Here is a 67,060-nt window from a genome sequence, read left to right as displayed (position 1 = left end):
AATGAAAATTTAAAATTAAGAAAAAATTCCTCAATGTGAAGTCGCATATAGTTCAAAGCATAGTGTGTTTTAGTATTTAACTTTTTGTTTATAATATTTTTTTAAAATATTAATTAATTATAATTATAAATAAAATGAAGTCTCATTCCACTATTTCCTAAAGCTCCTGTGTCTCATTCACTTTATAAAATTAAATTTCTTTGAAAAGCTTGGCTTACCTTCAACATTAATAGATAACATGAATATTATATATTAAAGATAATTTTAGAGAAAATTTTTATTTCAGTTTATTGTCATTATAATTCATTTTTTCAAATTATCTATTCGTTTCTATAACTTGAATTGTGTATTCTTTTATAATATTATTTGTGTACGTGATTAGAATTTTTTTTCTTATAATAAAATACATATTACTAATATATTTTATAAAATATTTTTGGCATATTTTTTATTGGCAAAATTTTATTATAAAGAACAAAATTTTGTAGGTTTTATTTTTTTATTTAAGAAGTTTCACTCATAATCTGTATCTTTGATTTGACAAAAAACTAGGGAAAAAAAACTGAAACAATATCAAATTTATTTTTACTTGAGATTCTCATCATTTTATTAGTTGTAAAATTATTATTAGTTGTATATGATATGTTAAGTTTGCTGCGACGAATTGCGCAGACTTTTGTAGTACGGTTTCACTTTTATACTTTCAAACAAGGAGTATGATACTATAGTTTTTAGAGATACAAAGAAGTATTGATATTATTGGTTGAAAAATTTAATGTTTAATTACACTTTTTAGCATTTATATCGGGGGGAACTACTACCAATTTTTAATTTTGGAAATTGTAAGAGTCTACAAGGTTTTTGGGAAAGTGTAGAAGGATTCTACAAGGTTTCTTTTAATTAACTGATACTCATCTACAATAAGGTGATATTTTTTAGTGTTTTATACCTTTGTGCTGCCTGTGAAAGGAATCAACAAATAGAAATTAACACTAGGTAAAAGTCATCAACTGTATAATTTTTTTTATTATGAGCCTGTCGTTAGATGACTACCTCATTGGCCTAAGGTTCTACCGGGTGTAATCTAGGAGGAATATTATATATGAGAGAAAATAAGACTATTGCTTGAGAAGATAAAAAATATAATAAATAATTTTTTATCTATAAATATTAATTTATTAATTTTATTTTAAATGTCTATTGAGACGGTTTGAATTTGTAATCTCTTTTTCATTCTTTTTCCCTTTATGTTTTTTTAATCATTGAATGAATCTTATATTTTTATATAATAATTACAGTTGAATTTTGAATGTTGTCATACTTTAAATACAAAATTGTCCTCAAATTTATTGGCAAACAAAATTAAAACTTTTGCCTTATATTTCATTCTATTTCGTGTCCATTTTAAACATGTCAAACATGTTTTCACCTATGTTGTTTAATTAGTCTTTTATTTTTTCAAATAAAATTAACCAATTTAAAAATCAAAAGTATTTGACTTTTAACATCCCTCGATACAACATCAATTCAAAATCAATGTTAAATAATTTTAACAAATGTGTTTTTTTAACAGTGATCCTATTTAATTAGCCTTTCATTTTCTCTTTAAAAAAATTAGCCTTTCATTTTAGTAAAAAAATCAAAGGACACCCACTAAATTATAAAAAAAAAAGTTAAAATAAATAATTAAATTATAAATTCTCTAAAACTATAAATTGCTATAAAAGGTTCCATCTTTTAGAGCACTATATACATCAAAGTGAACGTCTTTGTGGTGTTGGCACCATATGTTTAGATGTATAAATTCCCAGTGTTTGTTTGTGGCTTCAATTCACTTAATAACTATGGTCAAAAAGAGAGACCTGGTTTGCTATATTATTGTCGGTATTCCATATTAATTTCTCTCCTTCCTTGTACATCAGTTTGACAAAGACTTTATTTAATTTGCTTCTAGTAAAAACACGTGGGCTCTTAAGTTGAATTGCTAGCTAGCTACTATAACATGAAGTATCTCATACGATCATCTATAGTATAAAAACAAGAAACTTAGATCAACAAAGGTATGGTGGGTGGGTGGGTGGGTGGCTTAGAGCACCTAGATCTTATCATTTTCAACTTTACAGTACACATTTTTCTGACCAATATCACTTAGACCCCCTCAAAATTAAGCTCCAACATAACAAACAACGAGTCCAAAAGTGATGCTAATCCCCATTTTCATGTCGTCACTAGTATGAACATGCCCTTATATGTATCCCTGTGTTTAGATCAACTGCCAACTTAAATATTAAGTTTAAGATATATAATTGTGTATTGTGTTAAATATTAGAGTTTTGGTTATACAAAATTTTCTTGTCACAATAATTTATATAAATATTTATTGATTTTATTAATGATTATTTTTTATTAAAAAAATTGTTTAATATTTTAAGTAAAATTTTTTGTTGTAATTATATATTTTTTTATTTACAAAACTTAAATTTAAAATCTTAGGAGAAAGAACCAAATCGAATTCCAATACAATCTACATGTAGCCTTTGAAAATAATAATAATATGAGCACGCTATTTCCTGGAAGCACACTATTATCTGGTTTCTCCTCAGTCCCTATCAAAGAATAGTCAAAACTTGGACATTTTTAGTTTGACCATTACAAGGCACATGTCATAATAAAACCAACTTTCGTTCTTTCATTTAAAAAAATTAAGGAAGATGTCATAGAGTTAGGGAGTGATCACTGATCCTCACCTTTTACCACACCTACTTCCAAACCCACATGAGGGATATGACCATGGCTGCCATTACTGATCAATGGATGCAGTTCTATCAACAACCTCTAATGGATAGCCATGGCCATGATCATCATGCTTTGGCACCAATTTCCACAGAATTAGGCTTCTCTGATGCAACCGTGACTACGACAACTAGTTCTCCCACCCCCACCATGCCATCATCAGAGAGCAATAGCATCTTGAGCCAATTGAGTCCAAAGGGTAATGTGTCCAAACCAATAAGAAGAAGGTCTAGAGCCTCTAAGAAAACCCCAACCACACTCCTCAATGCCAACACCACCAATTTTAGAGCATTAGTACAACAATTCACAGGGTGTCATAGCACAACCATGCCAACACTAGGGGTCCAAAAGGGCCCTATTACCTTGAATTTCCAACAAGGAAATAGTAGTGGACAAAAGGTTCACCACAACACAAGTAGTAGGGTAGTGCTACCATTTAGTGGCAGAAGCCACAACAACAGCAACAGCAACAACAACCAGGTTCATCAAGTGCCTTCACCGTTTCCAAATGGGCAGAAGCAAGAAGATGAAGAACAACGACAACTGCCTCAGCAGAGTGGTTACTCTTTTGATTATGTGAAGAACAGTGGTTTTCTTCCAAGTTCGGGTAACTCAATAAGGCCTACCACTACTAGCATGGATCATGTCTCTGATGGTTTGCTCTTGGATAATGATTTTAACTTGGCTGATCTAACTGTTAATTGCTTCCCCAATGATACCTTTTATAAGAGTGAATTATAGGTATATTTTTATGTGATGAAAATATTTAGTTATAAAAGGGTTCAATTATATTGAATCCTGTTCATATCAGAAAACAGTTAAAGTGAACTTTTGTTATATATTCAGTTCATATGTATGCATGCTTTTATAAAAACAATAATTCATATATAAAGCCTTTATGCATTAGTTTCCAAATAGTCCTAGTTCAGTTTAGTTTATTCTCTCTCTCTCTCTCTCTATTCTTTTTTAAAGGAGAGTTCCCTTGATTAAACTATTGTCTTGTAGAAAAACCTCTTGGTTGTTGTTCTTGTTTATATATTCTTTTTTGTTTTAATGTGTGCAGGTTGTATTTTCCTCGTTATGATCACAAAGCTTCTATATATTCCTGCCACCATTTTTATATTATCTGTTTTTAACTAGTTTATGATCACGCCATGATCAAAATTCTCATCCGAATTAAGTCTGATGTTCGAAACCTAAATAATTAAGTTTTTTGTTTGTACGCGATAATCAAGCTTTCAAAATTGAAATTCATGAGCAATGAAATGCCATCGATCCTAATTTTTCATCGATTTTGTGGAATTGAATCAAGATTCTTCATTTATTAATTATTTAAATCAAGTGACACATATAGTTGTTTTAGTCACTAATTTTAAGACTTGAGTTATGAATATGTAGATATATTAAACATTTAAAACTTCTTATAGAGAATTTATTCGTGCATAATATTTTTATTCAACTCAATCAACAAAAACCTATTTTCTGTGAAGATATATGTCATATCTATGATAAAATAAAGACTCTTCACACTCTTTTATTAGTTTTACATTATCAAGTTCAAATTAATTAATAAAAATATGAATTAGTATCAATTTTGCATTATTATTATAGCATATTTAGTGTTAGATCTTGAATAAGGATTTTGAGCTCAAAATCTTATCTTATGTAGATCTTACAATAAAGGTATTGTAAAAATCTTTAGGGTGGAGAATGAGTTCTTGTAGAAGAACTTTGAAGATTTCTGCATAAGCTTAAAAAAATAAAAAATTACTTAAAAATAAACCATTAGACTAACTCGCGGGAAGAAGAAAAAAAATGAAAGAAAGAAAAAAATGCAAGAACGAAAAACATGCCAGCAAAAGAGGAAGAACAAAAAAAAACAACAACATACCTGGAGGCTATGGAGGGGGAGGGAGGCCGAGGAGGGGAGAAAGGGAGAAGGGGGAGGGGCAGAAGGAAGAAGAAAGGGGGGGGGGAGAAGAAGAAGATCGCATGAGGGGAAGGAGAAGGGGCTAAAGGAGAAGGAAGAAGGGGGAGGGAGAGGGGTGGAAGAAAGAAGAAGAAGAGGCACAAGATAGGAAGGAGGAGAAAAAAAAATTGAAAGTGGACTTTGGGAAGTGAAGAAAGTTGACATTGGAAATGAAAAAAATAATTAAAATTAATTATATTTATAAAAAAATTCTTTAATGTTTCATTAAAATTAATTACTTAATTAATTATATTTAATTTAATAAATAATTAAATAAAATATTTAAAAGTGATGTCTCTGTGTAGCCTATAAAAAATTGTCTAACATTTCAAAATGAAATCTGTCACAAAAGAAAAAAATGAAACAGATATTAAAAGATCTTCAATTCTAAGTGACATTGTGGGGTCCACCAAAAGTGATCTTAATTTGAAATCTACCACTAAAGTTGCTCTTAACTTTCTTATCCTTGAAATCTTAACTTGATCACAATAGCCACCAACCAGTACGTGAAGGAGCATGTAAGGTAGGTGTCAAAATATATATCCATCATACTAAACAAGAAAAGGTAAGAGCTTGAAATTGATTACCTAAGTATACTTCACACCATAGTCTAGGTTGCAAAAGGGTTCAATTATTCATCATGTTGATATATGACAGTCCAAAGAAGTGATGGATTGGAGTCTTGGTCACCTCATAGGGACCAACTTCAGTAGGATCAGGCTAAAACGGTGGGCTCATTTTGGTTACTTCACTCACGTTAAGAACACTAGGCATTATGTTATAAACATTAGGATTTTTTATCTGTTTGTCGTGAATACAAACATTTTCTATATATATGTGTGTGTATGTGTGTGTGTGTGTGTGTGTGTGTGTGTTGTAAGCTTACCTATAATGGTTCAATTCTACGTGAGGCAATATCATTGGACAAGGTCTTCGTGTTGCAAATTGAAACATTAGAGTTGTTTGGCACAACTGACTCTTCTTAGTACAACAATTCCACTTGCATTGTGTGCATATGGTTTAGAAATAGTTTAAAATTGGTTTGACTGTTATTTATGCACACTAACTATAATATTATCCTCGTTTAGAAATGTTTTATTGGATTGTGAAATTGTGATGGAAAAAACAAAAAAGCAAGTCATTCATATCGTTGAGTTGAGAGTAAATGATGTTTCAAACACATGATAAATCTAGGGTTGGCGATAAGAATCAAATTGAATTAACCAATGACATATTAAAAGGTGAATAGAAACTAAACCAAATATTAAGATTCATATTATTGAGTAGAGTAAGAATGGTTTTTCAAACACAAACTAAATCTAGGGCTGACCAAAAGAATTGAACTAAATTAAACTGTGGCATATTCAAAGGTACATAGAAACTAAACTAGATATTGAGAGTCTACTCCAACAAAAAAAACACCATAATTGGGCAGCATATTTATTATATAGTTCCACAAGAAAAAGGAATAAAATCATAGGGTTAATAGGAATAAAATATCCAATCATGTGATATATTATTCCCTATAGTGATAGTTAAATATAAAAATCTAAGTTAACATGAGAAGATCCTATAACCAAAGTTAGTAGGAATGTTTTGCTAAAAGTTGCAACTATACAAGGCACCGACACAACAACCCACTGCCAAAGGCAAGTAAAACAAGCACTGGTAAAAAAGCAACTATCAATAAGCACGATATCCAAAGATGCATAGAAACCAAACGATATAATGAGTGTTTGATTCAATGTCTTAATATGGAAAAAATCAATAAAATTTACAAAGGAACTAGCTATAAAAGAGAACAACAACTGTCAACACTGTATTAGGAAATTAATTTTTAAAAAATAACACATGATCTAACATGAAAGCGTATCAACATAACAAATGTAATATTAGGACAATCCAATTAAAATATGTTGAAAATTGATGAATCTCAAATTTTATATTTCTTGGTTTTGATTCATATTCTTTCATGTGAGAACTATAGGTCAAGTTCTCATTTTTCTTCTACGAGATTTATGCTAAAAATTGATATAAGTAGGAAAAAATTTACTATGCGTGAGACTAAGTGTGTGTGTGAGAGAGAGAGAGAGAGATGAGCGAGAGACTGAGTATGTGCTGTGTCACAAATTTATTGAAACTAACATAAATTTAGGTTGCATAAATTTACATGAGCCAAGATTGAAGAAACAACAACCTAAAGCACAATTTTGGTGGTGGTGAAGATTGTTGCCACTAAGGGTTTTGTTAGGTTTTTGAGAAGTAGTGAGATATTTATACTCTCTCTCATTGCTTGAAGGAAGGATGTGAAGGATGACAACATAGAGAAATAATGATTGTTTTATATTATTTACTCATGTTAGTCATTTTTTCTTTATAATGAAATCATTTTTTAAAATGAATAATTATAAATCCTAATATATTTTTATTAGAGAAAAAAATGTTATATATTGACAATATAAAAAAATTTACACAGTCATTCAATCACAACATACTATATGTGTAAGTTTGTAGATTTATAAAATAATTATTTTAAAGTGATTTAAATGGTGATACGAGATTGAATGACATTGAAAAACTGTTATACATTATTCACGAGTAAACATTAAAATCTTTTTATTATTAACATTTTTTACAATTTTGTATATATCTAAATCTCCCTCGGTCCTTATTATAAGGTTCAAATTAAAAATATAATTTAATTCTTTTTATAAGGTTCAATTTACAATTTTTCATGCATTACTTATTTACAATCATTAACATCATATCTAGAATAATATGATAGTAGTAAAACATAATTCGTTCATTTTTGTTAGTCTTATTTATAAGGATAGCTTTAGAAAAAATATTAATCTAAGATAAATTTAATATTCTTAACTAAATTAATGAAAATTCGTGTGTGAATTAATTAATTTGACTTTATATTATGGACCAAAGGAGATTTAGAACCATTTTGATTAAACTTAAAAAATAGTTAAATTAAAAACACTTATTTAATATTTTTTTAAAAGTAGATATGAATTGTTTCTTAAAAAAAGTTAAAAAAAAAACTATTTGTCAAGTAAAAACAACTCAGACAAGTCCATAAAAAATATCTTAACACAACTTATTTTATTTTAAAAAAGTGCTTATTAATATTTTTTGGAAACAAATATTTATATAAATTAAAATTATATGACATCTATAAATATAAAAATATTTGAATATGCATGAATATTGTATATATTATGATTTTAATATTTTTTTACATATATAATATACATATCTACTACTAAATAATGATAATAATAATAATTTATACCAAAGGATACAATTTTGTGTAACGGATTTTGGTCTCCACATGTTTTACACCATTTTATCTTTATTTTTAATAATATTAAAGTAATAAAAACAATTGATCCTCATTAGGTACGAAGATTAAAACTGACACACTATCAACATTAACTAATCATTCATTCACCACTCTCCATTTTCATTAAATAATTTTATCTTTAAATCATTTCTTAAATTTTAAAATTACATTAACTTCTGATTATTTTTATATTATTAATTTTTTATTCTGTCATTTTTCTATTAATTTTTATTTTTTTTATTATTTAAAAAATTTAAAAAGACACCCGTTAATAATAATAATAATAATTTTTAGTTTTTTTTTTCTTGTGAAAATTCTAGTTCCTTAATATTAGCTTCTTCCTCTCTCCGTCACTCCACTTCACTCGCCGCCACTCCCCACTCACAATGCAACCCCTTCACCGTCTCGCATCCTGCACGCGCCGCGTCGCCACATCGTCGCTCCGTCACGACTGCCTCCTTCCCCGAGCCCCTTCAGGAATCCTCTCCTTCTCCACCGACGCGCCCGCCGGAGGAGGAGGCTCCTTCGACGCGGCATGGGAGAGCGCCTCCTCGTGGTCGACGGGCCTCGCCGGCGACCACTTCAACGGCCAGGCCCCGTCCGAGGTCCTCGCGTACCTCCAGGACACGGAGGACAGGCTCCGCGAGCTGGAGGCGGAGAACCGCCGAGGGAAGGCCTACTGTGACAGCTGGAAGAGTCGCTTGGAGGAGACTACGGTGCTTCTGAAGCAGGTTCAGGAGCCCGGCGCGCGAGGCTCGTATCTGAAGGATTCCGAGAAGGCGGAGATGTACCGGCTGCACAAGAAGAACCCTCAGGTCTACACCGTGGAGAAGCTCGCTAGGGATTACAGGATCATGCGGCAGAGGGTTCACGCCATCCTCTGGCTCAAGGAGATCGAGGAGGAGGAAGAGAAGAGGCTCGGCCACCCGCTCGACGATTCCGTCGAGCAGTTGCTCGATTCTTGCCCTGAGTGCGTGCGTCCAGATTCATTTGTGTGGATTTGTTTTCGTGTTTTGAATGAATTGATGATGTGGTGTGTGGTGTTGCAGGTTTTTTAATTCGCATGATAGGGAGTTTCATGTGGCGTCTCTGCCGTACAAGCCGGACTTCAAGGTTATGCCGGAGGGGTGGGATGGCATTACCAAGGATGTGGATGAGGTGCATTATGAGATCTCCATGAAGGAGGATGAGATGCTCTATCGGGAGTTTGTCGAGAAGATGAACTTCAATAAAAAGAAAGTAAGTTCACCTCGCCACTAATATAATATGCATGAAAGCATTCAGAACATTGTTGAGTAGATATCTCGTGTTCTTTCTGTTGGATTTGTTGTATTGTTGTGTAATAATATAAGTTTTTGATATCCTCGTTCTGGAAATTAAGAAGGAAAAATGAAATATTCTTAGCTTATGTGTACCTAATTTGTAGATCTTCTCTCATATTAGCTTGTTCTATAAGCTGGTTTTTGACTTATAATAAACTTATTTTAGCTTATGTAGAAACTTATTCCATTTTTCCTTCTTATTTTTTTCTCCTGTAAGTGTTTATAGAGAAACTACATCCGAGGGCCAAATGGTGTATTCTATTTATGGGGATACTTGGTAGTTTTGCCTTTGGCATGGCATATTGGTGGGACTTGTCTTGTCTGTAATTATAGATGATATCTAGAACTGATGTAGACCAGAGCATATATCAAACTCTACTAGGATATGGAGAAGAAATAGTCAAACAGAGCAAATGGGCTTTTTTTTTTGCTCAGCAAAAATAGATATATTATTAATAGGGAATAGTACCAGTGGTACAGAGCAAATGGGCTTGTTAACAAACCAGAAAAGAAGAAAGTTATTAATAATTCTGGGTTTAATATTAAAAAAATATTTATATATTTGCCTTACAAGGGCTCAGGTTTAGCTTTTATAGTTTAAGCTACGACCTTTTTGTTTCAGATTACATTATCTCCTAAGATTTGTAAATTACATGACTTGCTGTTTGGTTAGGCCATTAGATATCAGTCTATCATGTAGCTAGTCTTTGTCCACTTTATGCTCTGGAAGGTTCGCTTTCCTGTCTGAGGGGAAGCCTTTTCCCTTTTCGTTGAACATTATAGTAATAGACTTGATCGTACGATTTTTGAATGAAGAAGTAACTAGCTGGTGACACTTGAGTAGACTATATTCCTTTTACTTTGAGTCAATGCCACAATCAGGGTCTTCTTTTACTTTTTCTTCTTCCTACTCTCGTGATAGCCAGTCAAGTAGGGTTGCAAGGGTAGGCACAATCTGTCGACGGAAAGGCTGTTGTTAATAAAACCAATCTCTCACAGCCCTTGCAATTGTCTGGAGAATACTATGCAATTTGGTTAGCTCTTTACTTTATATTAAGGGAATGACAATAATAAGCCTAAAGCCACACAAAGATGCACATACGTTGCAGAAAGGAGAAAATAATGCAATTTCTTACTGTATTGGCCAACACTTGAGAGTCATTTCTCATCCATGTTTCCTGCATTCCAGTTTGGCTGTGTGCATAGCAACCATCTATGAACATCCCTTCAGATGGAGTGATCCCAAGTCTCAACTACACTAAATACCCTTCAGAATCCTGTCCTGAATCATGAAATCATGCTTTAAATGAAGTCACAAACTGTTGTAGAATCTTGGCAGTCAAAAAGTCCCATAGAGTTTTCAACCAAACGATAGAAGATTATGATCAATTATGATTCCAGTGCTTTGTTTTTACCCATGCCATTTTTTATTTTTTTATAAACTAATGATATATGTCAAGTAGAGTGTTGACACAGGCAGGGCAAAATTTAATCAGCTTTATAAGGTTGATTAGGATCCTAGCCAAATTCCTTGAGTTTAGGTATCAGCAAATTTGAATGTTACTCTAGTTATTAAGATCAGAAAATGTCCACCTTGCATTAGACTGAGTTAACTTGGTGGGAAGTGTTTTATATCAAGCTTGCTTTAGGTAAAAGGCTGTTTTGAGTGTGTGTGTGAGGTTGAGTGTGTATTAAGTTTTATGTGTTGTCATGTTGAGTGTTGAGTGTGAGGGAAGCTGAGTATCTAATCCTTATCCAATGGCAGCTTATCTCCTCTCTCTCTTTCTGTTTTATATATAAATATACAAGCAGTGGCTGAGAAATAAAAAAATAAAGATAGCTCAGCACTTCTCTATTGTATTGTGTAACTCAAATTTCTCAGCAATGTAGTCACTTCATTTTCAACAGAGTTTTCAACCAAACGGTAGAAGATTATGATCAATTATGATTCCAGTGCTTTGTTTTTACCCATGCCATTTTTTATTTATTTATAAACTAATGATATATGTCAAGTAGAGTGTTGACACAGGCAGGGCAAAATTTAATCAGCTTTATAAGGTTGATTAGGATCCTAGTCTAATTCCTTGAGTTTAGGTATCAGCAAATTTGAATGTTACTCTAGTTATTAAGATCAGAAAATGTCCACCTTGCATTAGACTGAGTTAACTTGGTGGGAAGTGTTTTATATCAAGCTTGCTTTCATGCCATGTGCCATGGGGATCAGCAACACATGGTACCGAAATGTTCTTAATCTGAATCAAAGCAATATGTTGGGGATTAGAGAAAATATTCCAAAGATGTCATCAAGTATTTAGTGCAATATGTGTTAGTAAGAAATATATTGCTTTAGGACCAAAAGATTACAAGGAAACATCATTCCAAAAATTAAATGATGTTTCTTGAGAAAGAGAATAATCTGGCCTGCTATGTGTGAGCAAGAACTTTGATAAGATGCTTATTTTTATAGTTTTCAAATTTTGTGGCTAATAAGTATGTTTGCATTGATGTGATTAGTGCAACAGAAATGATGGAGCTTAAAGAAATCTTAACAATAATTTTATTAATTATTTGGGCAATACATTGTTCATGAATTATTAAGTAAAAGTATGATATAAGGAATGTTTTAGTTTCTTTAATTAGGTGTTTCTTCAGACAAATTTTGCATAAGCACTTGGACAGAGTTTTTCTTCATGTGGAACTGTGGAAGTGGTTAAGGAGTAATGTGTTGTGGGCTTCTAAACCATGACCGTTGCTTTGCTGCTACTAGTATGAAAGGAAATGTGCTGTTTTGGGTCACAATGACAAATGTGCCCTGTCAGTTATCAGTTAACTTGACTTCCTAAAGTTAGCCTATCTTGTGTTTGCTTGTTATCTTGATATACACTTGAGCACTGTTACTACAAATCAATTTTACTGGTCTGTTTTAATTTGTTATTGACATTTTTTATCTGATAGTTGATGTAATGGTCATACCACAATATTTATATATATGGATGGTTAAGTAATGAAGCATTTCTCCATCAGATTACAAGACCCAGTAATGTATGTAAGAGAGATGTTTGTAGAAATGGCCGATATTTGTCCTTAAAGTTTCATTAATATTGTTTGTGAATTGTAAATGACTGTATGTAGTCTTTGTTTCTGTATTTGTATCATAATTATTTATTTATTTTCTAATTAAATAAATATATAAAATGTTTTTTTTTTTTAAAATAAAGAACTTGTTTTAGAGGAGAAAAACCAGTTTTAAACTGGTTTCTACACTACTTTGTGGTTTAAAACCGGTTTTAAACTGGTTCACAAAAATCCAGAAACCAATTTTCCAAAAAAAGATTGTTTGGTTTTTAAATCCAAACCAGTTTTCTGGTTTGGTTTAGCTTTGGTTTGAATTTTTGGACAATCCAAACCATGACCACCATAGGTAATGGGGAGATTGATAGGGATGTACGTGGATTGAAGCTAGTGGATGAAGTGGCCAAATGTTTCGGTTGTAATTTGTGATTGTGAAGTGCCTATCAAACTTGAAAGAATATTTTACCTAACAGTCACCAATGATGTTTTATGGTAGTGAATGTTGGGCTGTGAAATTCAAACAGGAACCAAAAATAGTGTATCAGAGATTAAAATGCTAAGGGGAAAGATTGTACATCTAAGAAAAGATAAGAATTGGATCATAAATCTTTGGAAGCAGTGTTATCAACGGTGGATGGTGGAATATGGTAGAAGGCCAAAATTCCGCCATATACACATCATTGTGACCAATGGACGGTGCTAGAGCGGGCCTCCCTTCACTAATTTATATGGCAGTTGGCAAAAATCTGCCACGCTATTCTGACATGGCACCGCCATTTAATAAAACTGTTTGGAAGGAAGTTGAAGTAGCACCTACTAAGGAGATGATGAGATATTGTCTAAACTCTAAATAGAAAAAGACAAATAGAAGTTCTAGTGAGAGAAACATATCTAATGGAATATATTTCAACTAAAAATGGCAGATGTAAAAACACAAGGAGAAACCATTATAAGCTGAAATTTCTTTTGTTGATTTTACAATAAATTTGTTTTCTTAGAGAGTCCAATAGCATCAACTAATCCATTTAGCTTGCCTCCTTAGTGAGATAAATGTTTGTTGTTATTTAGTTTTTCCATTGTTTGTTGAGAATACTTTTCTAGAAAAAAAAATAGTTGTTTGAAATATTGTTCAAACATTTTTCAATTGTTTTATGGTATTTGTTGCTTTACTAACACCTATTTTAACAAATATGGTCTATGCGTGAACAGATCCCCTCACATTCATATTCAGCTTCTTTGTTCTGTGTGCTGCTAGTAAGATATTTGCTTGTGGATCTCATTGAATAATGTGGTTTTGGTTGTGTGCAGATGGCTGGAGAGGTAAAATGCCATAAGTATAGTCGACGACGCCCTTCAGATGGATGGACTTTTACAGTAGAGAAATTGGGACATCAGGGAAAGCGTGGAGGTGGTGGTGGCTGGAAGTTTGCTAGCATGCCAGATGGATCAAGCCGACCACTGAATGATATGGAGAAAATGTATGTGAAGCGAGAGACACCACGCCGGCGACGCAGGATTCTTCCTTGATTACTTGATTTTTTTTTTTGGAAGTTTTGATTAGCTGTTAAAATTAGATTTTTTACCCATTGTATTCAATGGTTTGGGATGTGTAGTGTCAATTGTTGTCTTTTTTCTTTTGGATGAGTTATTGTATTAGAAGATTTACTTAGAAGAGTTGTGCATGTGTTTTGTTGATTGAGAAAATTAGAACTATATGTGATCTCTTGGATTTGACTTTAGGCATTAAATATATCCATCATCTATTTTTTTACATAAAAGGCAAGGTTTTATATAATTTAAAGAAAATCTACTTCCTCCTCCTTATAAGACTCAAATTAAAAGTGGTGATGATCTTTTTTATAAGACTTAATTCATAATGTCCTTTGAATTAACTATTTGACTTAATATCTTTAATTAAAAGTTATAATAACAAATAATTAGAATAGAGAGAGGAAAATTAATAATAATGGTAGTTTTGAAAAAAAATTAAATTGAAAAAATATTTATTGTTATTAATTAATTAACTATTTTTTATAATCTTGATAATAGGTGTTGGCATCACCTCCTCATTGTTGTTAGGGATGATAATGGATAAGGGTTTATAGTGCTCATTCTTATATTTGCATATAAAAATAATCTGGTCTCATACTTACATAGATAGTAATTTTAATTTGTATTTATACTTGCTGGATATCTATATACCCATTTTACTTATGCATGAGATTAGTAATAATAAATTAGTAAAAATTAATTAAAATAATTATTACAATTCTAATAAAAATTTATTCTTAAATAATTTAAACATAACATTAAAAGCATTAATGTTCTAATCACTTAAAAAAAATCTAATTAAAGGTTTAAGATTTTTCATTTTTTAATAATGAATGACATTGTTAAAGATTAGAGATTTAAAGTATTAGTCCTAATATATATATATATATATATATATATATATATATATATATATATATATATATATATATATATATATATATATATATATATATATATATATATATATATATATCTTAACATATATTAATACATAAAATATGCAAGATGAGACAGGTTGGATATTATAATATCCATACTCATGTAAATTTGCAAGTAAATACCGGTTTCTATTCAACTCTAACGTTGTGGGTAATTATTTGTCTCACTTGTGGATATTTTTGTGAGTATCCGTAAGGTCCGGACACACTTTATCATTTGATATGATTAAAATATTATTTTGTTCTATTATGTTCCATCTTGATCTTATGTCTTATCCTAATTTATTATATTATGACCACCAAACAAGTCCTCAAGTGATTCACAAAGAAGTTCCTCCCTTTTTCTTGGAGGAATCATTTTCGTTCATTCAATGAATTTTTTTTACAATTGAATTTGTTTGACAAAAAAAAGTAAAAAATAATGCATCATCTATGTGAAGTCACCCCCACTTGGTAATATATAAAAAATAGGGTAAATAATTATTTTGATGATAAAAAATTTAAATATAGTTACCAAGTGTTACGAAAAGAGACAGATTAGTCCCACAAATAATTTAATGACAAATTAATTTTTAAATTTTATAACTTAATATCAAATTAATCATAAAAATTATAATTCATTATCAAAAAGGTCATTGAATACTAGAGGACTAATTTATTACCAGACTTACACTTTTAGGGACTATAACGGGAATTTACCGGAAAAAAAAATATAGGGGAAGGATGGACCTTGGCCCGGTTCACGGAGCGAAAAAAAAAAAGAAATTATGGCCCACCCTGGTTTCCATCTCCAGTTTCATCACTATTTTCTTATGTCCTACTGATTTGAACAACTCATTGATTCGTTGAACCGATGATGTCATTTTCTTAGGAACTCCGAACAACACAGCACAGGACACGACACGCCCAATGGTTGGCGACGGTGAAGTTACAGTCTTCGCCGACACAAACTTAGGCACTCGCATTGCTTTCAATGCCCCTCCTGACATCACAGCTGCATCACTCAAAAGTAGGTTCATAAAAAAAAACTCCTTTTTCTCCTCCACACTTCATGTTCTGGGTTTAAATATTTTTCCCATTTGAAGATTTTGTTGATTCTGTTGTGTTATTTCACTTGTAACCTTTGCCTCCGTGTGGTTACATGTTTTTGGGTTGAATAACACTGTCTCACTTGCTTTGATATGAAATTGTTGCAGTGATGATGACTTTGAGGAGGAGTATGTCTTGTGAGTTATGTATATTTTTTGTACTTGTTTATGTTGGGAATGAGGGTCTTTTGCAAGGGTTTAGATAAATTTGTATCTGTTTAGCATTAATTTTGTGATTTAATATTTTTGCACATGTTCAAGCATTTATGGGCATCTATTGTGGATTTGTTCAAATGAAATTAATCTCATTTCCATTTTTACTTGAATCCGCTTATTCTCTCCACCCACATGGCCTAGCAGTTGTGTTCAAGTAAGTTTGAAGATGAAAGATGAAACCTAGTCATGCCATTTGATAATTCATTTAAAATTATAGTGGGGAAAGCCTAGCAGTCTGAATTGATGATAATGTCAACTCAATCATGGCTCTATTTCAGCTCATCAATCAAACAATGGTTATGTTTTAATCAATTTTCAATATTTTGCTTAAATGTATATCATATTGAATTTACTATAGACTTGAATATTAAGGTCTTCTCACTCTCGAGCCAAGATGATCGTATTACTATCTTTTTGCTCAGCTGAAATTTAATAAATCTAAAAAGCATTTGACTCCTACAGAGAGAACTGTATAATGGCCTTGGATATTCCAAATTAGTTTACCTCTAAAGGCAGACTTTCTTGTGCTGATAGTGTTGCTTGTCCGGACCTTTATTTTCTTAATCAGATAATAAGACGACAGTTATGGACATTTAATAAAATTATACATAAACCTTTCCAGTGAAATGGGTTTTTTCTATGGATGCCAAAAGTGAAGCAATTTCCTCTATCTTGCTATTGAACATAAATAGACAACAGATAATTTAGGTATAGCCAACCCTGTTTTTTTTTCCCTTTGCTTGGAACTCTTTCGTGAAGGCATGAACAAAGTTTTTGATTGTCAAGGAGCTTCTCTTTATCCTGCTTCCTTAAATCAAATTATGGAATTCTCTCCTGGGGCCGGGAACACCATTCTCGCTAGACATATTTGCAATTTCTGCTTCTCAGTTTGTGGATTGCAGAACAGGCTGCTTCTAATTTGGTTGGCGTTGTATCATGTGTGTATAACATTAGATGAGGGAGATAATGGACTTCAAAGGGCTTCACCTTTCAATTTTGGGTTGTTTCTTATGATATGATCTTTCCTTTTTTTTCCATAAAGGTGGGGTTTCAAATGCAATGTTCAAAATCTAGTCTTCTTTGAGTTTGAGTCTTTTCATGAAATGCTTTGGCTCCAATTTAGGTTAGTTTTTCCATATAATTAATGGTCTGGAGCACTGCTGATTCTTGACCATTGTCAATATCATCCACAAACTTTAAAAAATGAAAAAACTGGGCAGTGATGTGTAGATGCAATTGGCTTTGATGTTTTGATGATGATCATGATGATGTGTTGCAATTGATGCAAATGGGCTTTTCAAGATTAAAATTCAAGACAATACTTCAAGATTACAAGGCACAACATCAAGATGATCACTAGAATATTAGGAAGGGAATTCCTAATTGAATTAGCAAAGGTTTGGCCAAGTGATTTAAAATAAAAAGTGTTTTTCAAAGGTTTTACTCTCTGGTAATCGATTACCAGAGGATGTAATCGATTACCAGTGGCCAAATACATTTTATAACAGCTATAAAAATTTGAATTCGAAATTTTAAAAGCTGTAATCGATTACACAATTTTGGTAATCGATTACCAGCAGTTAGTAAACGTTTTAATTCAAATTTTAAAAGCTGTAATCGATTACACAATTACTGTAATCGATTACCAGACAGGAATTTCAGAAAAATAATTTCAAGAGTCACAACTTTTCAAAGGCTTTACTCATGACCACCAATGGTCTATATATATGTGACTTAAACACGAAATTGCTCAGAGATTTTCAGAACAAAAAAGTGTTTATCCTCTCAAAAAGCAATTTCATTTTATCCTCTTAAAGAATTCCTTGGCCAATTCAATTGCAATTCTTTAAGGAATTATTTGAGTGCTCAATCTGTAAAATCCATCTCTTTCAAGAGAGATTTGTTCCTCTTCTTCTTCTCATTTTCTAAGGGATTAAGAGACTGTGAGTCTCTTGTTGTAAAGGATCTCTAAACACAAAGGAAGGATTGTCCTTGTGTGTTTAGAACTTGTAAAAGGAATTTACAAGTTAGTGGAACTCTCAAGCGGGTTGCTTGGGGACTGGACGTAGGCACAAGGGTGTGGCCGAACCAGTATAAAACTGAGTTTGCATTTTCTCTTCCCTTAATCTCCTTTATTTATTTTTGCTTTATATTCATATTCAAGTTGCTTCGTTTGAATTAATATTTAAGAAGATTGTCATTAAGGGAATTCATAACTTGAGTAAAAAGTGAAATAGATTTTTAATTAGGGGAAACAGTTTGGAATATCTTAATTCAACCCCCCCTTCTTAAGATATCTGAGACCACTTGTCTAACAAGTGGTATCAGAGCTTCATTCTTGTACAAAGTTTAGAAGCTTCAAGAAAAAGATGGCCTCAGCAAATTCCTTGTTTCCAGAAGGGAATTCTATAAATAGACCTCCAATCTTTAATGGAGAGGGTTACCACTACTGGAAAACCCGAATGCAAATTTTTATCGAGGCAATAGATCTAAATATCTGGGAAGCCATTGAAATAGGGCCTTATATACCCACCACAGTAGAAAGAGTTTCAATAGATGGTAGTTCATCAAGTGAAAGCATAACCATAGAAAAACCTAGAGATAGATGGTCTGAAGAGGATAGAAAACGTGTACAATACAACCTAAAAGCCAAAAACATAATAACATCTGCCCTAGGAATGGATGAATATTTCAGAGTTTCAAATTGCAAGAGTGCTAAGGAAATGTGGGACACTCTTCGATTAACACATGAAGGAACTACAGATGTTAAAAGATCTAGGATAAATGCACTAACTCATGAGTATGAATTATTTAGAATGAATACAAATGAAAATATTCAGAGTATGCAAAAGAGATTTACACATATAGTAAATCATCTAGCAGCCTTAGGCAAAGAATTTCAAAATGAAGATCTTATAAACAAGGTGCTAAGATGTTTAAGTAGAGAATGGCAACCCAAAGTAACGGCTATTTCTGAATCAAGAGATTTGTCTAACATGTCTCTTGCCACTTTATTTGGTAAGTTGCAGGAACACGAGATGGAACTATTGAGATTGCACCAAAATGAAGAAAATGACAAGAAAAAGAAAGGAATTGCTCTTAAAGCATCATCCTCAATTCAAGAAGAAAGTGATCAGGATAATGATGCAGATGATGATGATGATCTAAGTTTCTTTGTAAAAAGATTCAACAAATTTCTTAAAGTAAGAGGAAATCAGAGGCGACCAAATTTTAAATCAAAGAGAAGGACAGAAAATTCATCCTCTACTCTAAAATGCTTTGAATGCAATCAACCTGGACATCTGAGGGTTGATTGTCCCATCTTCAAGAAAAAGATGGAAAAATCTGAAAAGAAAAATCATAGTGAGAAGAAACTAAAGAAAGCATACATCACATGGGATGAAAATGATTTGGAATCCTCTGATGATTCTGAAAATGAAGAGATAAATCTTTGCCTTATGGCAAAAAGTTACGAAAGTGATGAAGAGGTAACATCTTCAAACAACTTATCTATTTCTTTTGATGAATTGCAAGATGCATTTGCTGATTTGCATAAAGAATCAATTAAACTTGCAAAATTAGTTTCATCATCAAAGAAAACAATTTCAAATTTAGAAAATGAAATTTCAAAATTAAACAAAGAATTAGATCTTCTTAGAAATGAAGTTTCAATCTCTAAAACAAATGAAAAAGTTAATATCTCCACTATTAATGACAAGAAAATAACAGATTCTTGTAGTTGTTGTGATAAATATGTAAAAGAAATTAAAGAGTTAAAAAATTCACTTGCAAAATTTTCATATAGTAGAAATAATTTAGATGTTATATTAAGTAAACAAAGATATGTGTCAAATAAAAATGGACTAGGGTATAAATCTGAAAAACTACAAAAGGTTTATAAAAACTTTTCCACTTCCACACAAAAATGTAATTCTAATTCCATCACTTGTTTTTACTGTGGAAGAAGAGGACATGGCATATCAACTTGCTACTTCAAGAAAAATTACAGTAATATTAAAATGATATGGGTCCCAAAAGGATCCTCAGTTTATACTAACATGCAAGGACCCAATAAAATTTGGGTACCTAAGTCAAAAACTTGATTATGCAGGTATCTTTGAGAAAGAAGTGGTACATAGATAGCGGATGCTCAAAACATATGACTGGGGATGCATCAAATTTTACACACATATCTCCAAAGAAAAGCGGGCATGTAACATATGGTGACAACAACAAAGGTAGAATTCTTGGAGTGGGTAAAATAGGTACAAATTCTTCAAACTCCATTGAAAATGTTCTACTTGTTGAAGGTCTTAAGCATAGCCTGCTTAGCGTTAGTCAACTATGTGACAAAGGCTATCTAGTATCATTTGATTCTCAAAAATGTCTTATAGAACATAAGCATGACAGTAATATAAAGCATGTAGGACATAGAGTCAATAATGTTTACATGATAGACTTAAGCATAAAACAAGAAAACAATCATTGCTTTCTTAGTAAAGATGATGATCCATGGTTATGGCATAAAAGAATTGCTCACATAAACATGGATCACTTAAATAAATTAATTTCAAAAGATTTAGTAGTTGGTTTGCCTAAATTGAAATTTGAAAAAGATAAATTATGCGATGCATGTCAAAAGGGCAAACAAACAAGAGTCTCATTCAAATCTAAAAATGTTGTTTCAACCACTCGACCATTACAGTTATTGCATATGGATCTATTTGGTCCATCTAGAACCATGAGTTTTGGAGGAAATTACTATGCTTTAGTTATAGTTGATGATTTCTCTAGATATACTTGGACATTATTTATTACACATAAAAGTGATTCATTCCATGCATTTAGGAAACTTGCTAAAGTCATACAAAACAAGAAAAATCTCAAGATTGCATCCATTAGAAGTGATCATGGGGGTGAATTTGAAAATAAAGATTTTGAATTATTTTGTGATGAACATGGTATTGAACATAATTTTTCTGCACCAAGAACTCCTCAACAAAATGGAGTTGTTGAGAGGAAAAATAGGTCATTGGAAGAAATTGCAAGAACTTTATTAAATGATACTTCTCTTCCAAAGTATTTTTGGGCTGAAGCTGTCAATACTGCATGTTACATCATGAATAGAGCCTTGATAAGACCTATTTTAAAGAAAACCCCATATGAGTTATTTAACGGTAGAAAACCTAATATTTCTCATCTACATGTTTTTGGGTGCAAGTGCTTTGTACTTAATAACGGTAAAGATAATCTAGGAAAATTCGATGCAAAATCTGATGAAGGCATTTTTCTTGGATATTCTTTACAAAGCAAAGCATATAGAATATATAATAAGAGAACTATGAATATAGAGGAATCCATTCATGTTACCTTTGATGAATCTAATGCTATATTATCAACAAAGAATATGCTAGATGACATTGCAGATTCTTTAGAACATATGAACATTCATGAACAAGATTCCAAAGGAAATGACAAAGGAAACAATGAAGATCCTCCAGAAGAAGGCAAATCCAATGATGTACTCCCAAGAGAATGGAAAACTTCAAGAGATCATCCCCTCGACAACATAATTGGTGATATCTCAAAAGGGGTAACAACCAGACATTCTCTTAAAGATTTATGCAATAATATGGCTTTTGTATCTATGATTGAACCTAAAAATATAAAAGAAGCCATAGTAGATGATAATTGGATCATTGCCATGCAAGAAGAACTAAACCAATTTGAAAGAAACAATGTATGGAAATTAGTAGAAAAACCTGAAAATTATCCTGTCATTGGAACGAAATGGGTTTTTAGAAATAAACTAGATGAACATGGTATAATTATTAGAAATAAAGCCAGGTTAGTAGCAAAAGGGTATAATCAAGAAGAGGGAATAGACTATGAAGAAACATATGCTCCTGTTGCAAGATTAGAAGCCATTAGAATGCTTTTGGCATATGCATCCATAATGAACTTTAAACTTTATCAAATGGATGTTAAGAGTGCCTTTTTAAATGGCTTAATTCAAGAAGAGGTATATGTTGAACAACCCCCTGGTTTTGAAATTTCTGATAAACCAAACCATGTTTATAAATTACAAAAGGCTCTTTATGGTTTGAAACAAGCCCCTAGGGCATGGTATGAACGATTAAGTAGTTTTCTTCTTGAAAAAGAATTCTCCAGAGGTAAAGTGGATACCACATTATTCATAAAGAGAAGGCATAATGATATTTTGTTGGTTCAAATATATGTTGATGATATAATTTTTGGATCCACTAATGATTCATTGTGCAAGGAGTTTTCCCTTGATATGCAAAGTGAATTTGAAATGTCAATGATGGGAGAACTAAAGTACTTTCTGGGATTACAAATCAAGCAAACTCAAGAAGGTATATTCATCAATCAATCCAAATACTGCAAGGAATTGATCAAAAGATTTGGGATGGATAGTGCAAAACACATGTCTACACCGATGAGCACTAATTGTTACTTAGATAAAGATGAATCTGGTCAGTCTATAGACATAAAACAATATCGAGGTATGATCGGATCTCTTCTTTATTTATCTGCTAGTAGACCTGATATTATGTTTAGTGTATGCATGTGTGCTAGGTTTCAATCCAACCCCAAACAATCACATCTAAGTGCAGTAAAGAGAATCATGAGATATCTATTAGGAACAATCAATTTAGGATTATGGTATCCTAAGAATTCAACATGTAACTTAATAGGATATTCTGATTCTGATTTTGCCGGGTCTAAAACTGATAGAAAAAGTACAAGTGGAACTTGTCAATTTATTGGATCGGCTCTTGTCTCATGGCATAGTAAGAAACAAAACAGTGTTGCTTTATCTACTGCTGAAGCGGAGTATATCTCTGCCGGTAGTTGTTGTGCACAAATTTTATGGATGAAGCAACAATTATCTGACTATGGCATCATTCTTGATCGCATACCTATTAAGTGTGATAATACTAGTGCCATAAATCTATCCAAAAACCCAGTTCAACATTCAAGAACTAAACATATAGAGATTAGACACCACTTTCTTAGAGATCATGTCTTAAAGGGAGATTGTGTATTAGAATTTGTTGATACTAAGAATCAACTTGCTGATATTTTCACTAAACCTCTCCCCAAGGAAGTGTTTTTCTCTATTAGAAGAGAATTAGGTCTCTTAGATGTAAGAGATTTAGAAAAATAGGAATTGATTGGTTGATTGATTAGTTGATTGATTGGTTGATTTACTTTTTACCTTTTGATTGTAGATTATTTTGTTTGATCTTGTTTGAATTCTTGTTTTTATGATAGAATTTATGATTTCTTGTGTATATAGTAATTGAATGATTGAATTTAGTGTATTAGTAGTGAAAATTAGTCATATAAGATGTATTTGAGCATAAATATAGATATTCTCTTAGAAACTAGCCTAGGATAGGCTCTGGTAATCGATTACCGCTCAATGTAATCGATTACACTTGAACAGGCAGCCTGTAATCGATTACAACATCCTGTAATCGATTACCAGAAGGCTTATTGGGCCTGTAATCGATTACCAATACCTGTAATCGATTACAATGCGTCATCTTCTATAAATACTCACGAAATCGGAGCTCGTGCGCAGCCAAAGCTTCCTCCACGCTTTCCTCCATACCTAGAACTTCAAACCTTCGATTCTCACTCGATTCTTCACCAAATCACGTCCCGTAAAGCCCAATCTTCCTCTTTTTCACTCCTCTTTCACTTCCACCGATCAAAATCCAGAAAAACTTCATCAAATGGCAGAGCCATCAAAGAAGAGAAAGGGATCATCCTCCACCGCTACCGCTGCTGCCCATCGCCGTCACGGCCCATCCGGAGCACCCACAGCACCTATTCCTCCTTCTTTGTCATCTCCAAGATCATCAACATTGTTTTCATCCGATGATCAACGTCTACGGTACCTTTCTCAGTTTTCTTCTAGAATAATCTTAGACCCTAAGTACCTAGACGTAGAGTTCTTTAATGATGAAACGTTTGATTGCTATCAAGTGTTTCAGAATTCTGGTCTTGTTGATTTCATGTCATTTAAATTGCCATATTATCCTGAACTTGTAAAGGTCTTCTACTGCAATTTGAAAATTCAGGATGGTATTATTATGTCTGAGGTGCATGGTACTTCTATGGTCATTGATCAGTCACTTTTCTTTTCTTTGACTCATTTACCCAGTCAAGGTGCACCTTTTGAGGGCACCATTGTTGATGACTGGAAATTCGATTATTCGAGTCATGATGCTCGTCGCATGGTCTGCAATGATCAAGCTGACATGACCGGTAGATTGTTGGCCGGGTCATTAACTTTTGATAATCGCATCATGCATTATATCATTGTTAGAATTTTGCTTCCTCGGTCTTCAAATTTAGCACAAGCCTCTGAGGAGGATTTGATTCTTATGTGGGCTTTTCTAACCGGTCGTCAGATCGACTGGGCCCATTTGGTTCGGTACCGAATGCATAAGGCATTACGGGCCAATGCACCTCTTCCTTATCCACACTTGATTACTCTGTTTTTGCGTCATTTTCAAATTCCGCTTGATGATGAACCCTTTGTTCAAGTCAAGCGTTCCTTTGCAATTGGTGCTGGAGCAGTGACCTCCTTTGGGTATCGTAAAGATCGGAATGGACAATGGCTGAAGAAGGATGCACTCCCTCCTCAAGATGAACGTACTCCTTTACCTCCTCCTCAACGTGAGGATTCCGCACTCATGAATGAAGTCCTCTCCGAATTACGAGGTCTTCGTTCGTATGTTGGTGACCGCTTCGACTCGTTAGATTCACGCTTTGCCGGTATGGACATTCGTCTTACACAGCTTGAAGAGGATGTCGGATACATTCGTCAGAGTTTCGATCTTCCACCACCACCTCCGTCTTCCTAGATTTTAGGTTATGATTATTTATCTTTTATAAGCCGTGTATTTTGGCTTTTAGTTTCTTAGAATTTACATTATTATGCTAAGTACTTTGCTTATTTATCTTGTGGATTTTAAACTTCAGTCTCGGATGTTTTGTGGTTGTTGACATTTTCAGTTATTTGGATTCTGGTTTGATTATTTCTTGTTTGTGAGTTTGGCTTATTGTATTTAATACTCTGATGCTTATATCTTGCTACTCAATTGTTATAACTGTGTTGATTTCTGAGTTCTTTGGCTTTTTGATGTTGCCAAAGGGGGAGAAAAAGGTTGTAGCAAAAGCTTAAGAAAAAGCTTAACAAACTTAGAAATCAAGTGATCATGTATTCCGAAATATAGGGGGAGAAAACGGATGCACATTTTATCTATATACAATTGTTTGTTGCTTGCTTGAATCTTGATTTCAGGTATTGTATTGTCATCATCAAAAAGGGGGAGATTGTAGATGCAATTGGCTTTGATGTTTTGATGATGATCATGATGATGTGTTGCAATTGATGCAAATGGGCTTTTCAAGATTAAAATTCAAGACAATACTTCAAGATTACAAGGCACAACATCAAGATGATCACTAGAATATTAGGAAGGGAATTCCTAATTGAATTAGCAAAGGTTTGGCCAAGTGATTTAAAATAAAAAGTGTTTTTCAAAGGTTTTACTCTCTGGTAATCGATTACCAGAGGATGTAATCGATTACCAGTGGCCAAATACATTTTATAACAGCTATAAAAATTTGAATTCGAAATTTTAAAAGCTGTAATCGATTACACAATTTTGGTAATCGATTACCAGCAGTTAGTAAACGTTTTAATTCAAATTTTAAAAGCTGTAATCGATTACACAATTACTGTAATCGATTACCAGACAGGAATTTCAGAAAAATAATTTCAAGAGTCACAACTTTTCAAAGGCTTTACTCATGACCACCAATGGTCTATATATATGTGACTTAAACACGAAATTGCTCAGAGATTTTCAGAACAAAAAAGTGTTTATCCTCTCAAAAAGCAATTTCATTTTATCCTCTTAAAGAATTCCTTGGCCAATTCAATTGCAATTCTTTAAGGAATTATTTGAGTGCTCAATCTGTAAAATCCATCTCTTTCAAGAGAGATTTGTTCCTCTTCTTCTTCTCATTTTCTAAGGGATTAAGAGACTGTGAGTCTCTTGTTGTAAAGGATCTCTAAACACAAAGGAAGGATTGTCCTTGTGTGTTTAGAACTTGTAAAAGGAATTTACAAGTTAGTGGAACTCTCAAGCGGGTTGCTTGGGGACTGGACGTAGGCACAAGGGTGTGGCCGAACCAGTATAAAACTGAGTTTGCATTTTCTCTTCCCTTAATCTCCTTTATTTATTTTTGCTTTATATTCATATTCAAGTTGCTTCGTTTGAATTAATATTTAAGAAGATTGTCATTAAGGGAATTCATAACTTGAGTAAAAAGTGAAATAGATTTTTAATTAGGGGAAACAGTTTGGAATATCTTAATTCAACCCCCCCTTCTTAAGATATCTGAGGCCACTTGTCTAACATGATGAAATTGCAGTTTAACCTGGAGTATGTTAGGTTATGACAGGAAAACTAATTTGTGCAATGATTATTCTGCAGGAGACTTTGAGAAAGCACACTTCAGTTGTTTACCAGATATAGGAGAGATCCAAGTTAATGCTTTGAGAAAGCACACTTCAGTTGTAGGTACTTTACTTTCTGTTTAGTATCTATGCATCTTTTTTTATGAATTTCTGCAACAATGAGTTTGAGTTACTGTATATTCTTCTAGGTGAAGCAAAAACCATGCTTCTACTACCTGCCTGATTCCTTCCCTTTAAAATATGCTTTCCCTGCAATGAGAGGAACATGGTTTCTTCATGTGGAAGTGAAGCATTTAAAGCATTTGTGCATTCTGTGTCCGCCCGGTGATGCAGCTGTTCTTTCAAAACACAAGGACTTAAAGACCTGCAATGGTGAGGATAAGGCAAAATGCAAAAGTGAGGAAAAGAAAATGGAAGGGTTCCAACCCCATGCATGCATTGTGGAAGAGGATGAAACTACTAATCATGTTTCAAAGAAGCAGAACAAAGAGAATTTCTCATGAAAATCACGCGCAGAATACAGCCTCTGGAATGCCAGAAAGATATCCCAGCAGATTTGGAGACAAATCTACTGGTATGTCCAATAAGAGTTCAGATGTAATGCCAGAGAATAAAGTTGAAAATGTGGTTGAGTTGCATCCAAATTCGATGCAATGCAGTCTCAGTAAGATGTCTACACAAGTGATATCAGTCACAGGTATAATCCATAAATATTTTTCAAGTTTCAATGGGATCGACAATTTTAGCAGCTCTTCAAACTCAGATATTACATCTAAATCTATTCATAGTGAGATTGAAGTTCATTCAAACACCAGAGAACACAGTTGCTCAAAGAGACAAAGCGATTCCTTGCCACAGTTCACTCCCAAAACACCCCCACATGTCTTGCATGCTCCATTTCATGTTGAATCGGTTTCCATAAAATCAGGGTGCAAAAATAGAAAATCAAATTTTGGGAAACATCTTAAATCAGGTGGCAAAAATAGAAAATCAAAAGTTGGGAAACATCTTCTATCAGGGGACGAAAAGAGAGAATCAAAAATTGGGAATTGTCTTCTTGCCGCTTCACGGAGTCTTGGGGTTTCTATCACTAAGCATGATCCTGCACTTTCTTTCTGCAGATTTAAGGATAGAAAACTACTGCAGGACAAATCTCAAATGAAGGAAGGGTTTGATATTTTCTATCAGTGAAAGTGATGATTGACGGTATGGTGTAGAGTAGACTATAACAAATGTGTAAATATAATGTGATTGAATTATATTTGATCTATTTTGTGGCCTATGGCTTGCAAATATCAGACTTCTGATTTAGTGTTGCCATTGGGGAAATTATAGGCAAAATGTTGTAAGTTTATCTTGTAGATCACAAGAAAGCAAACAGATGTGCAATTAGCTAGCAGTTTGTTACTATTGAGATTTTTTTTGCATAGATGTCGTCAGAGCTAATGTTGGTTCTTCAATGCTTCTCTAAACATGCAGGCAGCAAACATATGACTATTTTTCAAAGTCTTGTTGCAAAGGAATGAGAAAAGGATTGTAATCTATCAAACATTAAGCCAAGATTTGTTGGTTTTTCTGTAATGTACTTGTATTTCCTTTTTCTAGTGTAAATTTTGCAGCTCAGTTGGGGCTGTTGTTTATAATTATAGCAACACTGGAAACAAGAATGGAATGGGTGTTCTGATTTGCTTCATTTGGAGCAGTGTATATTTTTCTTAAAAAAGAGAATGCTATCTTTTGTCTTCTATACATTGTCTTGCATCCCATCATCACTCCCTATACATCATGCAGGATTCCATAGCATTTGCTCTGCATTTTCCTTTTATCTTTTCTGTTAGTAATTGCACTAGTTTTAACGTGAACTAAAACAGTTTGTTAATAGTTAAATACAAAAAATGTCCGATATGTGCTAGTGATGGGTTTATATTACATTTGAGAATTTGACATTCTTTTAAAATTTAAACTATTTTAGTAATTATACATTAATATGACTTGTTGACTAAATACTATTTTAAATAAGATATTATACATTTTATGTAAATATTATTTGTTTTGAAATATATATCAAAGAATATATTTTAATTTGTTTTATTTTTCTTTATTTCCATAGATTAATTGTACATAATGTTAAATTTTATATCATGTTAACAATTGGGTTCCTTCAATCTTAGCTCATTCATTATTTAGTTTTGGAAAGGTTGGACTCAAGTCTAAACAAAATTGCTATCAATATTCTAGATTGAACAGAAATTAAAATAAAACTGTCCTAATTCATTCAATGAAGACCCCAATGATAATATGATATGGTTATTGGTTAAATTTACATTATTGTAGCATCTTTACAGTATTTTATTATTGTAAAATATGAAACTTTGTTTTACTCCTCTCGACGATTACTTGAAGTTATATTGATATTTTTTTATTATACATAAATAACATTTTTAGTAAATGTCATCTTTAAAATCGAATCATAAATTCATAACAGTTATTAGCTTCTCCATTATGTTAATTTATTTATTCACCATCAAATTAATCATAATTTTAAAATCCATTTAAAAGTTTTTTTAAAAAAATAAAAAATCACTAAAGATCGATTTAATTTTAACATTACATTAATTAATTTTAGAATAAATAATTAAATTTGTCTTTAAAAGTCTGAAGTGTGGAGAAATTAGTCTCTAGAATATGAAAAATTCAAATTTAATTTCTGAGTGGGAGAAGGACCGAATGATCAAAAGGGGTAATTTCTTTTGGAATTTACAAATGGGGCCAAATTTTGAATTAATACTCAAATAGGGGTAAGGCGTAGGATTTTTATGACTTCCGGTTATGAAGTCTTAAAAAATTGACGACTTTGTTTTTTTATTTTCAAAAAGAATTTATATGAAGTTTTAAAATCTTTTCCGACGTCATAGTTGTTCTGTTAAATTCTTTTAAAATATTTTTAGTTATATTAATTTAAAATTTATTAAATAATATTATATTCTTTTTAAATATTTTTAATTATTTTTTTACATTTATCATAACTAAACTAATAATTTCACACAGTATTATTAATTAATTTTATTTGATAAAATTATTTTAATATTAACAACATATAATAACTTAGTAATAAAAGTAGTTGTTAAAATAAAAATAACATAATACATTAATATAAAATAAACAATGCAAATAAAACACAATGATACAAGATGAGAGATCATGTCGCATAGTTAGAAAACTGGTTGTAAAACATCAACTTACATTAATATTTCTCGTAAACAAATATTTGTAGTATTTTTTTATTTTTTTGATTTAAATTTAAGTTTTTTGTTTATATTATTTTTTTTAATTTATAAAACAAATAATAATCATTAGCATTAGTAACAAAAATATAGAAAATACTAAATAAAATAATATACAAAAATATATTAAATAAAACAATATAAAAAATATTAAATAAAAAAGTATAAATTAAAACTAATTTAGAGTTTGTTCAATTTTTCTTTTAAATTAACACGACTTTAAAATCATTAAACTTTTTACGAATTCAAATAAATAATTAAAAAAAAGAATAACTTTGAAGTCATAAAAGATTTTACAACTTCATATAAAAAATTAAAGAGTAAATTACATTCTCACTTTTTTTTTTGTCTCATAGTGTTAGTGGATCATAGTACAATGAATGGTAAAAATACAAGAAAGTCTTATGTATGATGAAAAAGAGAGTCAAATTGGGTGTATGAGTGTTATTTTCAGGGGTGCAAGTATAATTTGCTCAAAATTAAAAAAAAAAAACTAAAATTGTTCAATTTGTATGGCTTCATAACAGGAAGTGGTAACTTATTCCTATTTGAATATTAATTCAAAAGTTGTCCTGTTTGGTAAATTCTAAAAGAAATTATTCCCTTTTAGTCATTTAGCCATTTATTCAGTCCTATAGACATTAGTGATAAAATAGTCCCTCAATTTTAAATTTATAATGTCAAATTAATCTTAAAAATATAATATATTATCAAATTGATACTTAAATATTACGACTTAATAATAAAATAATATCATAAATTTAACTTTAATATTATTTTGTTTCACTTTTTGTAGATTTAAAAATTAAATTTATATTTTTCATTTATTATGAATCATAATTTATCAACATGATACATTTAAAGATAAATTTAGCTATTTATCCTTATTTTTATATATTAATACCAGAGCAGACGACCATAGAATCCTAAAATTTGCGTCATAAAATAATGCTAATTGCAGACCCTTCAAACGTTCTATTCTAATCTCTGTATCTCACTATCTCCCATCTTTCCTAATTATGGCTAATTCTCATTTCTCTCATTATTTTGGTTTTAAGTATTGATAACATGATGATTGGGTGGCTGACTATGACTGAAGACTGAAGAGTGAGTGCGAAAAAAGATAGTAGAAGAGTGAGTGAAGAAGAAGAAGAAGAAGAAGAAGAAGAAGAAGAAGAAGAAGAAGAAGAAGAAGAAGAAGAAGAAGAAGAAGAAGAAGAAGAAACAATTGATTGATTGATTGATTGATTCCATTCCATTTCCATTGGATTGAAGTGTGATGACTACGAGAAAACTGAGATGGGTAATGGACGGAGGAGGGTTCTGGGATTTGGACATTTCCACTCCCCAAACCCTTGATGGGTTGGCATGTCCCGTCCCTGGAGACCCTCTTCCCTTGTCTCTCTCGCGAGGGACAAGGCTTTCCAGACCCAGACAGCTCCAATTCATGCACCGTTTCATGCACGCCCCTCTCATTCCCTCCTGCGCCAAACCCCACGGCCTCTCTCTCCACCGTCTTCTCACCCTCCCCTTTTCTGATAACTGGTAACTTAACTTCACTCCCCTCCTTCACCCCCCCCATTTCTTAAAGTTCCAATCTTGTTATCAATTTCGCCCCTTTTCGTTTCTGGCCTTGTCTTGAAATTTTCTTTTTTGACATAGTTGTGTTGCATTTTGGATTGGATGGTTTTGCTGTTATGGAAATGATTAACTAAGTCAGTAATTTTGTTTCATTAGTATAATTAGTGATGCTAATTATTGGTTGTGTGGAGAATGAATTGCATAGTGGTGTGCCAACAAAGGTTGATCTAGTTGGTAAGGAACCAACTCATATCCCACATCCGATGTGAGGACCTTATTGGTGGGTAATGTGTAAGAATCTTTGTAAGCACTCTTTAAGTCTTGATGCCTACCCTGGCCCGGTGAGCCCCTCGGACCTAACTCACCTAAATTATTTTATCCGGCAAAAGAGAATTGCATAGTGGTGTGGAAAGGAGGAGGGGAGGGACACCGACAAGAATGAAGTTCTTAAGAGGGACATCATGGTAAATAAGAGGCTAAAATATAATTTTGGTGTCTGAATTTTTGGTTTTGTATTGGTTCCCTAAGTTTAAAATGTTTCAGTTTGGTCTCTTAAACTGTCTCTGTAAGACAAAAATGGTCCTTCCATCAGGTTTTTGCACTATTGATGTTAATTTTGGCTGACATACATTATAATCTGGTATGGTATTTATCATAGTTTGTCATGTGTCACCAAGTTTACCAGATTAGTATGATAAACTGACAAAAGGATCAACTTGGTCTAAAACATTTAAGGGGACCAAAGTGAAACCTTTCAAAGTTAGGGGACCAAACTGGAACAAAATTTAAATGAGGGACCAAAATTATGTTTTAGCCTAAATAATATCTCTAAATATTTGGTCTTTAACCGAGCCGTTTGATCCATGTAGCCAACCTCACCTAATGGGACAAGGCTTTGTTGTTGTAAATATTAGTTGTGTTTTCATCATAAGTGAATTGTGTGTGTCTGTCAATTCTGGTGGGGTTTATGGTGGCTGATATTCAGGTGAGATTTTTGCAGGTTTGTATTTTTACTGGGTCAGTTCCATTTGCAGAGGTTTTTTTCCTCTGTTAAGAGCAGTAAGGAGAAGCCAAAGGAGCTTTCCTCTTGGCTGAAAACCTTTGGGAGACATCTACAGGATAAATCCTTGTATGCGTTGGGTATCTCTTCAGAGTTCCAGTTAGGGATGGATGATACTTTACTTTTTGGCTTAGATGCATATGAAGATACAGAAAAGCCTCGTGGGAAAGCAGTCTTTCATCATAAGGTAAGCGTTTGAACATATCCTCTTATGCATTTCTAACTTCTAAGTGTTTTTATTCTTGATGGTTTTTAATGTTTACTGCAAGTATGTTGTTCTAGAATTTTATGGCAGTCGTGTTGGATGAGGAGCTACCTGTTAAATGGGCCATTTTATTGTTATGTACTTTTCATGTTTTGTTGAAGTTACTAAGAATTTGGTTATTATGAATTGCTGTATCTGGGGATGAAGTTTACATCCCAAAGATGGCTTTTGCAATTATCAGTTGATTATATATCCCATGTTAGCTACCCACCTTGTCACTGATGTTAATCTGAATTACACCAATGATCTACTTTCTTTTGTTCTGTGGTCACTTTCTAACATGAATTGAACTAGATTTTGGTCTTTTTTACTAATACAAAATTATATTGGTGTGTGGTTGTAGTTTCCAGATCATGATCTAACAGTTGAGGCAGTTTATCCTGGACTTTTTGTTGATACGACTGGTAATTACTGGGATTTACCATTTTCAATGGCAGTTGATCTTGCTTCTGTGACTACCAGTGATTCTTCCACCGCTTACCATTTGTGTGCACGCTACACTTCGGGGTCACCCAAGCAGTTTGAAAATGTTCAAAATCAAAATGATAGAGTACCACCACCTACTCTACTTCCTGGCTTGGCCTTCAAAAGTGCCTTTTCTTACAGGAAAAAAGTTGATATTTGGAGAAGTGAAGCTAAAAAGTTGAAATTGGTACAACCGTATGACATATTTCTTTCGAATCCTCATGTGTCAGCCTCGGGGATTATTGGTAAATTTTCTCCTTGTTTGTACATTTTTTACCAACACATTCTAGAGTCCGAATAAAAAGGATGCTTGGCTGTGAACTTTAGATAACTATTCATTTGCCTAGTTAAGAAGGGAGGAAACTGTCAGATATTTTCTTATCATTTCAAATTCATGTTTTTGTTATCATTGGATGAAAGGAATTGAGAGCCTTTAGGATGTATGACTTAGGTAGTGGGTACAAATAGGGTATAATAATTAAAGTAATAACTAATCAAATACATCGGCACCGCACTGATCACGAGGATCTTTGACCTCAAGTATTTCCATGTTACTTGAAGCTGTGAATGCTTTTTGACTTTTGAGTATGCTTATTATTTCCTTGAGTTCTTTAATGCTAAGGTGCTGCTGCAACCACTGCTTTTGGGGATAATTCGGCAAGAGCACAAGTAGAAGATGGTAGTCCAGGATTTTTTCTCCAGGCTTCTGGAATAAAGTCTTCCTTTCTGGCAGATATATTTGCATCCGTTTCATTTACAGCCCAACATGGAAATTTCCAAAGGCTTTTTCTAGATCTTACCCGATTTCAGGCCCGACTGGATTTTCCTTCTGGTTTCAAATTTCTTTCAGCCGCAACTGGTTTAACACAAGATCTTCTCAATTCTCAAAAGCCCAGCATGGATGCTGTTCAGGCGATTATACCCAATGCTACACTATCACTTCAGCAGCAGGTACCATCAATTCTTCACAAATTTGCTTGATTTCAGTGTTTTAAAAGTTTTGCTGATTAGTAAGCTTCATCTTAAAAAGACATTTTGGTTCTATTTGCATAAACTAGGAGGAGAAAATAAAAGATAAAATGACTTAAACTTCTCCCATAAGTTAAAATCAACTTATGTAACTCAATTTTTGTAGAGGTTAGATGAGAGAGTTCCTATAAAAGTTAAAAACCATAAGTTGATTTTAACTTGTAGAAGAATGTTGATTCATTTTACCTTGTTTTCTTCTCCTATGAGTTCTTATGAAGAACTTTATTGAAATAGGACCAAATTTGCTTTGTAAAAAAGTTGCTAAAGAGACTTGCTCTTATTTATATAGTTTTCTTTTGTTTGTCCAAAAGTGAAAATGTGCTATGATTATTAAAAAGAATCAAATTTCTTAATTCAATTTCGCTATCCTGCCTCTCGTGGTCTCGTCCTCCAGCTCGTTCTATCTGTGCTCTTCTGATATGATGATTCTAATCTTGCACTACAAAATTTTTCAAGCATTTGGTTCTTAATGCTTGCCATAATGTTAACCAAAACACCTTTTATGTGTATCTTGCAGATCGTTGGTCCCGTCAGTTTTAGAGTTGATTCAGGAATTACAGTTGATCTGAAGAACCCTGATTGGCCGATACATGCACTGGAACCAGTATTTGCTTTGGAATATGCATTGCAAGTACTTGGTTCAGCAAAAGCAGTTGCATGGTATTGCCCCAAACGCCAAGAATTCATGGCAGAACTTCGTTTCTTTGAAACATAAGCCATAGCCTGATAGGCACTATAGAAATATCTTCTGTTCCTTAAATTGCAAAAGCTAGTTGGTAAAAGGTCCATTAATTTTTATGTTGCCCTGTGGCTTGTCAATAGATTTGTGTTTTTACAATTTCTCTTGTTTAACTACCTCTATTGGAGTTGTAGTTATGAAAGAAGAGAACTATCAAATTTCACTGAATACCGGGATGATCAATGTAAACATTTTGTATGAAAAATTCTTGCAAAATTGGTGTGAAACTCTTTTGTTACTAATTTTGCTAGGCATCAAATTCAGCTAGGAAGTGATGTCATGTCAGCAGGAGCATAATTATGTCTTCACATATTCATGTTATATTATTCAAAGTTTTCAATTTCATTTATAATGTTCAATCAATATGAAATACTCTTTACTACTATCATTCCATTCCTATTTATAAGATCTAACTTTTCAAAGTTATTTATTCCTTTATATAAGATCTAATTTATATTGTCTCATGTATTAATTAGTTTTAGACTAATATGTCTCTAATTAAATAAAAGAGATGTTATATTGACATATATTTAAAAGAGAAAAAATTTAATGACAATGATATTTTTAGTTGAATTTAGGGTAAATTTATTGCTATAACTTAAACTAATTATTTTTCTTAATTTTGATTAAGTAGTTAATTGAATTTTGTAAATAGAAACAGATAGTATTTCCTGATGAAAATAAAAAATGATAATTTCAATGATTTTGGAAAAAATGGAAAATCCGATTAGTTTGAGACCAATTCATGCCGGCTAAATTCGGTTGTAAGTCGGTTCGATGACATCATAATTGATCCTATTTTTTAGGACCGTCAGTCCAAATTAGTTTTTATAACACGAGATAATTTGTAATTATCATTTGATTACTATGTTTTGAAGTAATTGCTATTCATAAAAGCTAACAAGCAAGTTGCAATAAAAAACAATCATGAAACAAACTACACCAAAACAACAAAGTCTCCAAATAAATGTGAGAAATATATAGCATTTTGGATTAATAAATTCAGTACCCTTTTTTGTTAATCGTAGTCGTAATATGGGTGGTAGCCAGTGGCCACATTAATCAGACAGATGTTGATGTTGTCTTTGTCCATTGGTGCCACGTAATGTGCATCACATCAAAGGTAGCACATCAATTGCTCAAACAAACGACATTTGGTTACTGATTATTGGCAAATCAGTTCGTGATTATCGGCGAGATTGAGACACATTCTTAGATATAATTTGAAGCTGGAATAGGAAAGTGTCATTATTATTATTATTATTAATAGCGGGAAACAGAAATGGTTTTTTTTTATGTTTTTTTATATAAAAAAAACGATAGTAAAAATTAGTGGGGGTTTGTGAAGATAATTATAAAATTTAAATAGTTGTAAATTAATAAATTGGAAAACTAAATTTACAAACAAAAAAAATAAATAATTTATAAACTCACAATATAAAATGATATATTATTCAGTTACAAGCTGCTATACTAACATGATATATTCGTAAATTTTTATAATAACTATCGCTTTAAAATTTATAAAAACAATTATTTTAAAATTTAAATATTTTATATTGATAATACATACAATATTAAACTCTTAAAATGTTAGTTTTTATCATTCTATAAGCATTATTAAATCCAATAAAATTATTTATTTATTCCGTAAGAGAATGTAACTATAGTGCCGGACAACACAAGAATCACTCACCACAACGTGGCATGACACGTCATAGAACTAGATGTTGCTTTCGTTTCTTGATTTTCTTCCCTCATCTTGTTCCATTTTCATTTCCCTTTCAAGATTCGGAACAAAAACAAACTCGTGACTGCAACATCTTCCTCATAAGGCATTCATCATTCATTGGATTATAATAGGAGTCACACACACTTGAAGAAGATTCAATTCAATTCCCGCAACAACAACAAATATATATATATAGAGAGAGAGTGAATAGTGATGACAACGAGTACCCAAGCCTACGGTGAACCATGGTACTGGGACAACCGCTACTCCAACGAACCTGGTCCCTTTGATTGGTACCAAAAGTACCTCACTTTGGCTCCAATCACCAACCTTTATGTCCCTCCTGCCCAACCCGTTCTCGTTGTTGGTTGTGGCAACTCAGGCACGTTCTTCTTCACTCCATTCATACCCATCTTTTTCTTTTTTCTGTTTTTGATTTTTTTTTCTTCAGATCTCGTTAAAGGGTACCTACCCTTTTGTTTGGATTGGGTAAAGATTAGATTTTTATGTTTTGGGGTTGTTGGTTTGTTGGTTTTTGAATACAAAAAAAATTATTTTGATTTTGGTGTGCTTGCAGCGTTCAGCGAAGGCATGGTGGTTGATGGCGGTTACACGGATGTTGTCAACATTGATATATCTTCGGTGGTCATTAAAGCTATGAAAACCAAACACCAAGATTGCCCCAAATTGAAATGTATCCTTCCTGCTTTGTGATTTAGCTGTGCCAATTTTCCATGCTATGGAATTATAAATTAGTTTAATTTATTTCACATTATCAACTGATCAGATGTTTATCCTTGTGAATTGTGACGGCTTTCGACAAACTTATCTTACGTGATGGTAATTTGTGATGGGATAACATTTTTTAGTATATTTTAATTAAATTCATCTTTGAAATAGTGAACTTTTATAGATTTTAACTTTTGAGATGGTAATGACAATGTTGAGGGTGAACTATCCTTAATAATTGGGCAGTTATGAAAATGGATGCCAGAGATATGAGTGATTTTGAATCAGGGTCTTTTGGTGCTGTTATTGACAAAGGTGTGCTTATTGTTTTATTATAATTTTTTATATGTTTTTATTTTAATTAGGGCCCATTGGACAATGGATTGTGCTGATACTGTTTGATTTTGTTTTTCAGGGACTCTTGACTCTATCTTGGTGAGTGTAGTGATGGTAATGCTCATTGGAATGCTTGTATGTTTGACAAGTCTTATTTAAAATAGTTTGGTTGGTGCATGTTTTTGTTTGTAGTGTGGAAATAATTCAAGGCAGAATGCTACAAAAATGCTTGAGGAGATTTGGAGGTATAATAAAACCATGAACAAAAGTTTATAATTCTTTTACAGCTTCTGTTTTATTTTGGATTTTTTTTATTCTTGATCTGTTCACCATTATTGAAGCAGTTGATGACACACTATAGGGTCCTCAAGGATAAAGGAGTTTATGTTCTGGTAATTGCTCCTCTTTTTTTAAGCATTGATCTGCATTCAGATTTCAGATCTACTCTCCTCCAATATGGATAGAATATGTCTTTGCATTTCACCTGATCAGCCTTGAATGCTTGTAATAATTGCAGGTGACATACGGAGCTCCACTATATCGCCTGCGTTTGCTACGGGAATCATGCTCTTGGACAATAAAACTTCATGTGATAGGTTGGCTTGAATCTTAATGTCAATGTGATTTTCTATTCCAAGTTTTATGAACCTATTAAACTTTTTCTGTTCTATATCTTTCATATGTGTGTCTACTGGCTTCTAGTTTTGCCAGTTGTGTCATTTACTTTTGTAGTAGTAATTCAGAAGTCCCACATGAGTAATACTTGCAAACTAAAATGCATTATTGTTGTGGGGATTGGGGATTTGCTGAATTAGTGGTTACTTCCTTGCTGGTTTAGTGCATGAGGCATTGCCATTTAGCTTTTGATGTATGACAAATGCTTTATTAATCTTTTCCCCTTAAAGCATCCTACTTAGTGTTTCTTACTAAATTGCTAATTTTTTACTCTTGAATCAAGTATATATGCATTTTTAGTTTTGTCCATTCACAATTGAGTGTAAATTAAGCCCTAGTCATGGTATATGCAGAGAAACTTGCCTCAGAAGAGAAATCTGATAATCCAGTTTGGGAGCTGACAAAACCGGTTCCACTCAACGATGATGGAAGCTCTGTGGAGGAAGCCCTAGGACAGAATCCGGATGTCCATTATATATATATTTGCACCAAGGTACTCACATTCATAGTACTTAGGCTTGTTATGTCCTTGGTCAATAGTACATGTCACATACCACTTTTATAAACCACTAAGCTTCATGATTTGAAATTCACACTTCTGAGCGAAGTTGAGTGTAGCTTTGTGCATTTTTTGCCCGTTTGGACTAATCATTTTGGATATAATGCTTCTGCCAGGAAGTTTCTGCTAACTCAAACACAAATGCATGACTGGGGCTGTTTAGAGAGGGAGACATGCATTTTCACTCTACAAATTCATGCTACTATAGTTGATCCTAGAACTTGTAATGTTAATTCCTAAGTCAAAAAAACTTTTCTTTGCGACCATACAAATTATGATTTTTGCAGTGTGATCTTAAGACAGCAGCATTTCTTTAATTTCAAATTTGATTGATTCCATGACTTTTCCGTTAACTGAACCATTTGTAATGCATTGTCAAAATGTATTTTTCTTCTAAATTCTCAAGAATTTTCTAGAAATAACAGGCCATTGTTGTCTTATATTTTAAGCCTTTTCAATGTCGATTTTTTTTTATGCCGCCAATTACTCAAATCTCAAGCTTTTATTAGATGCAAATTTAGTGATAATTTCCGTTTTTCACACTTGCTTCTACATCAAGGAACCAATTAGTACTTTCAAATTTGGTGAATTTATCCATATAATATATCGAAATGCAAAGACACATTGTATCCATTGGAGAGTAAATCTGAAATTCTGAATGCAGATCAATGCTTAAAAAAAGAGGAGCAATTACCAGAACATACACTCCTATATCCTTGAGGACCCTATAGTGTGTCATCAACTGCTTCAATAATGGTGAACAGATCAAGAATAAAAAAAAAAAATCCAAACTAAAACAGAAGCTGTAAAAGAATTATAGACTTTTGTTCATGATAAGGATAATTCATTCTCCGTTCACAAATGAACCATAAAAGATTCTCTACTTAACTAAATATATTGTTTAATTCTTAATTTTTTTTGTTATTTTTTATTTTTATATTTTTTAGTTAAAATATAATTAATAAATTAATATATAATTTATTAAAAAAATGTGTAACTAAATTAAATTGTAAAAAGCTGGTGTTGTGGGTTAGCTGGTTTCTTCAAACTTGATAAAATTCACCAGGAATGAAAATTAAAATTTTAAACTTATTTTTTTAAATATAAACCCGTCTCATTTTTTGCAGAGATCAAAACAAATAAGGCTATTGCATTTTGTATTTCACCTATTGTATTTTGAAAAGTTCATTTTAAAATACAAATTTTCATTTTGAAATAGATTTTTCAAAATACAATTGGAAGTACAAAATAAAATAGTGAGAGTGAAAAAATAAATACGAACAAATAGATTCAAACTCATCATCGATCCACCATTGCTGGTGCCTATTGCCCATATCTGTGGACATCACTTCCCTATTTTTTGTACAGAGGGGAAACTTTGACATCCTTGTTTAACTTTTTATTTATAAAAAAGCTAAATATTTTATTATAAAATTTTAATATGATCTCACATTTAAAAGAGCTGTTTACTTTTGTGAGTAACTCAATAAATAAATGAGTGTCACAATCTTTCTCTAATTATATATATTTTTTAATTTGAAGTTGTTAATACTTAATACTATTAAAATTGATTGATTAAATATAATAGGTGAGTTATTATAAATTTTTTCTGATGTTTACTTAAAAAAAATACTATTGAAGTCGGTAGATGAATTTCCACTAAAAATACACATGTCACCCATTCACTGCATTAACTTGGGATTTCCTGCATGCCACTCATTCTACCTATCTTGACTGATATCCTTAATCTTTTCCCATGTCTATGGTGATGCCAACAGATGTGTAAATTAGGTCACTCAGATCTTTCACTTGGAAAAAAGAGTATTTTTATTGGGACCCATGTTTCACAATCTACATGATAATTGTGTAATCTGGCCTATGTTTGGTTAGTCATATAAAAGGAATGGTATTCTAGACTCAGAATCTATTCCATTCAATTTTGGCTTTGCTTGCACATAAATACAATCATTGAAGTTTATTCCACGGCATAATTTATTGGGACCCATGTTTCACAGAGAGTATGACATTGCAAATATAGAAAGAATCGTCCGTCGGTGAGTGACAAATGTTGCATAAGAGGGAAATCGAAAAAAAAAAAAAATTCAAACTAGAAGACATTATTTATGTCATTTTATATTATATACATATTTATTTTTCTCATCTTTCTTAAACAATCAAACAAGTAAAATTTTTCCCTTTTCTTTTAATCAAATAACTTTGGGAATCATCTTATTTTTTATCCAATGAGTGTGATTCAATTCTAATACACACGCTAAAGTTATGAAAATAATCTTAATTTATCCTTAGAATGGGATAAAAAACTTTAAATATAACTAAATTTTAAATTAAAGATTAATCTCATAATAGACTTAAAATGTCAAATTTATTAGAAATAATAATACCTCAGGATCTTAATAAAAAGCTAAAAATTCAAGTATTATAATTATTAAAAATAAGTTTAATGTCTATGTATCGATAATGTAAAATAATTTCACATAATATTTTTTACACCGTTCAATGTGTATCCTTGCAAATAAAAATATGTTTTTAATTTCTATATTTATAATAAAAACTGATATTAGTTGTAATACTTTAAATTTGATCTATTTGGTTCGGAACTTTATAAAAATAATAATTTTAATCTATCCTCATAGATAACTTTGACTATGAGGAGTAACAAAAACCCTGTTTTTTTTTTAATTTAAAAACCAAATTGATAAAAAAAAAATTAAAGTTCAGAAACTAAAACCAAGCTTAACCAAAAAAGTTCAGTATGAAAACATATTCTACAAAAATATAATCATCTTAATTTCTATTTTTTTTCTTTCATCTTTTTCTTCTTTCCTAAAGCTAAAGGAACATTAAATTTTAGGTCCATTTCTATCCGTTTCATCCATCATCTAGTTGGGCGGGTCTGAGGTGGGTCCAAATCAAATGGTCATCGTGGCCAGATCTTGGACCTGACTTGCACGCACTCTTCTTCATTCCTTCACACACACACACACACAAACATAGGCACAGACACAGAAAAAATAGTGATGGAAGAACAAGAGTGCCAAGTTGTGGAAAATAAGGAAACTCCAACTCCTCCTGTTCGAGTCTATGCTGATGGGATTTATGATCTCTTTCACTTCGGCCATGCCCGTTCTCTCGAGCAAGCCAAAAAACTGTAATTTCACAACCACCTTTTTTTTTTTCTCTACCCATCTCCCTGTACTTCATTTTTCATTTGAAAAGAACTCGTTTTTATGATTTTGAGTTCAACCCCATCTTTTGTTGCTTTCTGGGTTGGTTGCTGCATGTTCGTGGACTAAACTTGACTTCCACTATACTAACTAACTAACCCCTAATTTGGTTAATTTGTTCATGCTTTCTCATTCCTTTGGCTTTATCTTAATTGAAGGTTTCCAAACACTTATCTCCTTGTTGGATGCTGCAATGATGAGATCACACATAAGTATAAAGGCAAAACTGTCATGACTGAGAAGGAACGCTATGAGTCTCTTCGCCACTGCAGGTTTTTTCCTTTTTTCTTTCCCTCGTTTGGCTTTTGGGCTTTGAATTTTTGACTCATTGTTGCTTATGTTCCAACTTTTACTCTACACTTCCTGAGAAAGCTTCTATCTTATCAAAGAATTGATTAATAGTGTGTTTGGATCACAAGAATCAATTTTATCCCACAAAATCATGGTGACACCATGAAAAAGTAGAAGTTGCTTTGCCTTCACCATAAAAAATTAATTGATTATTTTCTACATAAATCTCATCCAAACACACTATAAATAGTACTTACACAAACAATATAAAGGGTTTATACACGGTCAACCAATCAGGAATTGTCATATATGGCAATTTTATTGACTTTTACAATAATTACCTTAAAAGTCATCTCCACTGTGATTTCTAACTGAGTTAACCATCGTTTTAGTCCGTGAAAGTGTATAATGTTGTCATAATAGTCTCTGAAACTAGGGAAATTCTATATAAGTTCCTGAAATTTTCAGTTGTTTTGTTTAAGTCCTAAGTTTAATCATTTACTGTTATTTTGGTCTCTAAATATATATGAATATTATTACTTAAGTCACTTTGTTTTTTAATCTTGGACTAATGTAATTGACAGATTGCACTTTCAGGTACTTGTTTGAAATTTCTTTAGTTTCAGGTACTTGTTTGAAATTTCTTTAGTTTCAGGTACTAATGTGATAGCACTATACACTTTCATGGACTAAAATAGTGGTTTACTCTTTCTAATTGGTTGAGAGTGTAAACTCCCTTTACATTATCAGTGTATAGGTTTTAAACTTAATAATTATAGTTGCTTCAGGTTAGATTTTTATTGAATATAGTTTGATGGCTTGTGTTGTGTTTCAAAATTATTTGCCCTTTCTTTCACTACACTGCTGGGAAACTGATTGTGTGGTTTCTGACCATGATACATTACTATGAAAGTATACATATGAGATTATAGTTTTGATTTTAGAGTATAGACAAGTCATGTATGCCATTTTTTTTTGTTTCCATTTTTCAAGCTAGTGTTTTTGGACTCAGATGACTGGCTAACTGAGTACATTCATGCCAATATGGAATGCCGGAGACTTGAAGTTCTTTGGTGCCTTTGTGGCCGTAGAAAATTTCAGATGCCATTAGAAATGCATGTTAATTTTTTCATATCCTATCCTGTTGCTGAGATTCTTGAGTTGCATCTCATAGCTGATTTCAGATGTTATGTTTTTTTTTGGAGCTGATCTGACCAAATTATTGGATTTTGGAACCCTCAGTTTATTTGTACATATGGCTGTAGACCTGTGGTATTGTTTCATCTAGTTTTGCTTTGGAGGATGGGTTTTACTTCCAATAGATTTTACTACTAAAACAGTTTTCTTCATCCTTAATAAATTCCAGTTTTCTTTGCTTTTGTTGTCTCCTAAAATCTAACTAGTGGTTGAAATCTTCCAAAGAAAATTTATAAATTCAGTCCATTTGTTCGAATCACTTAAATTGCTTTTAAATTCCTGATTACAGTATATTGGAACTTTTCATTTTCACTTCAATTAATTGCTTTCACTGTGGTATTAGTGCATTACAGTGTGTGAATATTTTGAATTGTACTTGCTCCAGGTGGGTTGATGAAGTTATTCCAGATGCGCCATGGGTAATCTCTCGGGAGTTCCTTGACAAGCATCAAATTGACTATGTGGCACATGATAGTCTTCCGTAAGGTTAACCAGCCCCAGGCTAGTGCTTTCCTTTGTATTTGATCAAGGTTTAAAATTTGTGACTTCTTGATGAAAAATTATCAACACCAGAATAGAATAACTTGACACTGAATGGATGTACAGACATTCTTGGTTCTTGCAGCTGTGATGTGAAAAGTTTAGAGTTCTTAAGTAGGAAGCGTGGATAAAATACATGACATAGATATGAAACTATGATAAAAGTACACGAGTCCGACACAAACACAGGGACACAATAGATTCCTAAAAGTATAAGACAAAACATGGCTGAGGCTTGTTATATCTGCATGCATGCAACTCATTGATCATGAACTGTATGTCACAATTTGGCATTCTGAATTCACCTAATGGGAGGTCGAATTTGAACTCCCAGTCCTTTGCATTATTACTACAAGGTTCTAAAATTATGACAAATCTTGGCCCTTGTAATTTATTTGTGGCTATTTTTTTTTTAATCATGGCTTGCACTTTGAAATTTATATCACAGTGCTTTCTCTTTTTCTGGTGTCAGTTGTGATTCATGAATTTAATCAGTTTTTGCTTACATCTATTGTAAAATTAGGACTCATGTTGGATGATTTTGTGTTTTCATTGGTTTATTATTATTATTATTATTATTATTATTATTATTATTATGTTGCACAGATACGGATACAGTATTGGGTATAATACAATACAATACAATATGTAGATATGATAGTTTTTTTTTAAGAAATTAAGATATGAGTACCACAATGTATATTAAATAAAATTATAATTATATTTATATGTTTCTTATATTTTATTAATTTATTTTTGTTGATTTTTTTTTCCCTTCATATAAGTTAATATTTATATTTATTTGTCATCATTATCTCATTTTTAGCATTACTGTAGTCAACTTTAAACAATAATGTTATATAATTCAAGTTATGATATTAATTTCATCTCTATTCAAAGAAAATAATATATGAAGTTAGAATATAAGACACCCAAGTTCTGGGATGGAGGCAGCAGTATAATGCATGTATTGGTATCCAGTATGGGTACAATACAAATACGTTACTAACTTTGAAGTATCTGTGTTAAGAGTTTTCATTATTACACTATCATTGTTGTTGTTATTATTTTCACTTGGTTGTTCTGTGATGCTTCTATTCTATCTGTGTGATACTGTTCTCCTTGATTTATAACTCTTCAGTATATTCTGACTGATACCATTTTCTCCAAGTTCTTATATGTTCTCATATATGTTATTACTTCCTTCCTTATTCTATTACCATAGTTATGCTGATGCAAGTGGAGCTGGAAAGGATGTGTATGAATATGTAAGTTCAAGTGATAGAACTATGTTCTGAATTAGTTTCAAATATTGAATTGCTTTCTTCCCCTCTCTCTGGTGACATTCACTTTTATTTCACCCATCACTCAGTTTGTTGTGCCTTTTTTTCTTCGAATATATGCTGATTGGCCTATGGCTTACTACATTTTATTTGTTTAATTTTTTCATCAGTGTTACACCTTTAATGATGTCATTCTGTATCAAATTAAGACTGTTTGAAACCATCTCAAACTTTACAGCTGCCACTTATGGTCTTGTGACTTTTAATTTCTTATATAGGTTAAGTCTGTTGGAAAATTTAAGGAAACAAAGCGAACTGATGGAATTTCTACATCTGATATCATTATGAGAATTATCAAAGATTATAATCAATATGTAATGCGTAATTTGGACCGTGGTTATACAAGAAAGGAGCTAGGTGTCAGCTATGTCAAGGTTTGTTCTTTTGATTAGCATCTTTGTTTTGCTTGCTCTCACAATTTTCATGTTTTAGTAATCGGTTTCATTATTGGTTTGCTTTCTTGCTTTACACAATGTCTTGTTCACAGGAAAAGAGGTTGAGAATGAACATGGGACTTAAAAAATTGCAGGAGAGAGTGAAGAAACAACAAGAGAAAGTAGGAAAGAAGGTAACAACGTTGATCATGAAATATCCTATTAGCTATTATCATTTGCTTTGAATTTGCATCAGCAACTGTTGGCACATGAGTCTTTGAGAAAGGTTACCATAGTTCAGAGAGCATATCCACTAACCATTGATTTGAACTAAAGCATTTTGTAAGCATAACTTACTTTAAATCAATGGTAGGTAGGCCTTCGCTTTCTCACTTTACACATGTCTTCACTTTAGAGGGATTAATCTCATTGGACCACTGCTATTACATATTTGTCATTCTTTTTCTGTTTCTACTTGAAGGAATTTTCTGTCACTTGTTGAAGGGACAGTAAAAAAATCTCACGTTGTTAAGTATAATCTTTATTCCTTAAATCTTTTCCAATTCAATATGCATGATTTGATTCTCACATGACGAGAGAGGATACTCGATCGGGGTAGAAAATGGGGAAATCCCATATGACCTACTATATCTGACTGTAAGGCTATGTTATTGAACTTTGCAGATTCAAACAGTGGGAAAAATCGCTGGAATGCACCCTAATGAATGGGTCGAAAACGCTGATCGGTTGGTTGCTGGATTTCTCGAGATGTTTGAAGAAGGTTGCCACAAAATGGTAGGATCCCTTTTAGCTCTCCAAAGATTGCTTACTATATAACAATAACAAGTGACTAATATTTGCTTGTGATCTTGTTCATCCCTACTTATTGCATTGTAGATCTTCTGATGGATTAATTGGTTGGTTTACTGATATTATAGGGAACAGCAATCAGAGACAGAATACAGGAACAATTAAAGGCACAGCAGCTGAAATCTCTTCTTTATGATGAGTGGGATGATGATGAATTCTATGATGATGATGATGAATACTACACAGACTAAAGTGACAAATAAACTCGTGTTTCTAGGTTCCGAACATTCCCATAAGTAAGCTATCCTTTCTGTAATGACAATGTTTATTCGAATGTTACTAGAAATAAAGACAGTGGATAAGTCATACATATGCAAGATGGTTTGTAAATTATTTGCCATTGTACATACATAGTTTGATTGATATCTATTTCTAGTTAAAAAAGAAGGTAGCTTTGAGAGTAACCCGGTGGGGCAGACTTCAACTAATCATGTTTTTATTTTACTTTTTTTTCGGCTATGACAAGGTTTTCTTCACGAGGAAGGAAATCACATGACAAGTTTTTTTTTTTTTTTTTTTTCAAATGTTAATTGTTAATTTGTTAGATTTTGTTAGTGAAAAGGATTCAAAATGACGAATTCTCCCTCTCCTTTCCTCTCTTCAACCACCAAATTAGTTTTATAACTTCATCACATGACAAAGTATTACGAAATGAAATAACATTTGCTAAAAACATTACTTTCTCGATGAGGTATGCGGTTTGTTCCTTGTCTCAGCCTTGAAATGAGTTAGCTTCGGTTCATCCCAAGTCTTTTTTGTAAAACTGAAGGATGAAATGAAAAATGTTTGTTGGTACGAATTTATGTGATGCTAAAAATAAAAATGTGATGAAATAATAAGTTTGCTAACGAAAAGTTAAAATGTGATGAAATCTAAGTATTAAAAGTCAATTTAGCTAATAGTTATAAATGTTTAGCTTTATCTATCCATTAATATTTGAATTTTTTTTATAAACAAGTCAAATGGTTTATGAAATGAAATTGTATGAAGTTTTTTAATTTTAATCTTTAAAATTAATTTTAATTTTTGTAAAAAAAGATTAATTTTAAATAATTACAAATATAAATTTATTAAAAACATTTATTACATGTACAATATTTTTAATAAAAACATATATTTTTCATACGAACAACATTTATATAAACCATAATATCTCTGTACCAAAAAAAGAAAATCATAGTATCTGTTACAGATAGGTTGTCTTCCCACGCGAAAGTTGGATAGAGCAAAGCACCATCAACCAAGATCAGCTGGGTGTTGTCGTTTATTGAGTTTTCATCTCTTCATTATTGTTCAGATTTTTTATTTTATTTTATTTAGCTTGTCTTTAACACTAACTAAAAACTATTGAATTTTTTTAATTATCATGTTATTGTGTAAAATATTTATTCATTTTGTCAGTGATTAGTTTTTGTCTAAGAAATTGAATGATTACCTTAAATAAAATCTCATCTTTTAACCACATTTAAGAAAAAAACTATCGAACATTTTAAAATAAATATATGAAATAAAATTTTAAATTGCTAATATATTTAAATACAACAGTTTTTTCTATCCTTTTAAAACACTTCTTAGATCATTTTACGGATCAAGACATTGTGCCAATGGGACCACTTATGATGATTCTTTTTAACATAATTCAGTTCTAAATCGTAGTTTTCTTGTTTCTTCTTGTAAAGGCACGAAATCCTAATCCGCACAAAGTGATGGGACAAATGTGGCTTTATCACACACTTGGATATGTCGGAAGAGAATATGCATTTAGAAAGAAGAGAATATGCATTTGGAGAGAAGGACGACGATAACAAAGCCCGACACACTTGACTATAGTTTGGACCTTATGATAATTAAGGTTTAATTTTTATTTGTATGTATAGAAAAAAATAATTAAGAGGTGTAAAAGTTATTTAGATAAATTTTATGCTTTTTTTAAAAAAAATGAGTTTACATAAAAAAAATTGAGTTATCGGTTAAAAGGTATTCTAAATTCACACAAAAATTGAAAAAAAGAAAAGAAATTAAGAATGCTTATTGATTCATCCTTATGTTTCTATCTCAAGATGTTGTCACGATTTCCCTGCTAACTAGTGGTTGTGGTGATGATCTCTTCCACCCTTATCTTCCTTAAATACTGATAATGATTATATATGTACGAGACAATTATCTTGTAGCAAACATTTTAAAGTGAACCTACCTCATTATGGGCTCAAACTCTAACTTCTAAGCTTGACAATTGAGATTTTCGAGAGTTCTTATAAGTTGCTTTCGTGGTAAGAAATTATTCAACCTGATAATAAATGAATTTGTAGTTCATTTTGGTTCAATTTAAAAATAATATTAAATCTGAGTTAATACAATTCAATCTTTTATCATTTAGTGTGTGTTTACTAGTGAAGAAATAAGAAAGAAAAAAAGACAATTTTAAAATTATGTATGAATTTCACAATTTTTTTTCTATCTACTTTAATTTAAATATTTCTTTTCGTTTTTTTCCTCTTCCATATAAATCATTTTCAAGAGATAACACTTTGTTTTTTTGGTTAACAAACAAATAAATTTGATTAGTTAGAGTAAACTCATTACACTTTGTTAGTACAAAATGATATTAGAGACTATTTAAAGTATAAAATAATACATCACCAGTAAAAAAAATAAATTAAACCACTAAAAACAAAAATTATTATATCTACTAACTAAAAATTATTTAATCCACAAATAATAAAATAAATTAAAAACCGATCAAACACGACAATAACATGCGATCCAATGACATTATGCATTTTGTTCCGAAAGTTATCGATACACTAGGTTCACATCCTGCAAATAAAGGTTTCCCATGGTTATAAAACTATGCTGCGGTGGCAATTTGTAAGAGTAGGCTCGTATATAACACATGCTACACTAGCCTTACAACAGATACATATGTCTACTTGGTACTAACCATACAAAAATATGCATACTATATATATATATATATACAGATACATATGTCTACTTGGTACTAACCATACAAAAATATGCATACTATATATATATATATATACAGATACATATGTCTACTTGGTACTAACCATACAAAAATATGCATACTATATATATATATATATATATATAGCTGAGCTATAATAATTAATCAAACTAGCCAAAAGGTTGGTTCATATATATGACAAGATAGATTCATATCTCATAAGAATATGTGTTTAATTTTTGTTGTCGAGGTGAGAATCTTTATTGATCATAGGTAATATGTAAGTTCTTTTGAAACCTTGAGATTCGTCTAGATCTTGATGAGTCTCTGGAATCAAAATCATCTTAAGTTTTAGTAATCTAAAAAAAAAATAATCAAACTATGATACTACAGTATGCAAGGAGTGTACTGAATCAGTGGGCTTGAGCAAGTTCCTACAAGTTGGGCAAGAAGAGTGAGAAAGCAGCCACTTATCAATGCAATCAACGTGAAAACGGTGATTGCAGTTTGGCAGGAACCTTATCCTATCCCCATCAGAGAATTCCGTTAAGCAAATGGCACAAATATTATTGGAGGGCGAAGATGGAGAGGCACAAGAATGAGTGTAAGTTGAGGTTGGCAAAGCCACCATTTCTCTCTTCTTGAGGCCAGAATTGAGCCTCCTTGAGGCAATCCACTGAAGGGGCTCCGTGAGAACGCGATTGGCACATTGGAACACACATTGCAGCATTGTGTTGAGACCAAGAGCGCATAGGAAGGCACACACTATGACTGCTAACACAACCATCAAGTTGATGCTGTGTTCTGGAGGGTTGCATGGTTTGCTTCTGGTGGGGCTGATAGTGGGTGTGATTAAGGGAGTGTGAGTAAATGAGTGAGTTTCAGCCATCAAGGTGGAGAATTTGGAACGTGAACAAAGTGATGAACATGGAAAGGACGACACATAGATGCATACAATACAATCACCAAGACTAAGGTAGTATATCTTGCAAGCAAGGCCCTCTATATATAAATTAGAATATTTATATTTTTGTTATAGAAGGTACTAGAAATAATTCTGCCTATAGAACTATTATGGATAATTTATTATAGATAATTTTTTTTGTATTTAATGTAGTTACGTATTGAAAACTCGAATTTAAAACATTTAATTAAACTGAAATACATATCAATTGATTCATGTGTTAAATATGATAAAATATTTAAGGGTTAAATATGTTTTTCATACATGTAATATACTCCATTTTTAGTTTAATACCTAAAAATATATATTTTTATTTTATTATTTGACATTTTAAAAAATTTATTTTTGATACCGTTAGTCTTAATCCATAAAATAAGTTAAATGTAATGACTGGTATGAAAAAACAAAATTTGGAAAATGTGAGGTAATAAAATGGAAAAATATATTTTTTAGATAATAAACAGAAAAAAGTACACAACATGAATGAAAAACATTTAAATCAATATTTAATTATATTGAATGATGATGCTTTTAGAAGTTATTATTCAAGGAGAGTATTTTTAGAAAATTTTCTTCAACGATAAACGTTATTAAGAAATTTTCTTATTCTCATATCTTGTTCGATCTATTATTTTTATCTGAATTTCTCAATTATATTAAAATTTAAAATAAAATATTAATAATTAAAAATAATATTATATTACTATATAAGTTATTTATTATAAAATTAAAAATATAATTTATATATTCAAAAATATTTATTTATAGTCTAATTTATATATTTAAAAACATTTATCTATTTCAAACTTTAATTATATAAAATAAGCATTTATTTTATATATTACAAATGCTAAAATACTGATTACATGAATGAGAGCTAGCTGGAATAGTAATTGAGACTTGAGAGTATGGAGAAATTGGTGGGCCAAGCTAAGGACATGGGATGCTGCTTAGTTGATAATCCACTGTCGTCCTTTTTGTTTATGCGCTTCAAAGCAGACCTAAAAAGCAAGTCATATTTTCCTCGGTTCTATGATATGAATTTTAAGCTTGCGAATGTTTTATTTTATGCACTTGGACTCATTTTCTAGTAAGATACGTGAATGATTATACTACCTCTAATAAATCAAATTGTAAGCTCACTTATTTTGTGGTATATGGAGGAACCAAGAATTGAACTCCAAGTTAATTACTTGATTAATTATAGAGGTTTTGAATAAACTATCTAAAATTTTTAAGTTATTAGATGAAAACACAACCAACTTTTTATTATATGTCTAACACATTCATCATACACTTTCAAATTGCCAAGAATTTTCAAGTAATCCCTTATTTCTTTTTCGATTAGAGAGAATGAGGGATGAATAAAATAAGGTAAGTAATCTGAACATCTTTTGAATACAATAATAAAATATAATCAAACATATCTACAGGTTAATTTTCAATTTCTGATCATTTATTTAAAATATTTCTGTGATTTATTCATCAAGTTTATATGAAAATTGATGTTATCTATTCAAATTTTAAAGTTATTTTAAATTAATTCTCTGTGTGATGTTCAATTTATTGAATTAATCTAATTGGTGTATGTCATCAATACCAACCTTCATTCTGATGTGATGGAAGTCATAATCTAAACCACAATAATGTAATAGTATTTTATATATACTTATAAGTAAATTCTATTTTTAATAAAATAATTAAATATTTTTTTTCTAAATTTACCATACCAATGCATGAGTGTTTTTTTAATTAACATGAATTAGTATTTTGACATTTATATTTCACATGATAAATACTTATTTTTATATAATTAAAATATATAATAAATAAACAAATTTTAGTACATAAATTATAGTAGTATTATAATTAAAATCTATAACGAATAAATATTTTTAAATATATAAATACTATATTGGATTTATAATAAAAAAAATTAATTAGAACATAAGGTTATTCTTAAAAATTGTTGAGTTTTCTAAAAAATATTGAACTTCATCTTAAAGATCTTAAAGATAAAGATAAAGAAGATAAAATGAAATGAATAAATGGTTTAAAAAATAGAGATAAAAGTAAAAGAATGATAAGTTAAAGGTAAAATTATATTTTTAGTCCTCTAATTTATCTCTAGTTTCGAATTTGATCCCTAATAATTTAATTCACAAATTTGATCCTCTTATTTTATAAAATCGTGCAATGTTGGTCCCAAGGTCACAATTGGACCCAGACCAAACTTATATGATTTTACAAAATAGGGATCAAATTAATGAATTAAATTATGGAGGACCAAATGCAAAATTGAATATAAGCTGGGGGACCAAATTTATAATTTTGCCTAAATGATTGAAAGAGTTTTTTTTCCTGCGGAAACGGGGCAAAAAGGCCATGAAAGAGGATTTCTTGACTAGTGATAAAGACAATAACCTGTAAAATACACCTCTAAGGGAGAACCTACAGTCTATTTTTTTATTTTTTTTGGTGAATTGAGAACCTAGAGTCTTTGATACATGGAAGTGGATAATTCTGCACATTCACAAGTGCACTGTCTTCTATGTCTCTCATATCCTCAAAAGAGTCGTGCAGTTTGTTTCTTTCGGTAACGCGGCTACTAGAAATGCAAGTAGCTAGTTGTGTAATTTTGGTAGGAGAGAAATGTCTCTTAACTTTTTTTTTTTTTTTTATGTTTAATTATTTGCTGATATATGGTCCTCATTAGTGGCTGGAATTAATTTGATTGTCTATCAAACATGTTCTACTATGACCTCTGTGTCGCTTTCACTTTCAGCGCGCGCGCACATATATATATATATGGCTTTAAAGGATATACATAACTTTTGTGGCTCACCTAAGATAAACAATAATAAGGATAAAATGTCATTTTTTTCCTGAAAGTGTGTTGCATTGTTATGCTAATTTTTCAAATAAAAAATATTAAAAAAAATTATGAAAGTGAATTTGTTTGTGAAAGTATATTGCATTGTTATGCTCATTTTTAAAATTAAAAATATTAAAAAAACTATGAAAGTGGAATTCATTGATCATTATAGTCTAATTAATTACAAAAAATCGTATAACTTTTTTTATACAGAAAATCGTATAGCTTAAGTGACAATATTAATATATGTTTAGTGGTAATTATTTAAGTGAAATATTAACATATATTTAAGAATCAAAATAATAATAAATAATTAAACTTAAGTAATTAAATTAAACAACTAAAAAATCCATATCATATCTTATTCATTACTTTCAAAAGTTATCCTAGAAAGTTAGGTTACCAACAAATACAATAGGATACAGAAAATTTTGGCAATTATTTTGTTCCACCACTTAGTAAGTAACAATATCATAATTATTGACCTGATTGTTCATTATTATATTATTTTTATGATTAATATTATCCTTATTATTATGTTTGTTCTAAGAATTATCACTATCATTATTATTATTAATCTCATCTCCCTCGTATTTCATGATAATTATTATTATCATTATCATTATTACGACAATCATTATTTATTGTCATTACAATTATTACAACTATTTAAAATTTTTCATGTTGATATTACCACCATTATCACTATTATATTTATTATCATCATCATTATCATTATAATCATTTTTATTATCACCATTGTCATAATTACAATCATTTTCATTGTTTTTTTTTCACTATCACCATTCTCATTACCATGATTTTTTTATAAATAATCTTATTATCACCAAATACTTTACACTAGTATTCATTTTGTTATCTTTTCCTATTCTCATTTCTCCTTTGATTCTATAGTAACCATATTAAAAGAGTTCCTTTTTTTTTTACATTTACAATTCTTTATATTTTTTTTTCTTTAAAGTGATTTTTCTTTTTAGTTTTTCATGGGTATTCTTCTTTAGAGACAATTTTATTCAAGGCACAATCAGGTACACAACATAAATATGTCTCTTTTGACAAAGATTCAAATCTTAATTCATCGCATTACATGATACTACTTGATACTAACCCTTATGCTAGACCCAATCCATTGATAATGAATTTTAATTTTAACTTTAAATGAGGTAAATTCAACATACAAAACAACTCAATTTGTATTAGAATCCCCACAATAATAATATTTCGTTAGTAAATTTTATTTAAACGAAGTTGAAGAAAAATAAGGTATGAGAAAAAAAAGAATTAATTGAATTTTGTATATAAAGAAAAGTCTAAATTTGATTCATGTTTCCGTTAAATATTTTCCTGGTATAATGAAGAAAGGATATTCTGCATAGCAAGGGTGGAGCATTTCCATGATGTGGTGTGCTAGCTTAGTTGATTGAATCTTGTGAAGTAAAAAGGTGCACTCTAACTTTATAACTCAATTTAGTTTTGATGGCGAAGTTTATGGATTCTTTTTCTATAAATACAAGATATTTTCAATATACACACACGGAGAAAAAGAGAAAAATGTCATACATAATTCATATTTGAAACCCGTTGACTAACTGGAAGTCTGTAATGAAAATTGTGTTTCCTTTCTTTTTTATGAATCACAATTTAATTTATTCATCAAAGAATAACAAACAAAGACGAAAAGCCTATACAACTCATTGTTCAACGAAGAAGGAAACAACCCCTTGAGCTGATTTCTCACTTTCCACAACTATAACATTATTAGTCACATTGGTGACCGAATGTGCCAAAAACTTTGGCTCCCCTTGTGCATAAAATGAGTACTGAAAATTGCTAATCCTATTTGGGAATAGCAAAACGTTTGAAAAATCAGCCACCCACTGTGTGCCATTTCCAGTCACAGTTAACTTCCCAACTGTTGATCTCAAGCTCATGCCAATCACATTGTTCCTATCAATCGCCACTTGGTCAATGTTACTGAATTGGCCATCTAGGGTCACAATTGGAACCTTATTATTGGGGTTCCCAGTGAACATATTGTTAACTATATTCAAACCAGAAACTTGCCCCTTAATTGACTTCAAAACTATGTTAGCATCCCCTAAGAAAAACCCATTAGTGACATGAACTTGAACAGGATCTTCCATGACTATACCTGCAAGGAAAAAGTTAAGGAAAAAAAAAATTTTGAACACCTAAAATCAATTGATAACTTGAGAGAGATAGGAAGAGAAGAAATAAAAATATTGATATAATAGATTATGAGACGCGATAAGCAGAGAGAGATAGAGAGAAATTAGAGTTATTGATGAAGTGTTTGATATTTAGGAAGGTTAAAATATAAAGACGTACACCTCAATTTTGATATGTATGAGTGGAAGGAAGAAAGAGATATAAAGAAGAAAAATAAAGGAAGAGAGAAAAATTGATAAATATGACAAATGATGTGATAAAAGAACATTTAGGAAAAAATATGCATTTATGTAGTTCATCAATTAAAGTTGTTTGATGAAGATGGGACATATGTTATTTCAATAAATTCAACTTAAAATACACATTTAAAAAATAAAAAGTTCAATCTTCGTCGCATGGTATGAATTAATGTGTGAATGCATGAAATCTAATTCGAGAGATATAGGAAGAAAAATGGAATAAAATTGAGATGGAAGAGAAACTGGGTGTACTAATATAATAACCCATACCTGTATAGTCCATGTAACAATTATCAATTCTAGTTTGTGAATTCCCTGCTAGTTTCACCAAAATGCCAATGCCACCAAAGCCTGTGGCCTTGTTATAACAATGCACCCCAGTGAGCATGTTGGCCTGACCCCTAAGAACAATCCCTATGGCTGCGGAGAAAATTGCAACATCAGTGATTGCATTGTCATTGCTGGCAAGATCAATGGCAGTGCCAGAGAAATCCCTCTCCCCTGGATCTCCACCAACTGTTGAGTGCTGCCCAAGGAAACTGCTTGTTATGAAGGTCTCATGGCCACCTTGGACTAGAATCCCTTCTGTGGTGAAATGCAAGAAAAAGCAGTTGTTGATTCTTGTTCTAACAGAATCAACAATGAATATCCCTCCACCCTTGTAGCTAGAATCAAAGAGGATGTCCCTAAATGTTATGTCTTCATAGTAAATGCCATTAGGTTGCTGAAGTTTTATGCTGTTCAAAACTGATGTTTTTGGAAGCTTTTGGGAATTTGGAGCCCATAACTCAACTAGATGTCGACCAGTAGGGAATGAATCAGAAGCTCTCAATGTTCCTCCTTTTACCTGATCAAATCATTTTTTTATGTACATGTTTAGGTGTAAGGAGATTAAGCATAGGACTGCAGCATTATTGCCATACAAAAATGATTTGGGTTTAACTTCCCTCATATAGTTTTCTTAACTAATTATACACTTGCAATCTATCAAAGCTTGTATGAGAATGGTTAAAGTTTAGTAAGGCATAACTGTTGATGATAATTGGATATCCAATTTTGGTAGTACCAATTAGAAATACAAATGCTAGCCATAAACTGTACTGTATTTTTCTCCTTCCCTTAATAATCAAATAAAAGATCCAGTCAAGCATTTTCTTAATATATTGATATTTAATATATTCGTCCTCTAAATTGCATCTCCTCTTTGTACAAGAAAAAAAAACAGTGTATCTCCTCTAAAGTGTATATTCTCATTTTAGAGAAGCCAAATCTCAAACTTTAGCACATGAAAACGCACCGATCGAAGAATCGATGTCAGCTTTATGAAATAAGTTAGTTTGCAAAGAATACAAGAAACCCTAATATATGTATATGCATAATATAAATAATATATATGATGAAATACTAATTATTAATTTTCTCATCAAACTATTGAAAAGACTTACTTTACACTTATTTTTAATGACTTTAGAGAATTCAAATCAAAGAAACTCATACGAGGAAAAAGAAAAAAATAAATAGCTAGCTTTTATCATGTTGGGGGATATTTATAAAAGAAAAAGATTGTTAATAATAGATTTGAAAAAGTATTCTTTCTAGTATATCTTAAATATTCTTTATAATACATTTTTTATTATTAATTAAAATTTACTCGTTCCATTCAGAAAGTACAGTTTTTAAAAAGTTTTACACATTAAAAAATGCTCTTGTTTATTATTTTACAAATTTCTATATTATTTTTAACTAATTTATCTATTTCTTTGAAGGGATTATGTTCCTTTTCAATGTAAATTAAAGTGAATAATTTAATCATAATTTGTACTCCATTATATGAATGGATATAGTTATAACTTAATATTTGGGTTTGGGTGGGCATGTCACACATGAAACTCACAATCCACAATCCTCATAATATATAAGTCTGAATATTTTAAGCCCATTTAAATTACACATGTTTTAGTCTGATCTACTTAACCCATAAGTTAAATAGATTTTCTATATGGCTCACAGTCTTTTACAATTTAATATAAAAAATATAATATTAATAAATAAGGGATGTAAATTGAGTATATATAAAATTTTTAAAAAAAGCATAGAAATGAAATAATTTTTATATGATTCAATGTTTAGTAAATGATGATATAATATTTTGATTTAATGATGATATAATATTTTGATTTAGTATATAATATATATTAAGTAAACATGATGTAGAATAATACTTTTTAAGTGACTTAAGATGTAAATTATGTTATCATTTTGAGCAAATGATTTTTTAATTATACAATTCATAGTTAGTTCTTAAAATGGTTTAAAATGGATCAAATTTTCTATTTTAAAATTTAATTTTTTTTATTAATTTTGAATTTTTTTTATCATATGCAGATCGACACACTAAATTTATAAGCCATGTGGTGCGGGCTCGCTAAAAATGAACCCATTTGGAATGAGAACTTCATGTGTTGTGGCCTTGATGGACTCTGGACTTCGTGGGCGAACTTATCCACATGCTGAACTCTAGATATAATTAGAAAAAAAATATTCCATGGGAACTAAAGCCACAAATATTTTGAAATAAACTTAAAATACTAAAATAACAAAAGTTTAGGAATGAAAATAGTATTAAAAATATAAAATTACTAATGAGATTCATTAAATAAAGAATATTATTATACAATGAAAAGAGTATTAAAACTTATAATTTTTTTAATAAATTTTAAATGAGAAGAAATGTTTTTTTTGGGGTACATAAATAAGAGATACGTTCCTTTTTTAAAAAAAGAAAAAAAAAGTGGATTAATATTTTCAATCGAGTTTTCAAAAGTGGGACATGTCTGACTTGCTTTTGGTAAATTGAGATCGATTGACTCGTTTAATCATTTAAGAGTTGATTCATTTATATCATCTTAAGTAGATTTATTTTTTGCTTTCTAGAATTTAAACCAAATAGTACTATCTTTCGTCCATTTTATTTGTCATTTTAGTAAAAAAAATCTTGTTTTAGTTTGATTGCCATTTATGATATGAATAAAATATTAAATATTTTTTCTTATTGTATCCTTAATCATTTATTACAAAGTGAAAAACAGAAGAAAGAAATATAGATGGGAGAGCATCTAAATAAGAGATATATTAAAAAATTGCTTTATAACTTTTGTGAAATCTAAAATATTAATTATATTTCTTAATTTATGTGTTAAAATCTTAAATATCAAACAAAATGAAATAGTTCCTCTGTATGTTTTTTTTTTTATTTGTAAGAATTAAAAGATTTACAGTAATTCATGGGAACCTTATTGACAAAGATATCCTCTATCTGATTTTATTTGAAATAGAAAATTTAATCACAAAAATTAAGAAATATAATTAATATTTTAGAGTTTCGAAAAAATATTATGTAATATTTTAATATATTTCTTATATATCTTTTATATTAATTTGATTCTCTCTCATCTATATTATTTTCATTTTCTCACTCCACAATAAATAAATGATTAAGGATATAATAGATAAAATCTATTTTTTATTTTCTCATCTATATTGTAATCTATATTGTAAAATTGACAATCAAAACGAAATGAGTTTTATTTTTTTTTTTACTAAATCGTCAAATAAAATGTGACAGAGAGAGTAATAACTAACTTAATTCTACCGTTTTTAATGAAAATAATAAGAATAGAGCTTGCCTAATTTTTTTTTAGTGTTTTTTTGTTCAATAAATGTAATGGTTGCTTTTAATTCCTTTATGAAAAAGTTGTATTTTTTTTTTAGAAAGTTTTATGCTAAAGCTAGCTTGATCCAGTTCAAAGACAGTAAAGCAGCAAATTAAACCAAAAGAAAGCAGTAGTATTGCACCAAAGTAGACAAAAAAACCAAGCATGAAAAGAAGGAGTAGAGAAATCCTGACCAGAATATTGCCACCACCGGATGAAGGAAATGTGATGGGTTTGCTGATTGTGTAGTTTCCACCTTGAAGATCAATCACAACCCCTCCAAGGTCTTTAACTCCTGCCACCAACTCAAGTTCACTCAGAATCCCAAAAGCATCTCCAACAGCTTTTAGAATTGCTTCACTGCTTTCTTGTGCCCCTGTAGGGTCTGCACCATACTCAACTGGGTACACCACTCTCCCACTCTAATCCATATTCAAAACCAACACCATGCAAACAATGAGTGAGGTTAATTGATGTTAGCTTCCAGTTTCAAAGAAATTAATCAAATGCCGGAAAATAAAAAAGTTTAACTTCTAAAAGAAGAAGAAATATTGTCCAATACCATTTTGGTTTCTGGAGATGCTGAGGGTGGTTGGGATAGGGCAAAGGCCATTCTATTCTTAAGTATGTTCCTGAAATGAGCGAGTGTTGTGTGTTTGTTGAAGCAAGTGGCTTCTTGTGCTACCAATAAGAATAAGAGAAAGGTTAAGACTGAGAATCTCATAGTTTTGGAAGCTGAAACAAATTCACAATGTAGAATTTGGTTTCTCTTATACTATTGAGAGAAGTAGACACAGGTAATAAAGTGGTAGATACAAGTGTGTTGCTCCCCCTCTTTAATTAATTAAGATGATAGCTTTCGGATTGGTTGTCTCTCTGCATGTTCCCCATGAGCCTTTATTAAGACACGGATGCCAAAAGTTAATAGGCATGCATGCTTCAATATTAATTGCATATAATTCCAATTATTCTCCATTCATTTTATTTGTTTAATTCTATATCACATAAAGAATATACTTATATATATTAAAAAAAAAGATAACAATGAGTGAAAATTATGCACTTTTACATTTAAGGACATGGGTTGAAAAAAATAGAAATATTTAATAAAGATATGATTCTATCTGTCCTAAAATAATTATCATCTTATGTTATTTTATATATATAAAATAATAAAAAATAAATGAAAGAAAATAATAATTTTATAAAATTTATATTATATCATCATTAATTAATTTGTAGATTTTATTGTACATCACTAATATTATAAAGGATATAAATGAAAAAATAATTATTGTTACATTAAAAAATTAAAATAATAATTATTTTGGGATAAATATTTTTCTCTTACACAACAATTATTATAATGAACAGCTAAAACATGCTAAAAATATGTAATTCATTTAATCATTAATTAATTAATTAATTAATTAGGAACAACAATAAATAATACTTCATCTATTCTTTTTAATTGTACTCATACTTTTCATCTAATCATTAATTAATTAATTTACATATATGTATTTATTGAGGAGTAAAAAAGAAAAAGATTAAAATATAAACTATTTTATAAAGATTAAGAAAATTTATTACCTTTTGTGATTTTTATGTATAAACCTTGAAAGAAAAATATAAAGGAAGGAAGGTAGTATACTTTATTTGGAACAAGTTTAGAACAGAAGTTTTAATGTTTCATTTAAAAACTGAAAACATTAATTAATTTAAAATTGTTTTTTTAATGTTATAACATTAGTATGTTGAATATTTTTCGACAATGCATTTTAGACATCCATTAACAAAATATTGTTTGCATTATATTAAGAAAAAATGTTATGTATTTAGCATGTAAAATAATTTTATATTATTATTTAATTATTACATTAAAGTTTGACATTATCTTAAACTTTAAGAAACCTGTTGGTTGTATACTTTATCATTAATTTTTATCCAGATTAATGATATTGAACTCAACAGAGTTTCAGTCAACTCATTTTTATTCGCATCTTTCATGATAAATTTGAAGTATTTTTTATTGTGTATTAATTAATACATAATGTAAAATATTAAATACTAGATTTTAAATTTGTGCAATCTATGGTTAGATTAAATTATATATATTTTATTTATGTATTTAGCATTTATATACAAAAAATATATACACATTAATAAAAATAATTTTTAAAATATTTAACAGGATATTAAATATAATATATCAGAATCGAGAAAGATAATTAATTATATTTTTAATTGAGGACATGTTGTTTGAACAAATATTAAGCCTATTAAAATTTATTTTAGTTGTTCTTTCTTCAAATAATAATGATGTAATACTTATATGACATGTATAAATTAAAAAATATAATAATTATATAAATGGATAACTATTTAAATTTAAATATTCATTTTTGTAATTGTGAATACTATATTTACATGTACTTAAATTTTATGTTTATGATTAATAATTTTTAAATACTTTTATTGTAAAAATGAAAAAAATATTATTTATATTTTAATTATTTTGAAGATATTAGTTTCAGTTATGTAATATTAGTTTCTACTTTTTTCAAGAGAAATATTAGTTTTTACTATTACTATTACTATTGGTTGTTTGATTTTAATTTAATTACCTGTTACTTTTTAAAGTTATTCATCAGTAATTTTTTTATATATTTGATACTTTATATGTTTTAATTACTTGTTATTAGAATTACTTATCTATATAAGAATTATTATTTGTATGTAGTCCTAATTGTTTTATTTATTACATTTTACTTCTTATATGTTATTTTTTTCATTTTTAGTAAATTCAGAAAGATAATGTTATTTAATAATTATAAATGTTCTATTATTAAATAATTTACAAATAATATAATAATTTTAATTATAATAATAATAAATATATTTCATAATGATCAATTATAAGACATTATTATTTTTTATTCATATAAATTTAGATCTTAGAGAATAATGAATATTCATGATGTATCACAAATATAAAAAATAATATTTATTACTATTATTATGTTATTTGTATATTTTTTATATATTAAATTTAATTAACATTGTAAATTATGTTCTATTTACATAATTTTTCCTATAAAATACCAGTCACCTAAACGTTTCATGCATAAAAAAAAATATATTATCTCTTATTTATTTGGTTTTTTATTTCTATTTAATAAATATATAAAAGATAATAATAATAATAAATCATTTTTTAAAAATTTATATTCTTTTAAAATATTTCTATCAAACGGTTACTATAAAGTTGAAATTTTGATCTAATGGTACTAAAATGTTCAACTAAAGTGAACATAATTAAATCAAATCAAAAGTTGTTTACATAATTAAAATTTTGATATGATAACTCTAAAAACTTTAAGTGAAATATACATATATATATATATATATATATATATATATATATATATATATATAATATTTCAAATCATGTGAAAAGTACGAATTGAATAAATTGTGTGTCTTCAATATAATACATACATTTTTAATAATTCTTTTTGTTGAAATTTATTCCCATGTTTTTGAACCATTTGACAATTTTTATTTGTATGTGATTTTTTTATTGAGTTCTTAAATTTGTATTTTCTTAAATGAATCATTATGTCTAACTGTTATTATGAAAAATTAATTGTGTAAGTGATAATTGTTGTGCATGCTTAGTTTTTTTTTTATTGAATTTGCATAATAATTATCTTATTTTTTTCTCATTTATTGCTTAGTTTGATCTCCATAAGTTAGAATTTAGTGTTCTTTTAGATTTTTAGTTTATTGGAGTTAATTTTAGTCATGAATTCACTAGTTTTGATATGTTTTGTAGATTGGTGCACCAACAAGGAAGGAAAAACTTTTGGGTTGATGAAGAAGTGCACTTAGCGCACAAATTGAGCTTAACATGTGAGGCAGCTTGGAAGGCCATGTGGCAAGCATCTAGAGGCTACTGGGAGTTTTTTTTCCTCATTTATTGCTTAGTTTGATCTCAATAAGTTAGAATTTAGTGTTCTTTTAGATTTTTAGTTTATTGGAGTTAATTTTAGTCATGAATTCACTAGTTTTGATATGTTTTGTAGATTGGTGCACCAACAAGGAAGGAAGAACTTTTTGGTTGATGAAGAAGTACACTTAGTGCACAAATTGAGCTTAACATGTGAGGCAGCTTGGAAGGCCATGTGGCAAGCATCTAGAGGCTACTGGGAGGAGATATAAAGTTTGACGAACGCTCAATGCAAGATGCACACTTAGCCGCCAATTCTTAGGGCTGGGGTATTTAGAGGGTTTAGAAATAAAACCATATTTGGTGCCACTACTAGAAAATATCTTTTCACGTCGTCATATCTACATCGGTTATAAAAAACCGATGTAGTAAACCATACGATGGCATTTTTGAAAATAAATCAAACTTTTTTAACCCAGTTACTACGGTTTTGTAAAACCGCCTTCGATATTAACGTTACGAAGGCGGTTTTATAAAGACCGTCCTTGTTAGTCTACTTACCTACTACAGTTTTAAAAAAAACCGCCTTTGATTGAATCTTTAATTATTTTATTTATTTTGGTTTTATTTATTTGCAAATGCAACCAGCAGCAACCCTAACGTCCCTACCAAGGCCTCCGTCGTCTCCATCGCGCCAGAGAGAGAGGTGGTGATGTCTTCTCCGCTTCACTGTTGCCCGTCACAACGATACCGAACACCACCCCAGTCTCCTTCTTGCATGTGATCAAAAATGCAAAAATCGCGGTGAAGAACGGCATCGTTGCACTGATGGCCTGGTTGAAGGAGACAGGGAGGTAGTGGTCTTGAGCGGTTGTCGTGACAACATCAGCATCAGCATCTGCATTTGCGCGTGCAATTGGAATCGATAATGATTCCCCAGTTAAGAGTATATTATACCCTGCACTCTCCCTTTCCAACATTCTTCACTTCAATGTGTAGATCGTGGTGGGCGAGGACGAGCCCGAGGACAGAATCATCAACCCCTTTAAGAAGGAGATCCTCAAAGCCGGTGTGCTTCAGGAGTGCAAACGCAGAAGGTTCTCTGAGAACAAAGACGACAAGATCAAGAGGAAGGCCCGCGAAGCTTCTAGAAGGAACCGAAAGAGGTTGTTTTACTTTCCTTTCCCTATCAAAATAAAAAACGAATTTATATTTTTTTTATTGACAAATTAGTTTGATATTTTTGTTTCTGCGGGAAGAGGGTTTGGACCTACGATATTTTTTTCTTCCTTTCTTTTTCAATCATGCAGCCTAGTTTATATTTCCCATATTTATTTAGTTTTATTTAATTTTTCTGATTGATATCATGTCAAGAAGCCACAATCAAGAGCTTGGCCGGGCACAGAATAAACACGATTCTGAAAAGAAGAAAAAGGATGCTGCTCATGATGATATTGATGATTGGGAACTTCCACATGTAGGTATTCTATATACTTGAAGTTCTGTTTTAGGCTAGCTTGTTGTTGAGCTTTATATTATGCAGCATCATTTTTTGTATTGAGTATTGTTTTGGGCATCTCTTGTTCTCATTGCAAGCATTCTTATATCCATAAATTACTTTGCTTATAAAAAAATTTCAATTTTATTTGGCTTCCTGACTGACAACCTATTGTATCTAGTTGGTTAAAATTAGTCTATTCAATTTTATTTGGCTTCCTGAATCTTCTTGTTATAGAATAAGTGGTTGATCTGAGTCATGTTTGCAGAGATATGTCTTCAATTGTTTTATGATGCATATCAATTTCTTCTTTGCATCTTAAGCATTTTGCTTCTTTGAATTAATTTTCTACCCCTTTGACAGATGAAAAGTATTTTAAGGTAAACCAACAAACCTGGAATTTGTTATGTGTATTGGACACTTCATTATATGCTCTAGAGAAAATTTGCCCCACTGCCTAGAAAGTAGTTTGGAAGGAGATAGTGTTTATTTAATTTATCAATTTTATATGTAGGGTATTGCTGATACAATGGGATGTTTGCAAAGGGAGGGTCGTTTGCTTCAGGGAGAGCATAATCTTTTAGGCGAAGCATTTCTTGCTGATACAATGGGATATTTGGTGAAGTATGTTGCAAAGATCTTACAATAATTTCTCAAACTTAATTTTTATTTTTTTAATAAGCCAATGATATTATTAATATGAGAGAGCATGAGAAGTGTTAGCAAAACAAATAAAAGTTGCGTACATGATAAATCAAATAGCAGGGAACACTCTGTAATCCATACTTGTCCAAAACACCTAGGTACCCTGGGTAATAACCAACTAGACCAATCTAACTACCCATCCAATAGAATAGTAATAATACAAACAATCATTTATTTTAAACATTCTACTAATACTTCTATTTTTTTATCTTTTTATTTCCATAAGATCATAAACTCTATCATAAAAAAGTAAGATATAAGAAAAATTAAAAATATTGATAAGATATTTAAAATAAGTGATAATTTATATATCATTACTCTAATAAAAAACACCTTACAATAATCCACCCATCATTGAATACAATCCAGGAACCAACGTGAATCTCATCATACACTTATTGCACCATGCCATATGCACACACACCACTTGCGATCAAAAGATATCATTGCTAACACATCCATTGATCGAATTAATTTGTAATTGCCACGCAAAACGAAGTAATGATGAAATGCCTATGAAATATATTTTTTTCACCCCTGAAATATGCACCAAGATTTTTGATCCAGTTAGTAAAAAGATAATTTTTTAAGCTTTTGATATGTTGATGATCGATATTTTTTCATTGATATGAAAGATACACAAAAAAATTGAAGGAAAATAATTGGACAAAAGATTTATAGAACATATGTTACTCATTGATTAAGATTTCTTATTACAATCATATACATAATATTATTAATTTCTCCTAATAACATTTTTCTCGAACATTCTTGTAACAAATTATGATT

General features: G+C 30.8%; 8 protein-coding genes across 15 annotated transcripts; 6 read left to right on the top strand and 2 right to left on the bottom strand.

Moving 5' to 3' along the window:
• Nucleotides 1-2,705: 2,705 nt before the first annotated feature.
• Nucleotides 2,706-3,693, top strand: LOC102660944 (uncharacterized). Its single transcript, XM_006597698.4, has one exon. The coding sequence runs from the start codon at nucleotides 2,776-2,778 to the stop codon at nucleotides 3,532-3,534; it is 759 nt and encodes a 252-aa protein (XP_006597761.1). The 5' UTR covers nucleotides 2,706-2,775; the 3' UTR covers nucleotides 3,535-3,693.
• Nucleotides 3,694-8,421: 4,728 nt separating this feature from the next.
• Nucleotides 8,422-14,212, top strand: LOC100804430 (protein GAMETE CELL DEFECTIVE 1, mitochondrial). The gene is made up of 3 exons (XM_003547369.5): nucleotides 8,422-9,084; nucleotides 9,164-9,353; nucleotides 13,817-14,212. The coding sequence occupies exons 1-3, from the start codon at nucleotides 8,501-8,503 to the stop codon at nucleotides 14,033-14,035; spliced, it is 993 nt and encodes a 330-aa protein (XP_003547417.1). The 5' UTR covers nucleotides 8,422-8,500; the 3' UTR covers nucleotides 14,036-14,212.
• A 1,492-nt stretch (nucleotides 14,213-15,704) lies between these two features.
• Nucleotides 15,705-28,455, top strand: LOC106796024 (uncharacterized). 6 transcript variants are annotated; one of them, XR_003264842.2, is made up of 3 exons: nucleotides 15,705-16,009; nucleotides 26,849-26,935; nucleotides 27,021-28,455. XR_003264842.2 is itself a non-coding variant. In XM_026125965.2 (3 exons), exons 1-3 carry the CDS (start codon nucleotides 15,910-15,912, stop codon nucleotides 27,333-27,335), a joined length of 498 nt encoding a protein of 165 aa, XP_025981750.1. In that variant the 5' UTR covers nucleotides 15,708-15,909; the 3' UTR covers nucleotides 27,336-28,455. The 6 variants fall into 6 exon arrangements, 4 of the variants coding, with proteins under 4 accessions (XP_025981750.1, XP_040865984.1, XP_040865983.1 ...); XM_026125965.2 differs by having other exon boundaries at nucleotides 15,708-16,009; nucleotides 26,849-26,931; XM_041010050.1 differs by lacking the exon at nucleotides 15,705-16,009 and adding an exon at nucleotides 22,772-22,831 and having other exon boundaries at nucleotides 26,849-26,931.
• A 2,594-nt stretch (nucleotides 28,456-31,049) lies between these two features.
• LOC100793455 (protein TRIGALACTOSYLDIACYLGLYCEROL 4, chloroplastic) lies at nucleotides 31,050-35,600 on the top strand. Its single transcript, XM_003546344.5, has 5 exons — nucleotides 31,050-31,661; nucleotides 32,698-32,944; nucleotides 33,366-33,732; nucleotides 34,110-34,438; nucleotides 35,034-35,600. The coding sequence occupies exons 1-5, from the start codon at nucleotides 31,396-31,398 to the stop codon at nucleotides 35,229-35,231; spliced, it is 1,407 nt and encodes a 468-aa protein (XP_003546392.1). The 5' UTR covers nucleotides 31,050-31,395; the 3' UTR covers nucleotides 35,232-35,600.
• A 1,354-nt stretch (nucleotides 35,601-36,954) lies between these two features.
• LOC100792939 (eEF1A lysine and N-terminal methyltransferase) lies at nucleotides 36,955-40,179 on the top strand. Of its 2 annotated transcripts, none has more exons than XM_006597694.3 (9): nucleotides 36,955-37,369; nucleotides 37,565-37,681; nucleotides 37,963-38,031; nucleotides 38,132-38,151; nucleotides 38,245-38,297; nucleotides 38,414-38,444; nucleotides 38,570-38,648; nucleotides 39,081-39,220; nucleotides 39,951-40,179. In XM_006597694.3, exons 1-9 carry the CDS (start codon nucleotides 37,201-37,203, stop codon nucleotides 39,960-39,962), a joined length of 690 nt encoding a protein of 229 aa, XP_006597757.1. In that variant the 5' UTR covers nucleotides 36,955-37,200; the 3' UTR covers nucleotides 39,963-40,179. The 2 variants fall into 2 exon arrangements, with proteins under 2 accessions (XP_006597757.1, XP_003546391.1); XM_003546343.5 differs by lacking the exon at nucleotides 39,951-40,179 and adding an exon at nucleotides 39,403-39,552.
• Nucleotides 40,180-42,276: 2,097 nt separating this feature from the next.
• Nucleotides 42,277-47,685, top strand: LOC100791886 (choline-phosphate cytidylyltransferase B-like). Of its 2 annotated transcripts, none has more exons than NR_183057.1 (8): nucleotides 42,277-42,455; nucleotides 42,690-42,803; nucleotides 44,405-44,520; nucleotides 45,785-45,827; nucleotides 46,121-46,276; nucleotides 46,390-46,470; nucleotides 46,961-47,071; nucleotides 47,215-47,685. NR_183057.1 is itself a non-coding variant. In NM_001253131.3 (8 exons), exons 1-8 carry the CDS (start codon nucleotides 42,325-42,327, stop codon nucleotides 47,335-47,337), a joined length of 855 nt encoding a protein of 284 aa, NP_001240060.1. In that variant the 5' UTR covers nucleotides 42,277-42,324; the 3' UTR covers nucleotides 47,338-47,685. The 2 variants fall into 2 exon arrangements, 1 of the variants encoding a protein (NP_001240060.1); NM_001253131.3 differs by having other exon boundaries at nucleotides 44,405-44,500.
• Nucleotides 47,686-50,287: 2,602 nt separating this feature from the next.
• On the bottom strand, nucleotides 50,288-51,108 carry LOC100803003 (RING-H2 finger protein ATL74). The gene has a single exon (XM_003547366.4). It carries the CDS (start codon nucleotides 51,001-51,003, stop codon nucleotides 50,494-50,496), a length of 510 nt encoding a protein of 169 aa, XP_003547414.1. The 5' UTR covers nucleotides 51,004-51,108; the 3' UTR covers nucleotides 50,288-50,493.
• Nucleotides 51,109-55,557: 4,449 nt separating this feature from the next.
• On the bottom strand, nucleotides 55,558-60,880 carry LOC100802482 (polygalacturonase QRT3). Its single transcript, XM_003547365.5, has 4 exons — nucleotides 60,679-60,880; nucleotides 60,311-60,538; nucleotides 56,674-57,250; nucleotides 55,558-56,126 (listed from the first exon to the last, which is right to left on the bottom strand). Exons 1-4 carry the CDS (start codon nucleotides 60,838-60,840, stop codon nucleotides 55,666-55,668), a joined length of 1,428 nt encoding a protein of 475 aa, XP_003547413.1. The 5' UTR covers nucleotides 60,841-60,880; the 3' UTR covers nucleotides 55,558-55,665.
• Nucleotides 60,881-67,060: the final 6,180 nt, after the last annotated feature.

Source organism: Glycine max, chromosome 15 (assembly GCF_000004515.6).
Source record: "Glycine max cultivar Williams 82 chromosome 15, Glycine_max_v4.0, whole genome shotgun sequence".
Classification (NCBI taxonomy): domain Eukaryota; kingdom Viridiplantae; phylum Streptophyta; class Magnoliopsida; order Fabales; family Fabaceae; genus Glycine; species Glycine max.
The sequence above is the reverse complement of the archived record's forward strand: the minus strand, read 5'-3'. Positions and strand labels throughout refer to the sequence as shown.

Bases quoted from the DNA above. Each gene is read 5' to 3' on its own strand.
- LOC100802482 (XM_003547365.5), bottom strand. From the start codon at position 60,840: ATGAGATTCTCAGTCTTAACCTTTCTCTTATTCTTATTGGTAGCACAA. The intron at 57,251-60,310 runs GTCAGGATTTCT...TGATTTGATCAG, and splicing joins CCGGTGGTGGCAATATTCTG to GTAAAAGGAGGAACATTGAG. The intron at 56,127-56,673 runs GTATGGGTTATT...TTTTCCTTGCAG, and splicing joins TTGTTACATGGACTATACAG to GTATAGTCATGGAAGATCCT.
- LOC100791886 (NM_001253131.3), top strand. From the start codon at position 42,325: ATGGAAGAACAAGAGTGCCAAGTTGTGGAAAATAAGGAAACTCCAACT. The intron at 45,828-46,120 runs GTAAGTTCAAGT...TTTCTTATATAG, and splicing joins GAAAGGATGTGTATGAATAT to GTTAAGTCTGTTGGAAAATT. The intron at 47,072-47,214 runs GTAGGATCCCTT...CTGATATTATAG, and splicing joins AAGAAGGTTGCCACAAAATG to GGAACAGCAATCAGAGACAG.
- LOC100792939 (XM_003546343.5), top strand. From the start codon at position 37,201: ATGACAACGAGTACCCAAGCCTACGGTGAACCATGGTACTGGGACAAC. The intron at 38,298-38,413 runs GTATAATAAAAC...GACACACTATAG, and splicing joins ATGCTTGAGGAGATTTGGAG to GGTCCTCAAGGATAAAGGAG. The intron at 38,445-38,569 runs GTAATTGCTCCT...TAATAATTGCAG, and splicing joins ATAAAGGAGTTTATGTTCTG to GTGACATACGGAGCTCCACT.
- LOC102660944 (XM_006597698.4), top strand. From the start codon at position 2,776: ATGAGGGATATGACCATGGCTGCCATTACTGATCAATGGATGCAGTTC.
- LOC100793455 (XM_003546344.5), top strand. From the start codon at position 31,396: ATGACTACGAGAAAACTGAGATGGGTAATGGACGGAGGAGGGTTCTGG. The intron at 32,945-33,365 runs GTAAGCGTTTGA...GTGTGGTTGTAG, and splicing joins AAGCAGTCTTTCATCATAAG to TTTCCAGATCATGATCTAAC. The intron at 34,439-35,033 runs GTACCATCAATT...TGTATCTTGCAG, and splicing joins CACTATCACTTCAGCAGCAG to ATCGTTGGTCCCGTCAGTTT.
- LOC100804430 (XM_003547369.5), top strand. From the start codon at position 8,501: ATGCAACCCCTTCACCGTCTCGCATCCTGCACGCGCCGCGTCGCCACA. The intron at 9,085-9,163 runs GTGCGTGCGTCC...GTGGTGTTGCAG, and splicing joins TTGCTCGATTCTTGCCCTGA to GTTTTTTAATTCGCATGATA. The intron at 9,354-13,816 runs GTAAGTTCACCT...GGTTGTGTGCAG, and splicing joins TGAACTTCAATAAAAAGAAA to ATGGCTGGAGAGGTAAAATG.
- LOC106796024 (XM_041010050.1), top strand. From the start codon at position 27,202: ATGGTGAGGATAAGGCAAAATGCAAAAGTGAGGAAAAGAAAATGGAAG.
- LOC100803003 (XM_003547366.4), bottom strand. From the start codon at position 51,003: ATGGCTGAAACTCACTCATTTACTCACACTCCCTTAATCACACCCACT.